A 72,089-nucleotide genomic window follows, 5' to 3' on the forward strand; every position below is an offset into this window, starting at 1 on the left:
TGGGTGGGTCACAGTATGTAAAAAGGGAATGTCACAATCAGTCATAAATCATGCCACAGTCAACACAGAAATCAGAAAAAAATTAGAAGCTTTGTAATTCTAGCAAAACTAATTTGAAAGTCGGGAAGGAATTGGCAATATAATGAACTAAGGAATCTTGTAAATTTTGCTCATGGCAGAACACTTGGTACATAAAAGTTTTCCAATAAAAAATATTGCCTATATGAATAAAGGACTCAATGAATTAATGATTGAGTGTATATATAAATCCATAGGCCCAAGTAAAATCCATTGGATAAGGTAGAATATGAGAAGACCATTATTAGCTCCTCTTTCTTCCATTCTACTCAAATCCATTCAGAAATCCCTAATTATTCTACTTTATGTATCAGGAATTCATTCATTCCTTTCCTTTCTCATGGGTATGGTCTTGATTCAGACACAATTATTTTTACCTGTATAACTGCAATGGTTTTCTGATTGATTTCATTTTTGGCTCCCTGTTTTCTTCAGCCCCTCAAATGCATTTACCATACTGTTAATAATAAAATCAATAATGTTGTAAAGATTTTGTAGGGAGTCAGATGGACACTTGTCTTATTAGGGAGACAGCTTCATGGACTGTGTAGATGTCTGACCACTGCATTGTACACCTGAAGCTGAAGCTGAATAATATTGAATATATATATATATATATATATATATATATATATATATATATATATATTAAATATATATATATATATATATATATATATATATATATAATCACACACATATATTATCATGGGATGGGGAGTACAGCATAGGGAATAGAGTTAATGGAATTATAACAGCTATATATGACATCAGAGGCATAGTAGGCTGGGGGGGATTATCACTTTGTCAGGGGTATAAATGTCTAACTACTACATTGTTTTGTACATCTGAAACTAATAAAAAAATTTCTTAAAATATGTTTATCATTTAGGTTATGCCTATGCCTGTAATTTCCCAACACCTCATAAGCAATATCAAACCCTTGCACAATTCACTGAATTATTCATTTTCTCAGCCCTAGTGGCACCCTCAGTTCTTGTGGCACCATTTTCCCATCATAGTCCAGGTCAAACTTCTTGCAGATTGTCAAATGTGCCAAGCTTTTTCATATCCAGCTATTCTATTGAGTTATTTTTCCATAGTATCTTCTTCCTTTCTCCATTTTACCTTTATCCTTTTCCAATCTATCCGCACTCCATTCTTCAGAAATTAGGTCAGATGGTAGTTCGTGGAAAACATTTACATAGTCCTAAAACAATCCCCTAATTCTTTGTAAACTTAATATTTTTAAAAATGTTAAATGTTAGTAACAATTTTTAATTCGTAATATTTTTGACTTTTCTTGAAAATGTAGAAATCCATTTAACTAAAAAATATACTAAACACTGCTCAAGCACTTAAGTACCATTTAAACAGAAACAGATTTAAACTATGAAAGATATCACATACAATTTCTAAAAGAAATTAGCCCAAATTTTTCATGTATAGTCTTCAGAATGTAAATTTCTAGTAAGTTCCAAATCTTAGTTGATAACACAATACCTGTTGTGTCACTCTGCATGACATGACAAAACTGTTAAGGTAATCTGTTACAAACTCACAATTTCCGGTAATTTAAAAGTCAGAAGCTGAGGTCACCATTCTAAAACCATACTCAGTTATTAGTTTTTAAACTTTAGCAGATAATTATATCTAGTTTATAGTTTCCTGTCTTTTCAAGCTATCCTGATTACAAAATGTGACAAATTGTATTTTTGAAGGTATGTGAAGAATCCGTAAGTAATGAAAAATTCCAAATAAAGTGAGCAAATTTTACAGTCAACATTTTATTTATGTCGAAGTGTATATTTTTCACGTTCATTTGATGGGGCTAATAACCACAGATGTATAAAGAAGCTGTCGATGGTGTTTTCTGAAGAGGGGAATCATGTTCCTTCCATAATATTAATATACACAAGCCAAAGAGAATGAGTTGCAGGAAGATAATCACTAGAGTTGGATATGTCCATTACTTAAGAAAATCATGAGGTTGTTTATAATCAAAGACTTAATGACTTAACTATCCAGTTTTCATCCTTGCAAAGAAAAACAAAAATCTGGCAAACAATTAAGAAGCTTAACAAAGACCCGCTGCTGGGAAGTAAGTGGTTAAAATACATAGCATACAAAGGTACAGGGACTAGTCTGAAGATTCATGACAACTAACATGGTCAAATGATTAAATGTAAAATGGTTAGTGCAGATAATGATACAATTAATATTTGTTAACAGTTTCTTTAAAATATATTATTAGAAACAAGAACAAAAGAATAGAAGTAATGAAAAGTGGTTTAGAAGCAAAAATAGATGAATAAAGAAAACAAGGATTGTAATTTGAAGTATCAAATATCTAAGCATTCAAAATCAAAATTAAACTTGTTTTCTGTTTTGAATTTGAGAAATCTGAAAAAGTAAAAAGTTACTAGAACAGGGTTAAGAAAATAGCAAACTTTAAATCAGGGCACTTACAATCCAAGACATGTCAGAAGATTATAGTAAAAAATGTATCAAAAGAGAGTGTCCTTGGTGGTCCCTTGGATCTGTCTCTTCCTTCAAAAGTGTTTAGACAGAACAGACCCAGGGATGCCCCTTCTTCCAGCCTCCAACCACCCTCCAACCTCTTTTCCAGTTGCAACCTTAACTCCTCATTGCCCAGCAATTATGAGCTCCTGAGATGGTCAGAATTTTTCCACCCAGGTGGAGGCTACCATCAACCGCCTGCTTAACATGCATCTGCGGTCCTACCTACCTATCTCTGGGCTTCTATTTCGACTGAAACAATGTGGTTCTAGAGGGCATGAGCCACATCGTCCGCAAGTGGGCCAAGGAGAAGCTGCGCCATCTTCCAGACCTATAGAAGCAGACCAGCGATGAGTGAGTGGAGTAAAGCCTCGGAAGCCACGGAAGCCAAAACGGTCCTAGAGAAGAACTTGAAGCAAGTCATTTGGTATCTGCATGTCTTGGGTTCTGCTTACACATGCTCCCTTCTCTGTGCCTTCCAGGAGAGCCACTTCCTACAGGAGAAGGTGAAACTCATCGGGAAGAGGGCAACCACATGACTAACTTCTGCAGGCTGGTAGGCCCCCAGGGGGCGCTGAGCGAGTACCTGTTGGAAAGGCTCACTCAGAAGCATGACTAGCAGCCTTTGCAGGCCAGAGGCCTTTGAGAGGCCTATCTGCATCCCTCTGGGGTTGGGCTTTTGCAGAGCCTCTCCCTACAACTGACAGGCAGCCTTCTAAACACCTTGGAGCCATCTCCCATGCTGTGGACCAAATTGAAAAAATAAAGCTTTTGGCAGGAAAAATAAGTAAATAAAAGAAAAAAATGTCAAAAAATGCATAACATTGAATATAATGAAGAGATACTTACCAGAAATGATACATTACCAGTGAGATAAAATTATATATTTGTTATAGAATTTTTTTTATATTAAGATAATAGTGATTAATTGAAAGATAATTGATTTAAAAAGATTCAAGTTTCTTTAATGTAGGTAAAAGATACAGTATATCACCTGCTTAGAGAATGCTACAAAAAATGGAGACTATAACAAGATACTTCTAGGCAGACACAAGCTTGGTTTGCCCTAAAATCCCTACACTGGTCAACAGCTACTGGTTATATTGCCTGATGGTATGAAGTATCCTCAGGACTCTTGAAAAGCGGAGATCCTTTTTTCTCAGGGCTCTTTAAACCTTCTTGGCACTTCTTGACTCTTCTAGAAACAAACTATCTATCATTCTGTATACATTTCAGGTGAAAATAATTAGTAGAAAAACCTTGTATGTATTCCTAAGTGTTTACTATTAGATTAGATGAATCGTGGGTAAGACCAATCAGTCCTGCCTGCGATTTTCCTTTATCATTAAAGGAAAATTAATATACTACCCTCAAAGAAATGCTCGCTTTTTTTTTCTTCAAAACATTAAAAAATATAAAAGGTCTTGGGAAATATAGGTTTTCCTTGTTTGTGTAACTTGAAGTTGTAGAGGATTTCCATTTTTTTAAAGCCTTCATAATATTGACTAATTTAATAAACTTATAGACATTTTGGTTACAGTAATTTTTGTGGTAACAAGGTCACATTTATAATTGATATGATTTTAATAACATTTTTTTCAAAAACTAAGGTCATGTATTTCTGTTTTTAGGAACTTTATTTAACTTTTATTTCTAGAGTGATTAAAAAATAATTTTGACATTTCATTTCAGTTAGGATACTACTGAATTTATAAGTTTTATTTTAAAAAGGTTTTATTCAGGTTTACCCTTGGTAGACTTATATATTCTTTAAGCCATTTATCTCTATAAAGGTTATTTAAAGTAGGAAATTACTTATGATACTCATAAACCTATCAGTCTTATATAATCAGTGACTACTCCTAAAGGTACTTAGTTCCTCTGTTCTACTAACTTAAATATTTTCACTGTAGGAAAATATGATATATAGCCTTCAGAAAGTGTAACAGTTTGCATGGGCCTCAAATTTATCAACAAAATAATATTTTGTGATATTAATAACCTGTTTTTGGATCACTTTCAAAAATTCTGAAAATAATTGCATTGTTACTGAAATTTTCCGTTAGTGTTTCATATATAAAATCATGGAGTTCACTGATAATGCTTTTTTAACCTAAAATGAGATAATGTGAAAAGAAAGACTTTTAAAAATTAAGAATCTTTTAATTACATTAGATTCCAACAACTAAGACAAAGATATTTTAATGGAAATCCAAACAAGCAGTTGAACAAGCAGTTGTGTCATTCTGTGGCTAGTGAGTTGGGCTAGATTGGGAGTCGGTGAGTGTGTGTGTGTGTGTGTGTGTGTGTGTGTGTGTGTGTGTTTGTGAAGCTTATGAAATTGTAAGTCTATTAAATTGGGTTAGAACTTGATAGTTAGTATGGCTTGAATATAAATTTCTGACTTGACTACTTTGAAATTGATTCCTTTTTTTAATCTATGCTATTTAAAGTAATGTTGCTGAATAGGGTTCCTACACCTATTCTGAATCAGTCATCCGTTAATTTTTCAAGTAGAGCTATTGATTTTAGGCAAAATTTACATGTATGTGGATACATTTGTGTATAGATTGCCATGGAGGCAGATTGTAATTATGTGAGTTCGAATTCCCATTCCAAAAGTATTTTAATTAGTCTTTCAGTAATAAGGATATTAATGTGGATGACACATATTCTAAAGAAACTTGACATTTTGAAAGGAAATATATGAAATATAAAATGTATAAATATGCCAAAGAAAGTTCTAAATGACATTAGAAGGAGAAAGATAAACGCATTTATTTTTTGGTGATGGTGATGATCCTTGTGTGTGTGCGTGTGTGTGTAATTTATGGGCTCTGATGGCTGGGTGATTAATGTAATTAAGAAACGTATAAAATTATTCTGGCAAACTTGATTATTAAAAACTAGAAAACAATAAATGTAAAATTATTGAAAATATTAATTTATAAATAAAAATAAGAATGGATATTTGTGTAATGTTTAAGTAAAATAAAATGGTTAAAATAATTAGTGCACGCTTTCTAGAATCACATATGTATGGTATAATTGGTTATTTCTGAGTGGTTGAGTTGCATGTGATTTTGAGATGCTTCATATTTTCTGACTCTTTCAAAATTGCTACAATGAACTCCACATTACACATGAATTTTTTAAAAAAGTTAGAAATCAAACTTTTTTAATCTGTCCAATAATATAAAGGGTTTTTATTTCTCCAAATAGTAGATAGCTGCCATAATATAAGGTAACTAAAATACATAGAATTTATAAATATATTCTTACAAACATTAATATTAAATTCCTAGAAATATTAGCTATGGATTTATTAAATTATTTTATTCAATACAAAATAAGATAGTTGTATGTGGTTGCAAATGAATTATTTGAGTGGAATAAAATAAAGTGAAATAGCAAAAATTATCTTTGTAAAACAGCAGAATTGCATATGCACATGTATATAGATATATATATTATTATTAGTTATATCTAGGTGATGGAGTTGATGTGATTTTATGTTCTTGTGTAGTATATTCTATACTCTGACGTTACATAAAATTGCTACCAAAAAATAGTACTCCAAATGTTATAAGAAACATATTGAGTGAAAAAATTTGTGCCTGGGCAATTTTAATTTTTAAACCACCCTACAAGTGACAGATATTATGATACATTGTGTCAATCCACTGCCCAAATCGTTTTTTACTCCAGAGATCATCTTTAGACACTTTCCTTACATACCCAGTGGCTTCTGTATCTCTCTCTCTTCCCATGGATTTTTGGATAGGGAAGCTTAACAGTCCATGGTTAGGGCAGCTGGGAGTACCAGGTACTTAATGTTTTAAAGGTCAATCAATAAGGGACAGAAATTAGTAAGTAATTTTTAATCTCCCTCACTCCTCAGGGTCACAGATCTGAGATATGCTTCACAAAGTTTCCCAGAGGGTCTCCAACAGGATTGAGTCCAATTATCATAGGGGTCATCCTGTTATTATATTTTTCATTAGCTTGTCTTCTATTCTTTGCTGCTTTTTCACTCCCTCACAACTTCCTGGATTTGCCTTTCAACAAAATACTTCTACTCTTATTCTCAACTCTGGGTCTGCCTTGGCCACATCCCAAATGAAGACTGGAGACAGAGCCAGGAGAGCAGTTTCTAGGCTCTCGGCCTCACGTGGAAAGGTGCTGCCTCAGGTAGTAAATGGCCATCAACTGTGATTGGATGGTCATCAGCTGTGGCTACTTGGCCGTCAGCTGTAACCAGTGAGACTTTGGCCACTAATATAACTGCTGTGGATATGCTAGCAGAAAATGGGGGCTAGCAAGAAGATGGTGGCTGAGCTAGCAAGCGAGACTGATGCAGGAAGACCCCTTGTTGGAGTGCTGGCGGATGTTTGCTTCCTGTGTCTCCAGCCCAGCCGCCAATGAGAATATAGTGGTATGACTCCCCTATCTATGGCTCCGTGGGTGTTCCTTTTTGGCCTCACTATGTCCTGCATTCTTATGTGGGGAGCGGGCCCGGAGACCCTGCCTGACACTCTGCACGACAAAGACACTTACTACATTATATCAATCTGTCTGTGGCCTTTTACAAATATTTCTTCAATGAATCAGTGAGTATGTACATCCAAAGCATCACAGAGAATCAATTAAAACATCATTGTATAAATGTGGAAGTAAGGGACATAGGTAATACATTTAGCTTTTAACATGGTTTGTTTTAAGTGACAAAGATATGTCCTGTAATCTCTGGTCAAATAAACTTGGTAAAGGAGTCTTACCTAAAGGGACTCCTGGAAGCAGGCATCTTTCTCAGGAGAAGTCAGGCAAGCACTCCCTTGTAAGTATCTGAATTATTTGTGTGTTTTTTTTTTCCTTCTACAGCTGACATATACTGAGAAAGGTACACTGATAGATCACATGTCAACTGATGAGATATTTAAGACTTAAAAGTCAACAGGGTAGATATGTAGCGCCAATAGCATTGCATTGCCATAGTCTTAAATTATTAATATTCTTAAACATTCCTTGTAGGTTTGAGAGAGTGTTAATGTTTTAATTCATTATCTTTTAAGTTATCTTAATATTCATTTTCTTGGAAATTTGTATTCTTAGGTGTTTTAGTGCACAGTGAAACACAGGCAGATCCTGAATTCAAGTGACCAAATCATGCTTTGTTCTGCAAACTTAAATAAGAAAAGGTGAAAGAATTGCCTTATTTTGATGATTATGATAAAAAAGTAATGAATATTGCCCTGATTTTTTAACTAGATAGAAATACAAAAGAAACCTACAGCTAACATCATACTTAATGGTGAGAAACTAGTAGGCTTTTCCACTAAAATGAGTAATAAGACTTAGATATCCTCTCTCACCACTTGTTTTCAAGATTATGCTATATGTCCTAGCCAACGTACTAAGACAAGAAAGGAAATAAAAGGTACAGAGATTCAGAAGGAAAAAAATAAAAGGTTTTGTTGCAGATGACATGATTGTTTTCTGTAGACAATTCAAAAGATTCCACAAAAAACAAACAAACAAACAAAAAACCCTCCTGGAATTAATAAACAAATATATTCAGGATGCAGGATGCAGGATACAAAGTTAACATACAAAAATCTATCACTTTCCTATTAAACATCATGAATCAGTGGAAAATGAAATTAGAAACAGTGGCATTTACATGTGCACTCCCAAAGTGAAATACTTAGGTATAAATCTAGAAAAATATGTACAAGATCTATATGAAGAAAACTACAAAAGTCTGATGAATGAAATCAAAGAACTAAAAAAATGTAAAGATACTTCATTTTCATACATAGAAAGACTCAATGTTGTTAAGACATTAGTTCTTCCCAACTCGAACTATAGATTCAATGCAATCCCAATCAAAATCCCAGCAAGTTATTTGTGGATCTTGACAAAATGATTCTATAGTTTATATGGAGAGGGAAAAAACCCAGAGTAACCAAAACAATATTGAAGAAGAAGATCGAAGTTTGAGGACACAACCCAACTTCAAGATTTACTGTAACACTACAGTAGTCAACACAGTGTAATATTGGCAAAAGAATAGACAAATAGATTAATGGGACAAAAACAAAATGTCCAGAAATAGACCCACATAAATATAGTCAAAGTTAGACAAGGGAACTGACACAATTCAATGGAGCAAATATAGTCTCTTCAATAAATGGTGCTGGAACAACTAGAAATGCACATGGAAAAACAAAATAAATCTAAACACAAGATCTTACATCCTTCACAAAAACTAACTCAAAATGAATCATAAATTTAAGTGTAAAGTGGAAAACTATAAAACTCCCAGAAGGAAACATAGAAGAAAATCCAATAACCTTGGATTTGGTGTTGACTTTTTAAACATGGTAGTCTCACTTATCCATGGGAGATATGTTTCAAGACCCCCACTGGATGCCTGAAACCGTGGATTGTACCAAACACTATATATATTACGTTTGTTTGTGTTTTTTTCCTATACATACATACACTTCATGGCTTCTCTTTGGCATATCTGAATTACCAGCATCATTACCCTTGCACTTTGGGGGCATTATTAAGTAAAAATAAGGGTTACTTGAACATAAGCACTGCAAAATCGCTTCAATATCTGATAACCAAGATGGCTACTATATAACTAACAGGTAGGTAGTGTATACAACATGGACACACTGAACAAAGGGATGATTCATGTTCCAGGAAGGGTAGAAAGGGATGGCGTGAGATTTCATCATAGTACTCAGAATAGCATGCAATTTAAAACTTATGAATTATTTATTTCTGGAATTTTTCATGTAATAATTTTGGACCATGGTTGACCCAGGTAACTCAAACTGCTGAAAGTGAAACTGTGAACAAGGGGAGACCACAACACCAAAGTCACAATCTAAAAAAGAAATAATTGATAAATTGAATTTCATTAAAACTTAAAAACTCCTGCTGTGCTGATGACGTCAAGAGACTGAGAAGACAAGAGACAAGAGACACAGGACAGGGAGAAACTATTTGATAAAGGACTGTTACCTAAAACATACAAAATATTTTCAGAAGATTTTTTAATGTTTTTTCAGAAGTATTTTTAATATGAGATTGTGTGGAAGGAATCATATATTGAAGTCCACAGAACATTGCTTTTGATTACTTTGGACCAATGACATTTGAGCTTTTCTTTATTTGAACTTCTTTAATATAAAACCTCAGCAATAAGAAAGCAAACGACCTGATTAAACAGTGGGCCAAAGACCTTAACAGACACTTCACCAAAGCAGATATATTGATGGTAAATAAGCCTATGAAATGATCCTCCGCATCATAGGTTATGAGGAAAATACAAATTAAAACAAGAATAAGATACCAGTACACACCTGTTATGTTGGCCAAAAGCTGGCAAGGATGTGGAACATTAAGGACTCTCGTTTATCCATGGTAGGAATTCAAAATGGTACAGCTTCTTAGGGAGACAGTTTGTCTGTTTCTTACAAAACTTATGCTCCACGCTTCCTGGTATTTACCCAAAGGAGTTGAACTTATGTTCACACAAAAACTGCACACAGGTGTTTCTAGCAGCTTTTTTTCTTTTTATCAATGCCAAAACTTGGAAGCAACTAAGATGTCCTTCAGTAAGTAAATGGATAAACTGTGATACATCCAGACAGTAGAATATTATTCAACACTAAAGAAATGGGCTATCAAACCATGAAAAGACATAGAGAAACTTTAAATGCACATGACTAAGTGAAAGAAACCAATATGAAAATGCTATGTACTTCATAATTCCAACAATACAGCTCTATGGAAAAGGCAAGCAAAAAGACAGGAGACAGCAAAAAGACTATAAGTTGCTAGGGTTTGAGAGGGGAAAGATGAATAGATGGTGCCCGTAGTATTTTTAGGGCAGTGAAAATATTTTCTGTGATACTATGATAACAAACATTTCATTATATGTTTGTCTAAACCCACAGACTGTACACCAAGAGTGATCAGTAAGGTAAACTATGGACTTTTGGTGATTGTGATGCATCAATTGTAATACATACCACTCTGATGGAGGAGGGTATGCACCTGTGGAGCTAGGGTTTTCATGGAAAATCTTTGTACTTTCCTGTTAATTTTGCTATAAATCTAAAACTCTTCTAAAATGACAAAGTCCTCAAAAAAGCAAAGAAAAAAAATGTTTGCAAATAATAAATTGTAATGCTTTGCATCTTCAGTCCACCAGAGATACCAATACATACAGCCATGCCTTACACTCCTCATGACTCAGAAATGCCCTATCTCTGAAATTACACCTCCACACTATACCCATCAGTCTTATATTTTTTTAATCAAAATGTAGATACTTCTGACTATATTATGTGAGGTTTTCTAAAAAATTTTTTCAGAAGTATGTCTAATATGAGATTGTGTAGAAGGAATGACACGTTGAAGTCCATAGAATATTTCTGTTGGTTACTTTGGACGAGATGCCATTGAGATTTTCTTCATTTGAGCTTCTCTAATATAAAAACAATAACACATGCAGATCACCACTGTCTGTATTTTTAAAAAGAAGTATAAACTTTTCCCATTTTTTTATTCACATGGTATTTTTATAAAAATATACATCTTAGACAATTTGGTTTTTCAGTTGTTATTCTTTTTTTACTCCAGATGTGAAAGGCAGTTTTAGATAAAATGTGTTTTTCTTATTTCCCATAAAAAGCACATGTACTTTATTTCTATGACTTTCACAGATATTGCTTCAGCTTCACTGGTGGTATGTGATTTCCTTTTCTGAATTCTATCTTCTTTCATTGTGTAATTATTTGGGATCAGAACAGTGATAAAATTGAATTATTTGATTCTTTCTCAAAACTGAAGAAAACATTTCATTTTCAGAAAGATAGCTACCTAACTATATAGGACATTTTATTTACATTCCCTAGAATTTATAACTTCTCATGTCCCTTTCTGGTCTTTGCTTTCTGTAATGTCATGATCCCTTGAATCTTGTTGCAATCTTCAACATAACTGACTTTATTTTTTGCTTGCAGTGCTTGTACTCAACATGAACTTTATAATTTGAAGTAGATGTCAGGCATTATTGCCTTTTTAAAAAAATCATTAGCTATGCCAGGCTAGAATGTGAACCTTCATTGTAGTAATAGACTATGACACACTTAGTACATTTCTACAGTTAATTTTTTAACTGTTACACAACAGTATAAAACCTTAATTTAAATGCTAAAACACATAAAATGTATGTATTACTACATGTATCTACTTGTTTTTTTAACCTAAATGTTCCTATATAAAATATTGACATCTTTTTGCATTATTTAAATTTAAATGCACTTGTAAAATAGAGAAAACATATATTTTGAAAATATAAATATATCCAAATTCATAAATGTACAGGATGTATATAATTGCAAATGTATATAATTGTTAATATTTATTTGGAGTGTTATAGATTGAATTCTGTCCTTCTCAAAATATTCTAATCCCCAGTACCTATGAATATGAGCTTACTTAAAAATTGGGTCTTTGCAGGTGATCAAGAAAGATGAGGTCATTAGGGTAAAACTTAATCCAATAGTAGTGCCATTAAAGGAGGAATTTGGACACCAAAATAGATATGGATAGAGGGAAGTTGATGTGAAGATACATTGAGGATACCATTTATAAGCCTAGGAATGCTAAGGCTACCAGAAACTAGGAGAGAGTCATGGGACAGATTCTCCATCACAGCCCTCACAAAAAATCAACACTGCTGATACCTTGATTTCAGACCCAGTTTCCAGAACTGTGAACCAATAAAATTCTGTTGTTTAAACTGCCCAGGAAACTGTTATAGTTTTCCAGGAAACTACTACATAGACTAATGTTTAAAAAACATCCCATTAATGAGATTTAGACATAGAAAGCCTAAGGGAAGAGATTATATTCAGGTTAAATATATATATATATATATATATATATATATATATATACCCACGCATACATATATATACATATATACATATACACATATATATGTATATGTGTATAGTATACACATATATACATATATATACATATGTATATAATTATATATGTATACATATATAGCTGAATATATATATAGCTGAATATATATATATATATATACATATAGAGAGAATGATTATTCTTTTACATTTATATATTATAGTACAATTTGTATATATTCAATATATTATACAATTAATTATATGTGTGTATAATGTATGTATATGTATTATATATGTAGTATATGTATATATGTACATATATGTATATATAATGTAACATATATAATAAATCATATAATTATATACATATAATATGATTACATTATTTTGTGAATGTATTCTGTTCTAGAGTTCTGGCTTCTATCAAAATATCATTCTGTTAATATATGACATAGGACTGGGATCAGGAATCTAAGTGCTTGAGAACAACACTGACAAAATTTAATATCATTATTAAACTTTTCCTCATATAACCTCCATGGAGTGGATATTATAGTCTGTTTGCCAGTGTCAAAACTGACGTATCAAAAATAAATAAAAAAATAAACATTTCAAAATAACTTAGCTAATATTAAGTGGCGAAGTTAATGTTATCTTCACGTGGTATAATTTCAAAGGTTTCCTTCTCATCCACCAAACCATCCCTGACTCCATCCACTCCTTAAATAAGCCATCATTTAATCAGTTACTGTACAAGAAGACATTTTTAAATACTGTATGTTTGGTGCAAAGTCTGAAACAAACTGTGAAACAATTCTTTTACTCTTAAAGTCCAACAGATCTATTATATTTCTTAATTTCCCCACACCACATAAATTGGCAGCTTTGTTTATATTTAGATGATTCATTCAACACAGGTATTAATAGACAACTACTTTGAGACATTCCTTAGTTCATCTTTTCTAATTTACATAATACATCAATGAAATAACTTTGCATGCATTGTATATTAACATGAGCTCAACTGTGTTTCAACAAAATTATATTCTTCTGTGTTGGATTTTCAGATCAGCCTGGCAAATGATCATCTTTATTTCCTGGAGATTGTACATATACTTTAAATGTGATACTTCTTGTTTTACTGCTTAAATATTAGCAAGCATTTTAGTTATTACTGCATAATTTTTAAATAGAGCACATGTTATATATTCCGATTGCATGATTTGTAAATATGTTTTGTCTCACAATACTCTGTTTTATTTAATATTATTTAAGAATAATAGGACCAGAAATTGAATCCTAAAATGTAAAATAGGGCAACTAACCTTCAGCAATGGAAGGACACACCTAGAAACTCTTCACTGCACACATTGTGCTGTCCTCTAGCATCCAGGATCAGCCATATTTCCTAGCCAGAAAAATAGACATTTTAATGTAAAATAGCATATTTTTTCAATGATCCAATATATGTTAGTGTTTAGGAGCCATTTGCCAATTGATCAATGGATGTTATAGACACAGTATAAATGAGCCTTAAAAGTGCTGTTATGCTTACCTAAACTATTTGTTCTTTTTGAATTTGAGGATTCTTGATAACAAAAATTGCTTTGGAAATGCTAAATTGTTTTCCTGATGCACTGAAGAGTACTATTTAAAACTTAGAATCATTTAGAATTCTGTAAATTGCACAATTCACTAAGCGCAGTAACATGAAAAAAACATTGAAAGTATTATGGTAGTATTTATGTTGGGCAAAGTTAAAGAATTTCTTATAATGTAATTTAGACAGAAAGCTAAAGAAAAGAATGTGTTCATGGAGAGTGTAATATTAATTAGTACAGATAAAAGATATTAAAATTCTTCAAAACGATTCCAAGAATTTTAAATTTTAGTAGAGGATAAAAACTATATATGTGTGTGTGTGTGTGTGTGTGTGTGTGTGTGTGTGTGTATACATATATATATATATACAGACATATATATTATCAGAGCAATTAAATCTATAATATTAAAGTAATTGTATACGCTATATAATCGTATCTTTCTAATATCAATCTTTGTTATACACTTATACAATGTATTTAACAGTAGTTGGATAGATAGAGTAGGAAATATTAAAAATGCAGTTAAAATTTGTAAGTGTAATTATTAACAAAATCAACAATAAGTTTATTATTGTTTAATTGAACCATTATCTATTTTCAAGTTATTTTTTTCCTACACTGTACAATCATTATGTTAAATTGATGCATGGAACATTTGGAACATATTATGCACTTTAAATTAATGCATCCTCTAGTGCTCAGGAACCATATTTATCTCTCTTCTGGAGACAGAGCTCAGAGAACAGGTTTTTTTTAATCCTCAAATATATTTATGTAAACTTAGATTATATTGTTTATTTCATCTTAGCACTACCGCTATATAACAATTAGAAATCACATTCTCTTCTGCATATCAAAACCACAACTCAAACTCTTATCACCTTTCTTTTCTCTGTATCCTACCCAGGAATGTACCCTTTCTAACTCAACAAGTAAAAGGCATCCCATACAGGTATTCTGTTATTGGTCCCTAAGTTTGCTTTCTGCAATTTTTAAAATTTTACTTTCCATGTTGTACCACAAAAATCAGTATTCCCTAGGTTGGAAACACAAAATCAGGCAGCTTTTTAGCTACTTACTGTAAAGGTTGTAGCTTAAATTTAGCAGTCTTTGTAGGGCAATGGGCCAAATACTTGCCCCCTTAAAGAGTGGGATAGAGATCTGAATATGTAACCAGTTAAGATCTGGCCATGTTTCAGACCTCATGTTATGAACAGTGTTTGGGGGTTTGTTTGTTTGCTTGTTTGTTTGTTTTTTCCTGGATCTCCATATGCACCTACCAGATAAATACATCCTTTGTGGTCAGGAAACCTGATCCTGTTTGCCTCAGACTAATACCTCATGCACTTTAGGAATAGTGTTCTGAGACTTGGCTGTACATAACAACCCTAATTATATAAATACCAAGCATGAAAATTCTGTCTCACATGTGAGCTCTAAAACAAGGCCATTCTTGATAATTCAGGCACACTACCTAAGTTACTGATTATTTGTGGGAAAAATCAGAGCATTATTCCCATAAGTGGGAATCATACAAGTCATAAAGAAAAGACTAAGAAATGTATTACTAATTCTGATAGAAGTTATTAATGATGCCACCACTGTCCTAGATGGAATACAGCTCAGTCTTGATTCATCGGCACAAGCAGTGAAGGAAAATCACAACGCTCTAGATTTCTGGTGGCCTAGTTATGATGGCATCTGTGCCACTACTAATATTTCTTCCTATACTTGGATTAATGAAACAGGCAAAGTGGATCAGGCTCTATGTAACCTTAGAATCAGTCATTTAGATTCCTAAATTTCATCCTTAGGGCTGATGGGATTTATTCTATTTGCACAGGTTGGGCAGTTTGGATTCCTGGTTTTGAAGGATTTCACAAGGACTGTTAATTGTTATTTTTATCACAATGGTCATAATGCTGGTCCATTGTATTCTATCTTAAATGTTTTTTTGTGCAGCTGTTTTCTCATCAGATGATTCCCGTGATGATACAACCACAAGGTCAAGAAAATCTTGTAATACAGTCGACTGTAAAGATGACTGAACAATCCCTGAGTGTAATGATCTGGATCTCTAGGCTTCTCTGAGTCGTTCAACCTCTCACAATGGAGAGGTTGACCATAAGAGAGGACAGAGAGACTACATATGCAGACATACAATGAATGACCAGATCATATATGAACATAGAGCTCTGACCCACAACCTCTGTAGCAAATAGCCTGGAAGTCAAACCACTGCTTTTGCAGCAACAAGCATAGAAGAGCCAGGCCTTGGTGAATAATTTCCAGCTCCGTTATTTTTTATCAGTTTCCAAGACCAACCAGAGAAAAACAAAGATGCTCCCTAGCCATTATACAGAATTCTCCACCTCTGTTTAGCCTGCACTCAACTTCTCTATGCCATTAACCTCTAATCAAAACATACCTGAAGTATTTTTGCACTACAAAGTTTTTAAACTCCCCTGCCTGCTATTGAGGCTCTGCCAAATGCAAGTAAAAGTGACTGATTCCCTTGCTGTTGCAACATTTGAGTAAATAGACTTTACTTGCCTTTTTTGGGTGAGCTTTGTTTATTTCCACAGTTTCCACAGTAGTAATCATTGAGTGAAAAGAAGTCGCTTTTTTTTAAATGAAAAACCCAATACATATAAAGAACATTGGAGTTATTTATCTTAGCAGTTTAAACTAAATGCTGACATCCTACTTCATAATATATTCAACTGTGAAATCATAAATAAATACATTCACCTTAAAAATGATATGGAGTGTCATGCTCAGGCTTGCTTTATACCCGATAACAAAGGAAGAATCAGAAATCCTGAGTTCATTACTGTGACAGCAAGTAATCACTCATGTGGTGACTAGATATTAAGTAATTGAGTAGAACACAGACTCTGTTTTTGCCTGCCGGTATAAAATACAATGAACCCATTCTTGGAGCGGTAGTTTCTTACTGTCAAAGTCTTCACTGAACACAGAACTTCAAGAAAGTCTTCAAAGTTATTTAAGGAAGATTGGGAGGCATAGGAAGATATAGCCCCTCATTTGGAATTCTATATACATTTTTACAGTTTTCAGTAATAATTTGCTACTTCCAAAATTGAAAGTTAACTTATGTCCTACAGTTTACTCCCCTGGAATAACTTGTTAATTTCCAACCGTGGATCAGTTCTTGTCAGTTTTGACTCCTTTGTGGTATGGAAAACTAAGGATGAGATGAGCGAGCCAGGCAGGGTGAAAACTGCACCAAGATCTCCATACTTCGTGATTTCTAACTGTCAATGCAAAGGTCTTTCTCGTATGCCTTGGCATTCCAGGGAAGTTTTGACTTGTAAGAATGGAAAAAAAATCCATGTGTATGATTCAAATAACAACATCAAATAAAAGAACTACGTATAATTGCATTATTTGCATAAATCAACTTAACAGTATTTTTAAATTAAGTTCTGTAGAACTTCATTTATGTCTAATGTGTTGAGAATTTTATAAAATTTACCAGATGTAACTCTTATGTGTCACAAAGCCTTTGCTAAACTAAACAATAATAGATTTTTCCACATCCTTGAAAACTCTTCACCCTGTGGAAACCAGATATATGCATTTAGTGAACTTAATCTACTGAGCAATATTTCAATGACTCTTTTCATTTACACCTGAAGTATATTTTAAACTTTAGAGTAAGTTATAGAGCAAGAGAATCTTGAAAATGTATTTCTTAGATATAGAAATAAATAGATCTTCTGTTTATAAATATTAAATTCAGTGGAATCCAACTTTTCTAATTACTTCTATATGCATTTCCATAATGAGTAAAACATTCAAATTCTTTATAAAGAATTTGAGATTCAAGATTATGAGTGCATTTTAATATTTTTGGATCATTTTAATTTAAAATATTGTAAATATAGAAATTTCTTAATACCTTAACACTGATGTTATGTAGATCTCCTGAAAAATAATTACTATATTTTTCATGCTTTATGTTATCAGTTATAACTAAAACTATTGGTATTCAATCAACAAAGTCATCTACATTATTTATTTACTTCATATGTTATATGAAGAAGGAGAAATGAGAAAATTCTAGCTCCATGAACATTAATATTAGTTCTTCATGAAAATAGTTATTTTATTAACAGTAATATTAGTTCTTCATGAAAATAGTTATTTTCTCATTCCAGAACAGTAGAACCAAAAGCTAAGTAGTGAGGAAGAGTATAAATGCCAGTTTATCAGGCTGGTGTTATCAGCATTAATATTATTCTGATAGCTGATTACATAATTTTCAGTTTCACTCTACTTAAATCCTATTCTTTTTTTTCAACTACAGTTGACATTCATTATTATGTTATATTGGTTTCGGGTATACCGCATAGTGGTTAGACATTTATATGATTTACGAAGTGATCCCCCTGATTAGTCTAGTACCCATCTGGCACCACACAAGACAATATTATTGACTATTTTCCCTATACTGTACTTTACATCCTTGTGACTATTTTGTGTCTACCAATTTGTACTGCTTAATCCCTTCACCTTTTTCACCCTGTTCCCCAATACCCCTCCCATCTGACAACCATCAGTTTGTTCTCTGTAGCTGAGTCTCTTTCGGTTTTGTTTATTTTGTACTTTAAATTCCATATTTAAGTGAGATCATATTTGTCTTTTTCCGTTTGACTTATTTGGCTTGTCCTGTCATTTAATTGCAATGTATAATCAACTCAAAAATAAATCTATTCAGGGGCAACCAGATGGCTCATTTGTTGGAATGCGAGCTCTGAACAGAGGGTTTTCGGGTTTGATTCCACATGGGCCAGTGGGCTGCGCCCCCTGCAGCTAAGATTGAGGACAGTGAGTTGCCGATTTGCTTCTGGAGGGGCGGCCTGATGGCTCAGTTGGTTGGAGCGCGGGTTCTTAATGGCAAGGTTACAGGTTCAATTCTTAATTGAAAACGTCCACTGGACTTGGGGCTGGGCTGCGCCCTCCATGGCTGGATTGAGGGACGGTGACTTGGAGCTGGTGGGCCCTGGAAAGGCACACTGTTCCCCAATAGTCCCCAAATTAAAAAAAACTATTCAATATTCAGGTCAGGTATTTTACATCGAATATTCAATTCCATGTCTTAATCAATGCTAGGATGAATCTTAAAGAGCCTCTCACCAATGGTACTTTTTTTTTACTTTATTCAAAGCTGTATCCTAAAGACAAAAATCCTCCAGTGAAATGAAGTATCTGAAAGGGCTGGGAGGTGAGATCAAGTGAGTATGGAGAGGGAGCATTTGGGGAGAGTCACAGGGTCTCTGAAATCATAACGCATAATTACCAGTGCTACCTCCTCATAAGATAGATCCTGCTGGTACCAAGGAAGCCGTTGCATTTGTGCCCCTGTATCCAGTATTTCCCTTTGTCTTACCAAGTTTCTCCAATTGACCCCAATCGTGACTTTATCTGCTTCATGTAGAATGTGGATGACCCAACCTGAGTTACGAAGAGATAAGTTATGAAGAGATACTCATAGTTAAGAAATGAATAATTTCATGAGAGTGCCAGCATGTAGAGCTGATTTGAGTCTTCTGAATGATGATTAAAATGATCTAAACAATTTTTGCTGGTTAAATACATTTTTTAAATTTATTTTTATAAGCATTTATTTGAGCCAAATTGACAACATATGCCCAGGAGGAAGATCTCAAGTGCTCCCAAACTAAATTTTTTTTTTAATTGCCTCCTGTTATTGTTTGATTGCTTTGTTCTTAAATCTATGTTGGTTATAAAAGTTCAATAAATTACAATAAAAACTGAGCTAGTACTAATGCTAACCTTACTAATAGTTTTTCCAAACTTTACAGAGAACTGACCAAATCCTCATCAGGATTAGATCAAATGATGAGGACAGCATGTTTGCTATGAAAGCAGAGAACACAGTTGTGGACTAAACCACTCACGGTTCTATGATTTGGGTACCTTTCTTTATTTTCAAATATGGTTTGTCGAAGCAAGAAAGAATCTAACCATATCACAGGACACAACATATCAGCTCAGTGTGTTTCCCTAGCACATACATTGAGAGAAATATTTTCTGCAAGGCACATTTAATCATACTGCCTCTTGATTAAAAGAAAATTGGAGGCATTGCTTCCACTGATTATGTAGAAAAAGATACAAGAAAATTACATTTCCACTGTGAAAAGGAGAACAATCTGGATACCCTACAAAATCATAATTATCTGGAGCCCAGTGTACAGTAGAGAGCACAAGATAGATAGGTACACTGAATATTAAGAAGAAATAATTCCCTTCCAAGAAAACAGATTTCACTACTGATAGAGGTGGCTGTCATACAAGTGAAAAAGACAAAATGAGCACAACTTTTAAGAAATTCTTAAAAGCCAAATGTGGGTTACCATGTCAGTTTGGAATGGGTACAATCTCTTATAACAAGGGGAAGTTGCACCCACTCGCAAGTTTTTCAAAAGGTATGCAGTTTATTCTTAGGTGATGAAAATAGTCTAACATTGTCTATGATTATAGTTGCACACATCTGTGAATATTCTAAAAATATTAAATTGTATACAATTAAAATGTATACAACATCATATGATTTTATAATATGTGAATTATATCTCAATAAAAAAAATTTAAAAATCTATAGGGCTACAAATCAGATCATTAGTTGCCCAGGTCTGGGTTAGGGAATGTACACTGAAACATTTTTGGCATGATGGAAATATTCCAAACTGTGATTATGGTGTTGCTTATGAAACCACACATGTGTGTCAAAACTAGTGATCCTGTACATATACTTAAAAGAGATCAATTTTACTATATGTAAATTGTGCCTGAATAAACCCAACTTATAAAAATGGTGCTGACAAAAACAAGGGGAGCTGAGGCTAAAAGTGATGATTTGAAACAAGAAGTACAGAAATTAGACAACATCTAGATTGTTTGAAAGATCATTTTGAAATGAAATTCATGACTCCTCTAAAGCGTACTACATTTCTAGAGTTGGAGAAATACATTGGCATTTAAAAAAAATTGCCTCATCTGCTATTAGCTAAACAGACTATAACCTCCAGGATTGAAACATTTTTATTTATTAAATTTATTGGGGTGGCAATTGTTAGTAAATTTACATAGATTTCAGGTGTACAATTCTGTATTACATCGTCTATAAATCCCATTGTGTGTTTACCACCCAGAGTCAGTTCTCCTTCCATCACCATATATTTGATCCCCTTTACCCTCATCACCCACCACCCACCCCCCTTACCCTCTGGTAACCACTAAATTATTGTCTGTGTCTACGAGTTTTTCTTTCTCATTTTTTTGTCTTATTCTTTTTGGTTTATATACCACATATCAGTGAAATCATAGGGTTCTCTGCTTTGTCTGTCTGACTTATTTCACTTAGCATTATACTCTCAAGATCCATCCATGTTGTCACAAATGCTCCTATATCATCTTTCCTTAACGCAGAAACATTTTTAATTGCCTTGAAAAAACACTAGTGTTTTGTCAGGAGTCTTAGCAGGGAAGTTTCAAAGCTTAATTGAGGAGAGTTTCATAAAAGAGACATTTACAGACACCAAGGAAGTTTTCTCTCCTCCTTGAGTTTGATCCCTGTCTGAGGCCTACCACTTCTAAACCCAACCAGAATCTAGAAGATAAAGAATTCTAATGATGTAGTCTGTAGAGGCCAGTAACCTAGGAGTTTCGTAGTGTAGACAAGTCTGGAGAGTGGCTCTGGTGGGTAAACGAGGAATAATTAGTGCAATATTTAAAAGTAAATTTGTAATTACAATTTTAATTTAATATGGACCAGTAGAGGACTTACTGAAAATGATTAAAGCACAACATGCAATAGTCTTACCTTTGCATATTTGTTCACTGGGAGGTTTACAGAAATATATATGAAAATCTGGCCATTAAAGTCGTGAACTCATCCTAGAAAAAGTGCTACATACCTCATTGCTGAATGTCACTATGGCTACCTTTGAAGTACTTCCCTTGGAAAGCTATGCACTGATACCAGTGTCTAGTCCAACCTTCAAAGCAGTTTTGGAACTCTTTTCCTGGAATGGCCAGCAGAGCTGTAATCATGTTACCCTTGATGTCCTGAAAGTCATCAAAATGTCTTCCTTTCAATATTTCCCTTATCTCCAGGTAAAGAAAGAAGTCATTGGGGGTCAATTCAGGTGAGTTGGGAGGTTGTTTCAACACAGCTATTTCTTTACTGTCTAAAAACTCCCTCACAGACAGTGCCTTGAGAGCTGGTGTATTGTCGTGATGCAAGAGCCATGGATTGTTGGCGAAAAGTTCATGTCCTCTAACTTTTTTATGCAGACTTTTCAGCACTTCCAAATAGTAAATTTTGTTAACTGTTTGTCCAGTTGGCACAAATTCATAACGAATAATCCCTCTCATACCAAAAAAAGGTTAGCAACATCTTTGCAACAAGTTCGGGAACTTAATTGTCAGACATCGTTTACATACACAATTGTCCTAAAGACATGTTTATGTGTGTGTGTGTGTGCAACACAGATAAACTTCTAGGTGGATTTTTCAATGGAGTTGAAATGAAGAAAAAGAAGAAAACCATATTGTTGAGACTGTGTAGTTCATAATACCTCCAATGGTGTATCAGTTTTGTGGTTACATATATTAATAAAATACTACTTTCATGTGACCAAGGTGAAACAATCAAAAGAATCTCACCTTTCTGGATACAGTGATTAGTCCAAAGGACTATGATACATTTTTTTTAACCTTTAGTCATCATATCATATAGGCATGTTCATAAATTGCCTATAGCCATCATTACAGATCTGTGCAGTATGAGATAAAAAAAAAACAAGTACTTGGTGAGAATCAAAGATTAAAGATAGAGTCTATCTGTACCAGAAATATTAATCTAATATTTCTCACCCAAACCCCTTCTTTTCCTAATCATGCCAGCCACTAAATTTCTATCATTTTCTTAATCAAAATGGATCATGGTCACATGTTATCAAAGACATCTGGCTAATACAGAAATTGGCATCCAGTGGAGAACTGTGGCAAGTGTCTGGACTTAGTTGGAGCAGCAGAGTTACCATGACTTTAGGTTTCCTTTATCCTGGTTAGGTGGTAATCCACATAAATGGCTGGCTAATTCTAGTTTGTATTTTGGGGGTTCAAATCATGTAGCCATAGAAGCTGTAAAGTTAGGACACTTGCTAGAATAAAGTCAATATTTAGAGTGGTTTAGCTATTGTTTTAATAAGTAGTCACCTAAAGTTTTAAATTTATATAAAGGTATACTCTTGCAAATATAAACACACACACACACACACACACACACACACAGATATGATGGAACATCCGAAACACAACCGAAGTAAATTTAAACATTAACATGTAAATACTGTAGAAAATCATATCGAAATTTTAGATATTTCTCTATATCATAGTACCAGCACATTTTGTTCTTTTAAGCTATTAATTAACTGATGGATGTCTTTTAACAAAGCTTTTGGATGTATGGATAAGAACGTATGAGAGTACTAGCTCAAGTGTGGTGAACATTAAGATTATTACTTCCTTATAGAGGACGTTTTTGGTTTAAAGTAGTATAGTCGAAGTAGTACAATACTATAGTTTTGAGGACAAGATCTTGGGTAGAATCTACTGGAGAGGATAAACAGTTTTCCTCTGTATTTATTGGCTTCAGGTTCATTTTTAACAACAGCCAGATGTCTAGTTTAGGCTTTCAGGTCAAAAGGGAGAAAACATGGATTAATCAGAGGAATTCCATTGTCACTTGAACAGAGAAGAGAAGAGAAGAGAAGAGAAGAGAAGAGAAGAGAAGAGAAGAGAAGAGAAGAGAAGAGAAGAGAAGAGAAGAGAAGAGAAGAGAAGAGAAGAGAAGAGAAGAGAAGAAAAAAGAAAAACTTCAAACACAACTTGTTTGAATGGTAAATTGGTACAAGCATATTTGTTTGTCTGTAGTACAAAATGCAAAAACCATAAGGATAGAAACACACAGTGAACAAAGCTCTACAAGATGGTCATAAATAAGAAACCATAATAAAATGAAAGAATCTACAAAATATGTCCACTCTTTGGTTTAGTTAACATTCATTTTATTTTTCCCTTTGCATTCTAAGAATAAAATATATATGCAGCAAAGTTGAATTTCTCTTTTATATATATTTGTGTTATTCATAGGCCTTATTTTTGAGAGAAGTTTTCAGTGGAGAATGCAGAGACTTTCACTTATACCCACTGCTCTATTTATTAACAACTTGCATTAATATGCAACATGTGTCAAAATTAATGAGCTGATATCAATACATTATTAACTAAAGTGCATAGTTCACATTAGAATTCACTATGTCATGTTACAATTCTATTGGTTTTGACAAATGCATAATGTCATATATCCATCATCACAGTATCATACAGAATAGTTTCACTGCCCCGAATATTCCCTGTACTTGACCTATTCATCCCTCCTCCTGATTCCCTGGCAACCTTGGATACTTTTACTGCTTCTGCAGTCTTCCTGTTTCCAGAAGTTCATATAGTTGGAATTACACACTAAGTAGCCCTTTCATACTGATTTCTTTCACGTAGGTATACAGGCATGCCCCATTTTATTGTGCTTCACAGATGTACCATTTTTTGCAAATTGAACGCAAGACCCTTCACCAGCAAAAAGATCATAACTCGCTTTATTGTGATACTTGCTTTATAGTAGTGGTCTGGCACCAAACCCTCCAAATCTCCAAGGTATGCCCCTTTGCATTTACGTTTCCTCCATGTGTTTTAGTGACTCAATAGCTCGTTTCTTTTACTACTGAATAATGTTCCATTGTATGGATATACCACAGTTTATCTATTCACCTGTTGATAGACATCTTGGTTTCTTCCCATTTGGGGTAACTATGAATAAAACTGCACTAAACATTTGTGTGGATATCGATTTTCAACACATTTAGGTAAAAACCTAGGTGTGTGTTTACTGGATCACATGTTAAGACAATTTTCAGCTTTATCAGAAACTGCCAAATTGTCTTCCAACGTGGCTGTACCAATTTTCGTTCTCATCAGCAATGAAGGAGATTTCCTGGAGATTTTCTACCTCCTCATCAGTTTTTTTGTTCTCGTCAGTGTTATTGATGTTGAACATTCTAATAGCTGTGTAGTGGCACCCTATGGTTCTTTTAATTTGCAGTTACCAAGTGGTACATGAGGGTGAGAATTTTTTCCTATGCTGTTTTTACCATCTGTCTGTCCTCTTCAGTGAGAGATCTGTTCAGATTTTGCCCATTTTTTGACTGGATTTTTTTTTTTACTGAGTTTTAATTGATAAATTAAAATTGCACATAGAAACTAATAAATTAAAATTTAAAAAAGAAAAAGAAAAAAATATATATACATTGTGATATAATCACTATCGAGCTAATATTTATCACCCCATAGTTACCACTGTGTTTATTTCCTTTTTCTGTGTGACAAGACCACTTAAGATTTACTCGTTTAGCAAATTTCAAGTGAGCTGTTGTTAGTTGTGGTCACATTGCTGCAAAGCATGTTAATCTTGCATAACTCAAACTTTGATCGCTTTGATCACCATCTCTGCATTTCCCCCTGGCCCCCAACCCATGGTAACCACCTTTCTGTTCTCTGCTTCTATGACTTAGAATGTTTCACATTCCACATGTGAGGTGGGGTTATACAATATTTGTCCCTCTGAGTCTGGCTTATGTCACTTAACATAATGTCCTCCAACACATCCATGTTGTCACAAACAGCAGGGTTTCTTCTTTTGAAGAATGAATAATATATTTATATACCAAGAAGTGGGGTTCCTGGATCATAAAGTAATTGCATTTTTATTTTTATTTTTGTTTTCCATAATGGTTGTACCAGTGTATATTCTCACAAACACTACAAAAGAGCTCCCCTTTCTCCACATCGTTGCCAACATTTATCTTTTGTATTTTTGATAATAACCATCCTAACAGGCATGAGGTGATAGCTCATTGTGGTTTTGATTTGCATTTCCTGATGATTAGTGACACTGAGCACTTTTTCATATATCTATTGGTCATTTGTATGTCTTCTTTTGAGATATGTCTATTCAGGTTCCTTGCTCGTTTTTTAATCAAGTATTCACTTTTTTTTTGCTATTGAGTTGTATAAGTTGTTTATATATTTTGGATGCTTACATTTTTTCTGATATATAGTTTGCAAATATTGTCTCCCATTGTGTAGATTGCCTTTTCACTCTGTTTAGTATTCCATCTATGAAACAATCTGGTCTTGGGCTTTTCTTTATTGGAAGGTTTTTATTATCAAGTCTTAATGATTCTTTGTATATTTTAGATAACAGTCCATTATCAGATACATATTCTGCAAAGATTTTCTTCCAGTCGGTGACTTGTCTTTTCAATGGTGTCTTTCAAAGAGCAGAATTTTTTTTAGTTTTAATAAGTCCAACTTATCAATTTTTTCTTTCATAAATTGTACTTTTCACATCGTATCTAAAAACTCACTGCAAAACCCAAGATGACCTTGATTATCTCATGAGTGATCTTATGGAAATTGTATAGCTTTGTGTTTTACCACTTCTACTATATTTTGTGTTAATTGTGTCAGGTCAATTCTAGATTCATTTTTTTTTTTTTTCCCAAGTGAGTGCCCTGTTGTTTTACCACCATTTGTTGGGGGGGAAAAATCATTTCCATTTAATTGCGTTTGCTCTTTTTTCAAAGATTAGTTGAATATATTTGTGTGAGTCTATACCTTAGCTCTCCATTCTATTCCACGGGCATATATATATAAATATATATTTATATACATACATATATATATAATATATATATATTTTTCCCCACCCACCAATACAACAAGCTTTTGATTACTGTAACTTTGTAATCAGTCTTTCAGTAGGAGAGTATCAATCCTGTTTTATTCTTCTTCAATATTTTATTGGTTATTTATTTATTTATTTATTTATTTACTTACTTATTTTTGCCTTTCCATATAAACTATAATCAGTCTGTCAATGTCAACAAAGTAACTGGCTAGGATTTTGATTCAGTTTAGACTTCCCTTTTTATTTTTAATCAAGATACTCTATATTACTACTAATCAATGTATTAAATTTCAGATATTTTTAAGAATTTCTTATAATTTTGATCATTGATTCCTTTAATATGCTCTTCTTTAGCATTTTCCTTCAAAAGGGCTAACTTATAATTGATATTTAAAATGTTTTTTTATATGAAACATGCCTAGTAAAAGTAGAAATCCTCAGAAACTATGATAGAATGAGGAAAAGTGATATGCTGGAACAGGAATTGTTTTGTGTTTTGTGTCCATAAAATTTTGTTATTTTTTGTTCTTCTGTTACCATTCACTGTGATACTGGAAATACTTTCGGGTAATTTTGATAGGAAACAAGCCTGGATTCTCTTCTGAAATTTCGCACTGAAAAACAACGTAAAATTGGACAAGTTACTTACCTTTCTTGATATAAATTTTTCTTCTCTAAACTGGCTATGCTTGGAACTATGTTGAAAAGGTAGTGTAAAGATTAAATAAGACAAAATGGACAGGGATTTAATACACAGTAACATGTTTTAAAAGTATACCTTCTGTGTCTATGAGGTTTTTTTTATTTCTTCATTTGTTTGTCTTGTTTCTTTGTTGTTTTCAGTTTTATGTACCACATATCAGTGAAATCATCAGGTTCTTGACTTTTTCTGTCTGACTTATTACGGATAGCATTATAATCTCAAGGTTCATCCATATGATAAATAGATGATGTATTACAGAATTGTACACCTGAAACCTATATAACTTTACTAACAATTGTCACCCCAATAAGCTTTAAAAATATAAAAAGTATGCCTTCATTTTTCCTTCACATTTACTCCTCATCTAAGTTTTTACTACCACTGCTGACCACAAGATTATTGGACTTCAGATACACGTTTTCAAGCATCCATAGCAAATTTAAAATGGTGCATTGAATGTCTTGAAATTATTATTATTATTATTATTTTGGTTTCTATCAGGTATTCTAGAAATGAATGAATGCATATACTTGATGTGAAATAAATTTGCAATGGAATTGTATCATACTAAAAAGAGTTAGGAAACTTTGATTCAGAATAGTCCTATGATTTAATGTGCAGAGTACATTGCCACAGTTTGAGGTTTTATTGTTTGATGTAGCCTCCTGTATTCAAGAACAATAGCTCATTATTTTTTATTCATATTGTTTTAATAGGAAAGCATCTTTCTTCTAAGCATTATAATGCCATCTCAATACTTACTTGCAATCATGCCTACTTAGAAGTAAATACAAATGTTCCTAATCTCTATTAATAACCCATTTTGATTCTATTCAGTAATCCTTAGTTTGGGCTTTATGTAGTTATTCCACTTAAATGTCACATAGAGCCAGCCTGCCAGTGGTACCAATATTTGAGACCTTAGAATAAAATTCTCTTATAATAACATCCATGCTTTCCCCAAAGCCATTTATCACAGGACTAATTTAATAAGATGCTGAAGTAGTTTTCCCAGTGAAAATTGTAAATATTCTATAGTTTAATGATGCATTAAACATTATAAAACAAATTGTGCTAGAAATTTCATATAAAATCAACCCTGGGCAACAGATCTTATTATATTGGCTCCATTTCAGGTTAAATACTCTAGGATGAGTGTGCACTGTAAAAGTTATTTGATATCTGGAAAATTATGCTGAAACTTGTACAATGAATATAGACTCATTATTTTGCAGAAAAACAGAAACTGGATTATTTACTGAAAAATACTTATTTAGAAGTTTGTTAGCATAGGGAAAAAATATATTGCATAATGTAGAAAACATGAAAACATTCCACAGACTTTTAAATAAAATAGATCTGTATTTTGAAATCATTATTCTCAGTAAGGTATAAAGAAATTTATAGTGAGGTCTGCACACCCTTCATCTCACTGCCTCAAACAATATTAACATCTTACATATCTATAGTACAATATTAAAACCAGGAAATGAACATTGGGACAATCATTGAGCTTCTTCAGATTTCACCAGTTCAGGTTTCACATAACTACATTTGTGTGTTTATGTGAGTATATAGATCTATGCAATTTTACACCTGTGTAACTGTGTAAATACCACCCCAACCAAGATACTGAACTATATCCCATCACCACAGGATTCCTTCATTCTATCCATTTATAGCCATATCTACCTCAGCCATCTATAATACCTGCAACCACTAATTTGTTCTCCATGTCTACATTAGTTATTTAAAAAATGATATATAAATCAAATCATACTACATGTATATTTTGAGATTTTTTCCCCCCACTCCATATACTTTCCTTGAGATTCACTCAAGTTGTTGGTACATCATTTACTTTAATCCTTTATAATGCTGAGAGGTAGTCCACGCTATGGCTATACCTGAGTTTGTTTAACCACTCACCCAGTGAAAGGCATTTGGGTAATTTCCAGTTTGGGGCTATTATGAATAAAACCACTATCTTATTGTTCAAATGTCCATTGCCAAAGTCCATATGTTATAACTGCTAGTGCTTCCAAGTCTACACCTTGCTTGAGAGATGAGGAACAGCTCCGAGGCCAATTGCTCCAAGATACAGTATCCAGAATGTAGCCTCTTATGTGAGGCATCGCTACTTCCCACTCAACAAGGCTGTGAAAAGCTCAGGTCACAACTACTGGGAGAATTTACAAGCTCCCCTCTTTCCCAGTCTGTGGGGGAATTGCTTTCTTACTCAACTTCAGGTTTAATTTCTCCCTTCCTTCCTGCATACCTAGTATAATTCCCCAAAGAAAACCAGACTCTAGAAAGAAAAAAAATAAAAGAAAAAAGCCAGAAAAATATCACATTGTCTACAAGCAACCTAGATTTATGACAAACAATAGAAAAATTACCAGAAGTCAGATAACTTAAACTTAAGTATATATAGGAAGAAATGAAAATATAAAGATAGTGAAATATGAATCAATTTCCCTATAAATTGTTCTGTGGTTCATGCACAATGAAAAAAAATTAAATAGTATTTAAAAATACAAAATGATTCCATATAACCCTTAGTCTCATACCTCTTCAAATTATTTATACATATGTATGTATATATTATTTGTGTATTCTCATCACACTGTATTACACAAAATAAGAGCTCAATAATATGCAATTATAAAATAATGAATATATTATAATATTGTCAATCTAAGTTAATAGTTCCTCTTAAAATATTATATTCTAGAAAACTATGCTCTCTAATATGTTACCTTTACTTAAAAATTTACTATACATAGAATATTTAAAAAGTAAATGTTATATTTTCAAGATGCTCTCTTAAATTCTACATTACAATACATATGATAATTCTATTTTCCATATATTCTATTCTGTTGATAAAACATAATTTATTTTTCTAATTAGTAAACTGTTTTTTTATTTATAAACATTTATAATTATAATGTATAATTACTAAGCTATTAAGTTTTAATTTTTTAATTATAATCATTATCATCTTTTGTAATTTTATTCAATATGACTTCCACTGAATTATAACTGGATTTTTCAGTCTATATGCTTTTCAAAAATCAATTTTATTTACACACCAACAGAAATGGATGAATGTTTAGGGACTGGAGGTAGTGCCATATTGTTTTGTTTTATTAAATAAATAGAGTAACAAGTTTCTACATTGTTGTTTTATTTGATTACTAGCAATTACAAAGTTGTAAATACTGCTGGAATCACTGATGTGATGGAAACCAGAGCTTACCCAGGAAAAAAAGAGAAGGTAGCTTGTTTTCAGTGTTAATAAATTCCCTTGGTTAAATACTCCCATCACAATCAATTTCAAACTACAAAGGAATTTTTGAATGGGGATTTGTGAAGAAATGTATATAGATGTCTCTTATTTGCCTATGAATATCGTGCCTTTGTGTCACCGCCTGGGAATATTCTTGTGGAGTTTCCTTCAGAATATATTACATACTCTTTTAGGAAAATCAGTTTCATTGCTTTATTGTTACATTATCTCTATGTGGATTGTGATATTATCAGTGAAACTCTTCTATTGTTAGTCAAAATTGTAGGCTGTGAAGAAGTTTGGGCAAAATGTAATCCTTAAATCTGACTTCGAAACACCAATATTTGCTATCATTGTGAATACTTACAAAAATGTCATGTAAATATCAAAAAAGTTTAAAAAAATAAATTTCAAAATATGCCTGAAAAAAAATTTGAGTATTTAATGTTTAATTTTTTGTAAGATATCATATGCAAGTGTAAAGAAGAAAATTTTCCTGGAGAAGGGTTCATAAATAGTAAAACTAATAAACTCTCAGAAGAATATTTCACAACAGTGATAACTTTAAAATCTATGGCAATTCCAAATATGCAACATTCTGGAAAAGGCAATACTTATAGATATAAGAGAATGATCGATGGTTGCCAGCAGAGAGATGAAATGTCAGAGTTCAACACGTGAAGCATAAGGAATATTTAAGGCAGCAAAACTATTCTGTAATGGTGGATATATAACATTATGCATATGTGAAAACCCATCAAAGTTTATAGTACAAAGAGCCAACCTTCATGGATGCATATAGTTAAAAACTAATTTAGGGTATCGGTATTCTTAAGAAGGAATGCAAACTGTGGCAAAAGAATTTAACTGTATTGCAAATGGATGAAATAACCTCACTGAATGGGACGTGGGAGGACGAAATGCTGATCTAAGTAATTATGGAAATGAGTGTTGTCTATAAGACTAAAGATAAAAGTAACTGTATTCTAGCTGACAAAGTTGTTTCCCATCGGAATATGAATTAATTATGACATTGCTATAAAGATATACTGAAACTGAACAATTAAGTACATGGATGAGGAATGGTGAGAGTAAGTTTTCTCAGTGCTAGAGTTGAAATTTACAGATAAGCAAGAGAAGTATCCTAAAATAACTCATGTAGTAATGTACTCAAGGTTGGAGACATAAGTAGAAATCCCTGCTTAGCTTACTATAGATATAGATTACATGTAGACGTATGTATAGATATGTGTATATTTACACATAATACACATATGTATTTCTTGGCCCTGTGAGATGAGTTGCCCAGAATCAATGACCTCCCAAGTGCAGTGAGTACACCTAGCATCCATATCTTGGTTTCTAAAACCATTCCCCAATAAAAGAAATTAGTACTTCTTGGAGACACTGCTGATTCTACGACTCAAGCAGGAAATGTACAAGATGAGCCTGGATCATTTTGCAGTATCAAAAAGCAAAAAAGTGCTCAAGAAAAAAATTGATGGGGATCTATCTGTCAAGGGGACACAGTCAAAAAATTGAAAACAAAGAGTTATACCTAATAAGCTAACAAAGAAGGTAAAATGGAACTATGAAAAAGAAATTACATAAACCAAAAGAAAATCAGAAAAAGATAATAAACGAGAATAAAAGAAAACATATCTTAAGATGGTAGACTTCAAATCACATATATTGAGAATAATATTAATTTCACATCATCTAAAGATCAGAGAGTGATAAATCATACAGAAAATATATTAAATTCCTGCTGCCAGTAAATCCACTTTATACAAGTATAGGTAGATTGAAATTAAAAGGATGGATAACCCAAATGCCTCTACTGGGAAAAAAAAAAAAAAAAGACAGAACTCTTAATAATTTAAGTTCTTACTCCAAAACACTAGTAAAAAGATCAAAATAACATAAACAAGCAGAAAGTAGGAAATAATTAAGAAAATAGTAGAAAATAATTAAATTGAAATCAACAAAAATAGAAAAAAATAATTACAGAAAAAACTTGTCCTTGAGAAAATTAACAAAATTTATAAACCGCCAGCAAAACTGACAAACATTAAGATAAAAAAGAATACACAAGCCTGTGATATTAGGAACAAAACACAAGATATTACAAATCTTGATCCCATTAAATGTATAATAAGGAAATACTATGAAAAACTTTATCCTAAAAAGATGTCAGGACTTAGAAGAAATGGACTGATTCCTCAAAACTCACAATCTACCCAAATACAGTCAAGATGAAAGAGATAACTTAGTGCTCTAAGTAATACCTAAAGTCAATTTGTGTTTAAAAAATAATACCTAAAGTCAATTTGTGTTCTATTTGCCTCCCCAAGTAGAAATCACCAACTCCAGAGGATCTCAGTGAAGAACTTCACTCAATAATAAAGAATGAACACCAATGTTACAAAATACCTTCCAGAAAACAGAACTGATTTCTTCCTAATTCATTTTATCAATTTAGTATCATACTGATTCAAAACTGAAACAAAGTACAAAAGAGAAAAATACAAACAAATCTTTCTCATAAATTCAGGCACAACAATCCTCAACAAAATATTAGAACACCAATTTAAACATGTATAAAAAGAATGAAATGCCATAGCAAATTGTGGATTATTACACTGATACTACACTGATATACAAACCACACAAAGGTGTTGCAAAAAAAGAAATCTTCAGACCAATAGTCTTCATGAACATAAAGGCTATTGTAAAACAAAATATTAGCAAATCATATTAAAAATATCAAAAGCATAATACATTACGACTCCAAGAAATGTATCACAGCAATTCAGTTTAACATTTGAATATCAATCAATACACCACAAAATCCAGTATGTTTGTTAATACAATAAAATACATCTAAATTAAAGAGTAAAAAGTGTGTCTTTTTTTTTTTTTCTTGTGAATTTGTTTTTTATTGGGACATAGGAAATGTGTCCGGAAATGTCACTGTGGGTGGTTAGACCCCATCAGTTACTACTGTCCATTCTAACGTTCCTGGGAAAGCTTTTAGAGCTTTTTCTTTGTCTTGGAGCTGCTGCTCTTGGTGCCAACAGCCTCTTCAGGTCCACTGCTGACTGGCTCCTCTTTGGAAGAGAATTTCCTCTTTTTCTTGGGGACACTCCTGTTTCCTACCTCTTCAGGGTCAATACTGGTTCCTCTTTGGGGGAAGGATTTCGTCCTCTTGGGAAGACTTCCACTGCCATCTGTTTCCCCAAGGCAACTACTAACAAGCTCCTCCTTGGAAAAATATTTATTTTTCTTGTGTTTGGATAGAGACAGGTGGGTCTTCCATTCCATTTTCCTGGGGACCTCTGGAGCTTTTGCTTTTTCTTCTTTTTGAGTCTTTTACTTGTCTCCTCACACTCCCCGGGGTACTACTGTTGTTTTCTGAAAATGCCAGAGCAATTGCAGCCAACCGTTTCTTTTCCTTCTCCAAGCATTTTTCCTCCTGTTTCTCCACCTTCCTAGGAATCGCAGCAGCCGCGTCCTCAGCCTGAACCATTGTCTCCTTCTTGACCTCCAGATGCTTTCGTGGAATCTCTCCAGTCTCATAGAAGGACAGTAGCTCCTCAACTTGTTCTCGAAGCTTCTCCCCAAATCCACTTGTGGGCACCTAAAAAAAGCAATCAGTTATTGAGGCAATATTGCGTTTGTTTGCCAAGTATCCGGGGATGCATCCTTTGTTCTTGGCAGCTGCCCAGCCAATGAAAATGGAGTGGAAAATGAGTCCATATTTTGGGGTATTACCGCTTGTCTTCAGGGCTCTGGAAACGTGGTCCCTTCGCTGGGCCCTGGGAATCACTCAGACACCAGGACTGGCCATCGCCCCCACAGCAGAGGCCTGGATAGGTCAGGAAGTCCTGGTCAGCCATCGCTGTGAATACTGTCTTTATTTGCAGATAACATAATGGTTATGTGGAAAATCTTATACAATCTACAAAAATCCTACTAGAACTAATAGAATTTAGCAGTGTTGTAGATTATAAGATCAATATACAGAAAATCAGTTGTATTTCTATATACTAACAACAATTAAACATAAAATCATAAAATATGTCACTTTCAATGGCATCAAAATTATTAAATAATTAGGTATAAATATAACAAATGTACTATTTATGTGCAATATAATTTTAATTTAGGGGACCTTTTATATAATATTAGAACATTCCTTTCCTTATTACCCTATGTATTAAAACCACTTTAACTGAATAGATAATTAAAATAAGATACATTATTATTAATCTGTTTCTAAATCAAATGTTTTTAAATTAATACCCATGCACTAAAAACAAACCAAAATATGCTTTTGTACTATTTTCTGTATTTTCTAGTTTAATCTTGTCTTTCAACTTGGACACTTGTGTCTATAAGTTATAATTTCTAATTTCTATAATGTTGCTTTTATGAAAAATCTTTTAGTTTTCCTAATGTAAGAAAAGTTTTATGCTTAATTCTGTAACATTAATTTCTATGATGTTAAGCTATAATTCCTTAGACAAAACTATTTGTTATTTTAAACACATAAATTGAATTTATGATAACATTGTTAATATTTCATCTTAAATGGAAAACTATTGGCAGAGAAATCATTTGTGACCAATATCATAAATGTACACCAATCTTTTATTAAGATAACCATTCAAATAAAGAAGAGGCCATGAAATTTAAATATGAAGGATGCAAATGAGCTCAGTTTCAGAAAGAGGAAAATGTTATCTTTGAAATTACACTGTTATGTTTTGCAAAGGTTAAATGAGCCATTTCTAAACGGTTCTTAGAAGATGTACGATCTTCGAAGAGTTTGAAAAATAATAGAGGAATACTTTAAACAGCAAGTGAAAATTAATTTACTAAGTGCTGTGTGATGCAAGAAAGTGGAAAAGAGAGCCTAATAATTTTGGCTATTAGCAATAAACTAGTAGGTTAATTTCTCACTCAGTTTCAGAGTTGTCTCATTAATATCTTAATTAAATACATAATGGAATTTGATGAGTTATAGATCACGTTTTGCGTCAAGATGTTTCTCTGTGCACAATTTGAAAAAAAATTAGGAAGAAATATTCATTTAAAATATGGTATGATACAAATATTAGACCATTTGGGAACTTGACATTCAGTCCTGACCACATCAATAGCCATGTTATTTTTTTTTTCCTTCCTGTTTCTTCTTGATTACTTGAGACATTGTAATCTCTCTAATTTACAGAAATACGACCCTTTGGGGACTTCAATGCATACTGTGTTTCCCTGAAAGTAAGACCTACCCCGAAAATAAGCCCCAGATCATCAGCCAGACGGACACATTTAGTACATTATGACAATGTTCTAGAAGATGACATGACTGTAATTGAATAAATGTAGATTGTTGTGCATCAAAAATAAGACATCCCCTGAAAATAAGCCCTAATGGAGCAAAAATTAATATAAGACCCAGTCTTATTTTTAGGGAAACACGGTATATTTTCCTTGAGAAATATAGAACAAAGGTTTCAGAGTCAGGCCAACTTAAAGTTAATTCCTGACCTACTTACATTACTTGCTACCTGAATAAACTTGGTCAAGGTCACTATTTAATGTACGTGATTATTCAGTGCTAGTGACCACACTAACATTAGAAGGATAAACTGTGTTAGTTTAAGCTTTATTCTCTGTTATAGTTCCTGTTCCCTGGCCCAGTCCTATTATAGTATGCATCTATAGTATCCATCACTCTCTGTGGTCTCCCAGGACTTTCTGAGATCATTTGAAGTTTAAGCCATAGTGCATGTATTGATATGTAGAGAGCCCTGGATTTGAAGCCAGTGAAGAGTTCTTGCAATTCCCTAACCTGTGGGTGGAGCAGTGGTTTCTTTGCAGTTGGGTGGCCAGATTCAGACATAGGATGTCACCAAAATCTGCTGGTTTGTGTTTTTCTGGTTCTTCCAATTATTTCATAGGCTCTTAGTTTGCTCTGTCAAATTCATTTGTACTTAAAATATCTAGGATGTTGTTTTTTTTGTGTGTTTTTTTCTTCACTGATGTATAAATCTGAAATGAGTCAAAGTACATAAACATATATTGCTGAGATTTCCAAAAAGTAACTTTGGCATATTAATAAATAATGTTGCTCCCATAAAGTTAAAAAAAGACTTTGAAATCAGGCAAACTTGAGTTATAATTCTGGTTGCACCGATTATTGTTTAGGCTTGAACAAGTTACACAAATTTTTCAATCATTATCTTTTAAAGAATAAAAAGTTTGAATTCTAACAAGGTCAACTTAGTTTTTTCTTGCATTGATCATGCTTTAGTGGTGTATCTAAAAAATGTATCAACAAATCCAAGGTCACATAAATTTTCACCTAGGTTTTCTGCTAATAATTATATAGTTTTATATTTGACATGAAGGCCCAAGGACCATGTTGAGATAATTTTTGTGAAAGATGTAAGGTCTTTATCCAGGTTCTTTTTTATTTTCTTTTAAACATAAGGAAATCCAATTATCCCATCTCCTTTTGTTGTACAAAGACTATCCACTGCATTGTCACTGTGTCAAAATCAACTGACCAAACTTGTGTGGGTCTATTTCCTAGATCTGTTTTCTTTTTATTGATCTTTGTGTCTATTTTTCTGCCAATGCCACACTGTTTTTATTACAGTAGCTTTATAGTAAGTCTGGAAATTGACCACTCCTCCAAATTTAATTATCTCCATTGGTATTGTGATGTCTGTTCTGTATCTTTTGATTACATATAAACTTTTAATCATGATTTCACTATCTACAAAATGGCTTTTTAAGAATTTAGTTGGGATTATATTGAATCTGTAGCTAATTGTGTGAAAATTTTACATATTAACAATATTAAGTTTATCAATCCATCAACGTGGAATATCTCTCCAATTATTTAGATTTTTTTTTTTTTAATTTCTTGCTCAGTGGGTTGTAGTTATCTTCACGAAGATACTGTGAAGGATCTTTTTTAAAAAAATTTTAAATAAACTTTAATTTTTGTTACATTTTCAATGGTGTTTTTTTTTTAATTTCAAATTTCTGTTCATTGTTGTTATAAAGGAAAGCAATTGACTTTTATATAATTATTTTGTATCCCCTGACTTTACTTACTTAACCAGTTTCAGGAGCTTTATGGTTGATTCTTTAGGATTTTCTTCATAGACATTGAATCAACTGCAAATGAGTTTTCTTCCCTGTGTTCCAATCTACGTACATTCAATATTTTTTCTTGTTGTAGTTTCCTAGTTATGAATTCTAGTACAATATTGATTAGGAGTAGTGAGAGAAGACATCCCTGCTTTGTTAATAATCTTAGGAAGAAAGTACCTAGTTTCTCACTATTACGTTTGATTTTTGATGTAATTTTTTTATAAATAATCTTTGCTGATTTGAGAATGTTTCCTCTATCCATAGTTCACTGATTATATATATATATATATATATATATATATATATATATATATATATATATATATGTATATATATATATATATCTGTATATATGTATGTATACATATATACATACATATATACATATATTTATTGTGTCATAGTAAAGCTTTCATTAATTTATCTCAGAAAATATTTTTCTAATGTTTATTTAAGTGTGCATTGCTTCCTCTCCCCTCATCCATTTTTCTTCTTTTTCTAATTCCAGTTCTGATTACTTAGGTACTCACTCTTATTTCTGGGTCTATACCTCAAATCTCTGTACTTATATTCTTGTTTTATGTTTGAATTTTATCCTAAAAAAATAAATTCCTTTAATTTCCTGCTTACTAAATGACTATTTAGCTATGTTCTTCCGGTAGCTAGGAATTCTATTGAGTTTGGGGCTTCAGTTATCATATTTTACCTTTCCTGATATCTGTTTTTGTTTTGCACTCAGAATGAGCCACCTCATGTTTAATGGAAATGAAGGAATTTTTATCCTTCTTATGCTATTAGCTGTACTTGTTTTAAAGTGTGCTTTAAAACAATTTTCTCTGCTTAAGTATTACAATTGTGTTTGTTTATTTCGTTTTGCTTCTCTTCCCTATGTTGGTATTCATCAAATCGATGGTAATCCAGGCTTATGTGCTAATGTAAGTAATTCAGCTCCTTTTTTTCCTTATTATGGATATTGCATCTATTGATCATAGCATCCCTTTAATAATTATGCAAGAAAGATAGTATATGTTGAGGGTTGGGTTTATCAGTGATTTACATTCTTAGACGTGCCGACCTGCCTTTCTGACCCCAGTGCTTCTGACTGATATAGGCAGTATGCAGTGTGACTGCTGATATGAGTTACAGGAAATGTTTGCAGAATCTGTGTGATCATTATGAGTTTTATATGGTCAGAGTTTTGTCCTCAAGGGTTATCTTTGCACGTTCACCACCTCACCCCAAATGAATGACACTGATGGATTCTATACTATACTAATTCCAAACTTGCCACTTACCAAAACTGCTCCTACTGTTTTCTCCAAAAGACTCTTTGGAAGCCTTCTGCACTGGGTTAGGGCCTTATTTTCTCTCAACATTTTACATATTCTCTTTTATCTTTCAGGGATTCCTCAAAATTACTATAAAAATGTTTCTAAGAGCACATAATGCTAGACAGAAATCTAAAGACAAAAAGAGGAATTTTGCAGACACTATTTTTTATTATATTTTTATTCTTATTTATTATTTTTCATTAGTTTCAGGTGTATTAAACAACATAATGATTAGACATTTACACCCCTCACAAAGTGATATCTACCCAAGTCTTCTACAACCCCTCTGACATCGTACATAGCTATTACAATACCATTGACTATATTCCTTATGCGGTACTTTATATCCTGTGATTATATGTATGACTACTTAATGTCACCTGTAACTATATATATGTATATATATATATATTTACCTATATAACTATATATGTATAATATATAATTTATATATATATAATTATATATAAATAATTATATATATAATATATATAAACATATAAACATAAACATATATATATATTAACATATATAACTATATACATATATGTATAATATATAATTTGGAAGAAAGAAATAGATTCTATGAAAAGCAAATAATTCTTGAACAATTTGCAGGGAAAAGGTTATAAGTATATATTAACAGACTAACTATATAGTTTGTGTATATAGTATGTATATATATATGTGTGTATATATGTATATATATATAATCTCTATATATAAAATTTGAGACTCACAAGTCCACCACAATTATCTATCTTATTTAAAATTTAGAATATAATGTTTTTAAAAGAATTAGCAAATATCTACTAAAGTTTTAGAATGTTAAGACCAAGGTGAGCACGGTGACTGCTGAAGTATGTCATAAATCACTGGTCTAATCTTTTGAATACCAAATCACAACATATCCCTCAATAAATTAAGTTTGTTAAAGCACAATTTTGTGCTGTGTTGAGCATTTTTTCCCTACATTAAGGACAAATGAGTATTTTGAATTATTGTGTATTTTGTTTGTTTTTGCCACACTTTCATATGTCTTTCTATGTAAATGCTTTGAATAGTCACATTCTATTGATTGACTCAAACTAAATGTTTTTTCTGATTTTATTTTAAACCTAGATACACAAAAATAAGAGTTAGCATGTGAGATAAAATGAGATAGACTATAAAGAAAGCAGTGAGAGCTCGTATATGAATCAAAGCCAACATTTCTCATTCTTTCTTCCTGTTATTCAGAAGCATCATGAATTCCTGCCATGTGTAATGGCATTGTCTGTCTCCAAAATTTGTTGTGCCTCTTTCTTTTCAAAAGTCTTTCTACCTTTCCAATTATACAAAGCACATAGTAGGGAAATAATGTTTACAGAGATGAAACTGAAGAGGATGTCATTGGCTTCTCTACATTCTATAGATTTACTCTAAAAATTAAATGAAATTGTTATTAGAAGAAGTAACTGCTTGCACAGCTCTAATGGGAAGTCAGTTATATAACTAGAATGCATATAGTTATAGACATTTAAAACAGAAAATAATGCTGTCTCTGGATTTTTATTTTTTGTTCTTGTTGTTCTTTTTATGTCAAAACCACAACACTTCAAAGAATTTGTATCCCCAAAACAAAAGTTTATATTGTGATACAAAGTTCTGTGATCTCATATAAAAACAGCTAAGGTAATAGAATGATAAAATTGACTCTAAAAAAAGTAATAAGGTATGCTATACACAAACTTTGAAGAAAATACCTTCCTGGAAATCAAAAAACAGAAAACACAGACATGAGTCTGAAAATGAGGTCAGATCTTTTGCTACCAGGGCCAAACTCCAGTAACAATATCCTATAATAATTGCTTATTCCTGACAACTCACATCTGCTGACAAAAGCGTATGTTTACCATTTTCTTCATAGTTTTGTCCCCGACTCATATCCCAAAAACACTTTCATTTGGTAATTTAAAAAATATGGTGATCATTTTGATTAGAAATTTTGCAGAACTATGTGGATATATGTAAGATAAAAAGAAAGAAATAATGCTACATTGAATTTTTAGAGGTTTAATGAATGATATTCTTTCTTTTTTCTTAAACAACACCACAGCTTTAAAAAAAACTCGTATAAGGAGCATATTGAAATTTATATAATACACACTGACTCATATATCTAAGGATAGCTTAATATATAATATAGAGAGATTGAGGGATTATTTATATATTACAATTCATTCATACTTATCAAGTAATTGATTACATAATAATTAGCTGTTTATTTTTCTGCCTTTTCTAAAATACTTCAAGGTAGGCCATGTATTAACATGTTATTTTTCTATATAGCCATTTTCTTACACTTACATTGTTTTCTTTCTAAAAAAGTATTTTAATTCCATAAAATGTTCAAATGCTTGTACTGATATGGACAGACAGCTCCATGAAAAATTAGTTAGAATAATTAAGCATACGACATAAATGCACAAATATATATAGATTTTATTTTGCAATAAAATAACATTTTCACAACTTTAATATATTTAATAGTATTCATATATGCATAAACGCATAGTTTTCATTATGTTTCTTGAAAACAGAGGAGCTAGGTATTGATTTTACAAATTTGCATAAAACTAATTCAAAAACTAGTGGTAGGAAGAGACATTTAATCAACTTAAAATTAAACTATGATAAGAAGAGTACTGTAATAAAATAACAGACTACTGTGAAACACAGCAAAGAGAAAAAAATCTTTGTAGGGAAGTATGAGAGAAATCTTCATAAAACTGAGGGCAATTGAAAAATGAGTAGGAATAATCCAAGTATTTGGTGTGTGTGAATGTATGTGTACACAAGGAGGATATGTGTATCAGTTTCTTAGCCATTTTATATTTCTTTCAATATGGATAGGTTTCCAAACTTTTAACTTCTTATTACCCTTTCCATCTTTAAGCCATTTCTCTCCTCTCAATTTACTATAATCATTCAAAAGAAGCCAAACTGCTCCTTTAACACATTGCTTAGAAATAAATATCTTCAGCTGAATATCCAATTTCATTACTCCCAAGTTCTCCTTTTCACAAGACACTGGGATAATAAGGATAATCTTTTTTTTCAGTTTCTAATAACATGCTCGTTTGGTTTTGTTTTTATGTATCATATAGGGTTGCCATCTCCCAGTCTTGCCAGGTGGCCTTATATAGTAGGTGTCTTATGGGGTCCAGTGGCACAGGCTCCCTGGTCACCTGAGCTGGGAGCTCCAGGAGTGCCTGTTGTTTGGGTGTGTGTGCCCTCTTCTTATAGTTGAGCGTTGATAGCTATTGGCATGTCAGTGGGTGGGATTGACTCTCAGGCTGACTGGCTATGGGGTTTGGCCACATCCACAGCTTATGGGCTTCTGTGGGGGGTGGGTGAGCTTACAGTTCAGGTTTTGATCCAGTGGTTGTGGTACCTATTGAGACCATCTTTGTATGTGCCATTTGTGAGGCTAATTGGGTGGTGCTTTGCTGTTGTCTAAAGCCAACCTCCAAGTATGTTGATTGGGGCCTCTTGGGAGGGGCTCTGGTGCAGGCCCAGGTCAGGCTCTACCTATGACTAGCCGAGGACTACCTGGTGGGAGTTAAGAAGCGATCCACAGTTGTCTGCTGCCTGTGCTGTACCCCGAGGAACATGGGAAAGCCATACTGTGAACAAAGGACACCTGCCACCAGTACCGGGTCTAGGGTAGCTCCACAAAAAGAACACTCCGAGGTCTGCTTCCACCTGCCAGCTCCCATAAGTTTCAGTTGCTGATAAAGCCTCCTTCGGTATGCAAGTTGGATGAGGCAGTGTTTCAGTGAGTCAGCAGGGTTGAGCAGTGAAGCTCACCAGACCAATTAGATTCAGATTTGGCCGGTGGGGGCGGCTCAACACAGGAAAAATGGCACTCACCTGCTGGCTGCACTGGAGGAGTGCCTCACATAGGAAAAATGGGGACTATCCTCCAGTTCTCACCTTGAAATTACACAACTCAGTCTCTCCCCATATGCCTCTGACACTCCCAGAGTCAGCATCTCTCTGCCAGAGCCCAGGGGAGTGCCTGCGTGGATGCTTTAAGAGGACTTCTGTGTTTCCTGCAGCCTCCCATCACACCCAGATGGTGAGAATCCCTACTGTTTTTCAAAGCCAGATATTATGAGGCTCCCATACTCCAGCACTAGTTCTCTGGGCTGGTGAGCCTGGTATGGGGGTCTGGGTACCTCGCTCTTTTGTGGGGAATCTCTGTGACCAAGATATCTCTCTCAATTTCAACCACCACACAGGGGTGTGGGACCAACCCATTTCGAGTCTCAGCCCCCCCTACCAGTATTGATATGGGTTCTTCTTTTTATCCTTAATTATACAACTTCTGTTCAGCTAGACTTCGGATGGTTCTCCAGGTTGATTGTTCCGTAATTTAGTTGTTATTTTGATGTGTCTATGGGATGAGGCAAGCACTACACCATTTTGGATGTCATTGCAGCCTTTAATGCCTCATATAGATAAGGGATTTTTTTTTTTAAATGGATGCCATCTGGGCTCCAAATATAGTGAGATAAAGATGTCAGAATTGCTGTATCTTGTGCCTTATATCTTTCTATAAAACTAGGTAATTGCAACATCATATTTTATTGGTATCAACTGATGACTGACTCATACTTGTAACCATAATTGTGTGTCATGCAGGGAGTCATGTGGGGTCTCTGGTCCCTCTCCCCACATAAAAACGCAAGATATGGTGAGGCCAAAAAGGAACACCCATGGAGCCATAGATAGGGGAGTCACACCACTATATTCTCGCTGGCGGCATCTGCCTCTCTGCAATCCACAGTAAACCCTTGCTATCCCCCATTTTCTGCTAGCATAGCCATGGCAGTTACATTAGTGGCCAATGGCTCACTGGTTACAGCTGACGGTCAACTAGCCACAGCTGATGGCCACCAATCACAGTTGATGGCCATTTACTACCCGAGTCAGCACCTTTCCATGTGAGACCATGAGCCTGGAAACTGCACTCCTGGCTCTGTCCCCACATTGTGTTACCACACAGAGGTTTTAGAATGTTGAAGAATATAGGGAGAGGGGACAGGCTGGGGAGTTCTGATGAGAATGCTTTTCTACCCATGGTTTCATTGACCAAAAGCTCTGTAACAAATAACCAGTAAAACATCTTACCAGTGGAATATAGGTGACATAGGTTTCTAAATTAGGGAATTGGTGAAATGTGAGGTCAAGGGAAAAGCAAAATGAGGAGGAAATCAGCTGATAAAACTCTTTGATTGCTTTTTCAACTTCACTTCATGAAACTGAAGCCACTTAGAGGAGAAGGAAATAACTCAGAGCAATTGAACAACAGCCCTGTTTTCTGGTACTTGAAATGAAAATATCCAAATTTTAAACCAAAAGCTACACTGTAAACTTGGGAGGACATTTTTTTTTTTTTAACCTGATTCCATCCCCTTTGATTGCTAGTCCTTAAATGAGTCATTCACAGGTATATGTGATGAGAAGATAAATCTGAAAGCAGAGGCTAAAGTATAAAAGAGCTTCTGATTTAGCTGAGAAATACAAAAAGATGCCTGTGGAATTCCTACTTTCCTGTTTTTCCTGACCAATTAACTTAGAGCTATTAATTTATATCTGGATATTGACAACTGGAAAGGAATGTGTGATATGAACATTTGTCCATAATGTTTTGTAGTTTTTGGTGTTAACAATTACCAATACACTATTAGTCATGTCTTTTTTGGAGTGGGTAGTGAAGATTGAAGAGAGACAATTTCTGCATATAGAAGGGAAATTTATACATTGCTCTCACTGGCTGTGAAATGGAATACTTCCACAGAAAAGGAAGAAATAGTAATGGCAGCAGCATTCCTGAACTGACTATGTGATCATCAGAGACCAGCCTCTAGCTAACATATGCTTCTGACCCAAACTATGGCATACACTAGAATTGAGACATCTTCATGTTGCCCACAAATTACTCCTCTATTGAGAGGGCAAGAGAGTTTATGAAATACCATGGAAGATTTATTCTATCATAGGTTTTGCTGTAAGAAAGAACATCCAGACTCTCTAAAAAAGCCAAAGGAATAATAATGCTTAGAGAAAGAAGTTGAAAAAAAATGGGAACGGGGAGGAGTGGGAGATCAGATACAACTATTTAAGTGACTATTAGAAGACAAGATAAAGTTACCAGATACCTATGACAAGTTAACTAGTACATTACATCATCACTGGTTGGGAGAAAGGAAGCTTACTTCAGCTCCAGGAGATAGCTTTTCCAAGGAACCCTTTCAAATTCACAACCTTTGTCTCAGGTTGGATGAGTCGAAGTTGTGGGGACAAAACCCCAAAAAAACAGTTTCCAGGCTCTCGGCCTCACATAGAAAGGTGCTGGCTCGGGTAGTAAATGGCCATCAACTGTGATCAGATGCCAGCAGCTGTGGCTAGTTGGCCGTCAGCTGTAACCCGTAAGCCATTGGCCACTAATATAACGGCTGTGGCTACGCTAGCAGAGAAAAGGAATGGGGGCTAGCAAGAAGATGGTGGCTGGCAAGCGCGGACTGCTGTTAGGCAGATTATGTAGATCCTGCTTCCTGTGTCTCCAGCCCAGACGCCAGCGAGAATATATTGGTTTGACTCCCCTACTTATGGCTCCATGGGTGTTCCTTTTTGGCCTTACCATGTCCTGCGTTCTTGGGCGGGGAGTGGGAGCTGAGACCCTGCACGACAAATGGCGCAGCGAGCAGGGTCCCCCGCGTGACAAAGTCCAATCAAGCCAATATGGAAGAGGAACAAAAGGTCCTGACAGAGGCTACTAAGATGGTTTCAGCCACAGAGGTAGTTGAAAACAAAGTGCAGTGATCTGTTTGTCCAACAACCAGTGGGGTGTCTCAGGTTATATGCTATGGTAAAAGTTGAATGTCCAACAGATGGTGAACAAAACTTTATATGACATGGAATATTATTGCACAGTATACTGCAATATCCCCAGGCAGCATTAAGGAGTGAAAATAAAGCTTGGGAGTTAGGCAAGGCCTTGGGAAATTTGAAGATAGTAAATCAAAAATATAAGATATATTCAGCTTTGGCATCACTTTTATATGAATGTATAATTGGAGCAGATGTGACGTGTGCATAGATGGTCTTGCCAATACTAGCTTATAAGTAAATGTTGGACAAGTACAACCTCCTTCAGATTTTAACTGGACATGCTAAATGGGAGACCTTAGAATTGCCAAACAATATCAAATATTAAGCACTGTAGATTCATAAAAGAAAACAGAAAAAAACAAGCCTCGATTAGAAGATTTGATTAGAAGCCTTGATTAGTAGCTGTTTTGCTAGTCTCATGCTTTTTTCTAGTAGTCCTGCCTGGATCAGAAGAAAATTAGACTGCATTTAGAGGCTGAATATTGACTGTAATAGATTTAAAAATATATCCTCCTTCCCCAAGTCAAGTAAAAAAATGTTATTGTCCATTACTCAGAAAAATATTCATGATGTTCAAAAGGAAAAATGTTCATTCGAAAGGTCTTGAAGACTTGCCTAATGCTATCTCTTCTAATCTGATCTTGAAAAGCCAAAGTTAAATACAGTTGGTTTTCATGTGGGACTGATTTCATTACATATGTATTATTCTCTCCAAAGGGCACCTAGATTTCCCAGCATTCTGTCACAACCTGTAAGACAAGATCTGAACCAAATTAAATTACTTCGTGATCTTGACATTACAGATAGTTATCCTCTCAGAAGAGGGTAACAAGGAGTACTTGGAAAGTGTAATACACATATGACTAGGCAAGAATGGTTCGTTAGTCTAGCTAGATTTCAGGATCAGCCCAATCAGTCTTTTTCTGGAAGTAAATGTGCTTGGAGTATTTACAATCATTGCAGCAGCAGTGAAGAAAAAACAGCCATCCCTTTCAGGCTCTGCTAAGAAAGAGGCCATTCCATGTAGAGCTGTCAATTTTAATCACGTTGACCCAATATACAATATGACCAAGAAGATAATTCAAACTGTATCTAAATAAATGTAAACTCCAAGAGATCTAGAATGGGCATTTGTCCAAGTTGTCATTCTTGGAATTGATGATCCTGAAATAATAATTTTTGGCATCTTCTACCAAAACTCTACAGACTGAAGTTCCTAGTAAAAGCCTAATTATGTCACCCAAAGGCATGAACTGGGATTATGGACTAGAATAGTCACCAACGTGTGACTATATGTCTGTCATCAGAGAACTTCTACTCACTATATATTCATTTTGAATAGAAAATAATTATTGGAAAATTTAGTCAAGATAAATATAATCTAAGATACCCACTCCATACCTCACAGATCATTACAGATATGATCTTAATCTTTTACTAGAAGCAATTAAATTTCAGTAAAGTAATATTACTTATCATGGTTAATTAATAATAAATTTAAATGTTGTTGGTTTTATCTTTTTTTTTTCTTTTCATGTGTAATAATTAATGTCACAGGCTAAGATTTTAGACTTCTAAAGAGACCCACTACTTAGAAATAGTGTAATTGGTACACCAGATTTTACTTCTGTAAGTATTAAAATGGGCAGGATAAACTTTTACTTCAAGGCATTGTTTTAAGTAATAACTGAGCTAATTCAAGTCAAGAATTTAGCACATGTACTATTAGCTGCCAAATAACTTTTGACTGCTTATTAATTTATGTGTCTTATTTTATGGTTGTATAAATGCCACATTACCAAGTTTCTCATATCTTTATATGAAAAAACAAATTACTACAGTAACTTTTGATAAACACTCCTGCTTCAATGAATGGCTGGGAAGCTCACTAAACATTTGTTATCACTTTGGTGTGCCTGTACAAACGTAAGGTTTTCCAAATTCTTTTAGTCTTAAGATATACTTATATTTTCCAATTTGTTTAAGAAGAAATTTTCTTCCACTTCTAGTTTGGAAATAATGTTTCAGTTAAGTTCCGTTATGGTCACGCAGCTCTTACAGATGAGCAATACGTGTTTGAATTGATGCTGGTTTGATTACTGATATTAATTTGGGATTATTATTTTTCATAGACTGATCCAGTTTATTTGGCAAGGACACTACAGTTAGGGTACCCATGTTTTGCTCTGAATAATACATCTTTGTAACAGTTTTCTCAGTGTTATTGTAAGTGGAACTACAACTAGTTCTCAAATATGTCTCAGTTTGGATGATAAATTATATGTTTTTCCATAGATTTCTCACCTGGTGCATGTAGAATACCCATGAAGAGGTGTCATATCATAACAGTGATTTTCGTGTTTAGTGTGACAGCATCACTTGTAGAAACAAAAAGGGCTAGACTTGAATCCCAGCATTTATATGCAGTAGACTTGTGGTGAACCCTGAGAAATTGTCTTCCTAACAACTTCCCAAGTGTTCTGAAGCTCATATTTTTGAGAATCACTGTAGTAGTGTAAACAATTGCTGTGTTTGATATAGTTTAAACCAAAGCTATACCATGGAAAAGGAAGATAAAGACTCATTGAACCCAGAAAAATCTAAATACAGTATTCTTGATTTTTTTCTGTCTCTCTTGAAGGAAAACAAAAGTATTCAAAATGCTTAGTGTAGAATTTAAGCCTTCTAAAACCTGATCATGGTTTTAATATCTTCACCATAAAATTTGAATTCTCAAGGTAAAATTTTGGGAAAAAATATATTTATTTTATGTGTGTGTGTATAACTTGTACAAATAAATAGCAAAAAAAGTAAATAATCTAATTAAAAATGGATGAAGGACCTGAATAGACATGTTTCCAAAGAAGATTTACAACTGGCCAACAGGTACATGAAAAGATGCTCAACATCACTAATCATCAGGGAAAGAAAAAAACCACAATGAGATATCACCTTACACTTGTTAGGATGACTATTATCAAAAGACAAGATGACAAATGTTGGCAAGGGTGTGGAGAAAAGAAAATTCTTATACATTGTTGGTGAAAATGTAATTTGTTACAGCCACTATGCAACCAGTGTGGAGGTTCCTCAAAAAACTGAAAATAGAAGTAGCAAATTAGCCAGCAATCCCACTTCTGAAAGAAATATCTGAAATGATACCAGTATCTCAGAGATCTGCACACCCGTGTTTTTTGCAGTGTTATACACGGCAGGCAAAATATGGAAACAACCTAAAAGTCTTTTGACAGATGGCTGGATAAAGAAAATATGTATGTGTGTGTGTGTGTCTGTGTATGTGTGTGTGTGCAATGAATATTATTTAGCCATAAAAAAGAAGGAAATTCTGCCATTTACAACAAAATGGATTAACCTGGAGGGCATTATGCTAAGTGAAATGAGCCAGACACAGAAAGACAGTAACTATATTTTATCACTAATATGTGATATCTAATAAAAAGTAAAAAAGCTGATTTCGTAGAAACAGAGACTAGAATGGCTATTGCCATGGCTTGGAGGAAGGGTAAAATGGGGAGATGAATAAGTTCTGAGAATATACTATACAGCATGGTGAATATAGTTAATAATTAGGCACTGTGTACTTGAAAGTTGCTGAGAGTATATCTTAAGCATTCTCATCACACACACAAAAAGAGTTAACTACGTGAGGTGATGGATATGTTAATTTCCTGATCTTGGTAATGATTCCACAATGAACATGTATATCAAGTCATAACATTGTACACTTTAACTATACATAATTATATTTGTCAATTATTCCTCAATAAATTTGGGAAAAAATAAATAAACTATTAGACACATACACACATAAAATTATATATATCCATTAATACACAATATGACTTTTGTTTTCTACATCCATATATTGAATTTATAAACCGCAAAATGGTAAAACACTTAATTTTGAATTGTGATTCTACCCAGAGTAATATGATAATTATTGTTGTACACATTAATGATATTTTTTTCTTGTTTGAAGCATAATAAAAAGTGTTCACTCTTTGTTTTACTTATGTGTATCCTAAACAAAACTGAGATTTCCTTGATGTAAAAAGGACCATGCCATTTTCATCTTTACATTTTTGTCAACACAAAGTATTATGCCTTCTGTATAGTGTCTTTTCAGTGAATATTATGTACAGGTTAAAATATTGATATGGTTTATAAACTATCACTCAAAACAAAAATAATACAAAATAAAACTATCGAGTTTTTATTACATCCTAGGTAAAAGACTAGGTACTCATGTACATTATTTTATTTACTCATCACAAATTTGTATGTACTATTGCACATTTATATAAATAAATCAAATCTCAAAAAATAAAGTAATATAACTTGAAACAGAATTCTAAAACCAGTTATTTTTTTTTTTCATGCTTGCTCCTTTGCTTGAAAAATATTGTTTCTAAATAAACATCTTAGTAACAGAAATGAGGTAAAGCTGTCTTACATAAGGTTAGATTCTGGAAAAAGCCAGAAAGTATGTTTGCAAATATTTACTCAAGATTTTATCTAACTCTCTCTTTATAAAATATGAGTTCATAAATCAAAGCAGATTTTTTTTTTGTTTTTTTCCCCTATAAATCATGAGATCAAGAGAGGGGCAAAGCTTGAGGACACTGACATTGTTTAATTAACAATTAATATGATAAAAAAGAAACATTTAATGTAATAAGAGTGTTCTGTTTAGGAGAGAAAAAATAGGACCCATCCAGGATAAAGGAAGATACTAAATGCATAACTATCTTACTATACTTAGAAATCAAAGCAAGTGTCTGGTTAATATTTAAAAGTCTGCATCAAACATAATTGCATACATATTTTGTTTAGAATGTGCCGACCATATTTATTTTTGAATTTTATTAAAGAAAAAATGAAAAATACTTGAAAATTGAAGTAAAAGGAGTTATTCCACTTAAATTTTTTATGTTGGCTTTTGGCAGAAATTGCATTTATCATCTTATTATGTCATTCTCTCTTTAATCATATCAGAAAGAAAACTTCTTGGGCAAACGCTTTGGCAGCAGATTAGTGACCAGATCACCTAGAAAAAAAAGCAGGTTTATAAATGAGGTCCAGAGTTAAAAAAAAAAAAAAAAAAAAAAAAAAAAAAACTTCTTGACTCTAGCAACAAGACACATTTTACAATTGATACATGGAATTAATTACCATTTGTCAGGAATGTACAGAAAAGCTGCATCCTCACCTCTGCTCGAGGCTTGCTTCTGTTTCTGAGAATCGTTTCAGGTAGAAAGGTTATTAACTTAACAGATACCTTATAAGAACTAAAGAAAGACAGGTAGAGACACATTTATGATATGCATAAACAGAAAAACATGTAACTGTTCATTCACACACATACAATTTAATTTCCTGAAATAAGCATTAGTTCAAAGCTTCTTACGTTTTGAAATATATTAAATATCTCAATTGAAAAATGGGCAGAGGACCTGAAGAGATGTTTCTCCAAAGACGACATACAAATGACAAATAGACGTATGAAAAAATGCTCAACATCACTAATCATCAGAGAAATATAAATGAAAACCACAATGAGATATCACCTCACCCCAGTCAGAATGGCTATCATCAACAAGACAAATAGTAACAAGTGTTGGAGAGGCTGTGGAGAAAAAGGAATCCTCATACACTGTTGGTGGAAATGCAGACTGGTGCAGCCGTTATCGAAGACAGTGTGGAGATTCCTCAAAAAATTACGAATAGAATTACCATACGACCCTGCAATCGCTCTCCTGGGTATCTACCCAAAAAATCTGAAAACATTTATATATAAAGACACGTGTGCTCCAATGTTCATTGCAGCTTTGTTTACGGTGGCCAAGACATGGAAACAACCAAAATGTCTTTCAATGGATGAATGGATAAAGAAGTGGTGGTATATATACACAATGCAATACTATTCGGCGTTAAGGAAAGATGATATAGGAGCATTTGTGACAACATGGATGGATCTTGAGAGTATAATTCTAAGCGAAATAAGTCAGACAGAAAAAGCAGAGAACACTATGATTTCACTGATATGTGGTATATAAACCAAAAACAACAAAAGAACAAGACAAACAAATGAGAAACAAAAACTCATAGACACAGAAAATAGTTTAATGGTTACCAGAGGGTAAGGGGGGTGGGGGGAGGGAGATGAGGGTAAGGGGGATCAAATATATGGTGATGGAAGGAGAAGTGACTCTGGGTGGTGAACACACAATGGGATTTATAGATAATGTAATACAGAATTGTACACCTGAAATCTACGTAATTTCACTAACAATTGTCACCCCCAATAAATTAAAAACAAAACAAAACAAAACAAAGAAATATATTAAATATGATTTAATGAGGTATAAATTATGTGAATTGTGTAATGTAAAGGTTAAATGCTTTAATTTCTATGTGCAGTATGAGTGGACATTGGGTTTGCAGATTTAGTGTGGTTTTATATAGTATAATGGCACAATGCTCACTTGTATAAAGTTGTCTTTCTATAGTACTGTACTTTTTTTCCCTCTATGTAGGGAAAAGGAAAAAAAAGACATGTGTCTCCCTAAATATCCTCATCCCTCAACTAGCTGCTTTGCAGAATTATCTTCTTAAAAATACATCCTACAGATAAAAGAAAATTAGTTAATGACTTAGAGTGAAGCCCCCAGGAGGTTTTATCAAGAAAAGAAAATATTAAGTCCAACAAGGATGAAGAATTTAGCTCACAGTAGTTCACACTGGGGGGTTAATAAGTGCATTATAGTTGAAGAAAACAACAGCAAAAAGTCCCAGGGAATTGGTTGTATTTTGGTTCTCCTTCAAGTGACTTTCTCCTTTACATATTTATTGTTTTCTAGAATTGCTCCTTCTTTTTCTTAGGGCTTAATCTCTTACTCCAGTGAATCTCAAACTTTAGTATGCATCAAAACCTCACAGGACTTGCTAAATTACAAATTGCTAAGCCCCTCCTCCAGGATTTCTAATTTAGTAGTCTGGAATGTACTTAGAAGCTGCTTTGAGAATCAATGCCTTGGTGAATCATCTCCTTATGCACATCCCTTTCCTTAAATCTGTGTTTACCCAGAATACTCCTATTTCTCAGGAAAGACTTTCACATTTCAAAACACTTATAACCCATTCATTAAGGCATTTAATTATGTTTCTCTCAATACTGTTGCACGCATTGTGCTAGAGAGTGGGAAGTACAGCCCCTGACCAAGATACCTCCTGCTCTGATTGACCTTTTGCCTTCCTGCCTCCAAGAGGGCAAGGAACCAAAGAGGATATAGCTAACTAGAAATAGCATCTAGTTTTCTAGACCATGTTCTGGTTTCCTGGGCCCTGGAATTCACTGTTTAACCAGCTTTGAGTCTGTCTAGACTTAGTAAGTGTCTCCCAAAGGGTCATCCTTATGGAAGCAGACAGTGGGCCCATTGTGCAGACCCTCATCCTGTGGGGTGGCCAAAGGCAATATTTTGTAGTAGGAGGATGTAAATTGAACTTAGATTTAGGAGCTGAGTGCCCACACACATGAACATGGGTCCTTATGGTGTAGGATCTAGCCAAGTGACAAAAAAGAGAATGGTGACAACTGTAGGCCCCCGGCCAGGAATCCCCATACCACTGTATATCTGTTCAAAGAGTCTGAAATATCTACAATTGAATGTGGCCTTCAAGGTCATTGTAAGGGTACTCTTTTCAAGAGTGAAAGGTAAATCATTTTATTTAACAATTGTTTTTTTTTTAAACATTTTTTTTTTTAATTTTACTTAAAATTCCTTTAAAAAATTAGGCATGTGCTATATACAACTCCTTTTGTAATCATGTTTTAGCCTCCTCAAATATCAAGGGCAAACTTGAATTTGAGGATTCAAAGATGAATGGATATCAGCTACTTAATTTTTTGACAAATTTTCTAATTCAGAGGTAATATTTTTACATATCTGTGAATCCATGAATTCATTTATTCTACATTTAGAGTAATGTGAAAAGCTCTAGATAACATGATATGGTGACTCAATTCTGCAGCAAATTTATATATGAATGGCCGATATTAAATTCTTTCCTGTGAATGAGCTTTATTTGGAATGATGGAATAAAAAAGCAGAGAATGACAATACTGAACATTTGTAATTATGTGAAGGAATGTCAACCAAGTAGATTCAAGACCTCAGAAAGTGGAGATTAGGGGATGTATTGTCCTACTTTGTGAGGATGTTATCATTTCAAGTACAGTGGAAGAAACAGAAAACCCTATTCAAACTGGTTTATATGATAAAGATAATTTTTTAGATAAAAAGGCAGGAGATAAAGTAGGGTTGAAAATGGTTTGATCGGGATTCTGTCCCTTGGTTTTAGATGATGTAGCTATCAGGTGATTGGTATATTAATCAGTTATATCTTGCAGTTCACTTCTTTCCTATCTTTTTTTTTTTCTCTCTGTAGTCAGAGCTATCTAGAACAGACCATAAATGTCCTGAACCTACAAGTAAAAGTACTTGTGCATTACATAGATTACACCCCACCCTCCTCCAATCCATCTATACAAACACACACACACACACACATACATATATATATATATATATATGTATATACTCGTATACCATACTTTTACTTTCAACTTGCCTAAAATCATTATATTTAAAGAGATTTTCTTGTCAACAGCATATGGTCAGATCATGTTTCTCAATCCAACTTTCCAATCTCTGTCTTATATTTTGTATATTTATACTATTTATATTTAATATAGTTATTGATATGTTAAGGTTTATGTTTGCCATTTTAGTTTTGTGTTATGTTTGCTTTTGCTGTTTTTCACTTCTTTGTGTTCTATTTCCTGCCTTCCTATTTGTTATGCAGACAGTTTTTTAGAATTTCATCTATTTAATGGCTTAATTGTCAAAAACAGTATAGACCGGTTCAGATCACAGAATGGGAAGGCAATATGACAGAAAAAAACAATATAGTGGATAAGTGTTCATTTTAATTTCAGATAAACTAGGTTTTGAATCCAATTCTAGGCTCAAAGAAAAATTTTTCCCTCGACTATGTTCTTTGTATTCTCCTTTTAAATTAGAGGTAATAATAGTTCTATAATCAGTGTTAAATGAGATGATAAAGAGTTTAGCACATTATAATTACTTCTTGTATTAGTAGATGCTATTGCCATACAACAAATTACCACAACTTAGTGACTGAAAATACTTATTTATTAGGTCACAGTTCTATAGGTCAGAAATCTGGGCACAGGCTGACTGGACACAGGTTGTCCCATCCTACAAAGTTAAAAACAAGATGTTCATGGGTTTGTGCTCCCTTCTGGAGACTATGGGGAAGATGCCTTCTCCAAACTTACTTAGGTTGTGGTCTGAATTCAGTTCCTGCAAGTTGTAGTGTTGAGGTGGCTATTTTCTTGCTGGCTCATAACCAAGAGACACTCTCAAGTCTTAGAGGCCACCTACTTTCTTTGTCAGATGAGTCACAATGGGAAATGTCGCTTTCACACTTTGAATCTCTGACTTCAGGAAGAGGCCAGTCCCTTTTAAGAGCTCAAATGATTGTCAGGCTTATTCCAAATACTCTACCATTCTTAAAGTCTATTACTCTATGTATCATAACCTAATCACAGGGATAAAATTCATCTCATTCACAATTTCAGGGGATTTTGCCGGGAGCATACAACAAGGGATAAAGATCTTGGGGCCCATTTTAGAATTTGGCCTCCTACAATGCTCCATACGAATTAACATTTCATTGTAAAGATAACTCAGCCTCGTGTGATCTAACCAAAATACAAATGAACATATTGGAAATGGTGTACAGAAAATATATGTACAGAAAATATATGAAAATTCTATACAGAAACATAATGAATATATTTCAGAAGGCTACAAAAATTTTATATTTTATGTGCAAAAAAAATAGAACAGTTCTATTTTAAAGTGCTACAACAGCAACCGAGTAATATCACATGAAGTAAATCTCCCTACCTTTCATTATTTAAATTGCAGAGTTGTTTTGTTAGAATGCCTAAAATTTGAGTTAGCAGAAGGAAAATGTCTTTGAGAATGAAGACATATTTGTAGAATGAAGAAGCAAGAATAATCAGACAAAGAATGAAGAAACACAGACCCAATGCAGCAGGAGTCTTGAGTTTGATCTCTGGCTAAATAGATATAGTCACTTTGAAACCTAGAGGAAAAGAGTTCCAAAAAAATGCACACATGTAACATTTCTATTATTTTTATTACTGTTTGAACATTTTTGAGTATTTATTTTTAATTACAAGGTAAACATTTGTTTTTCTGATATTTCTTAAGTTTTAATTAAATGATTCTTTTATGCATGTTTGGATGGGAGTAGGGCTGTAGATATTCCAAAACCTTGATTGACTTGATTACTCAGTTACTCTTTCTCAGTCCTTGATAGTAATGCGAATGATGATTTGAATCTAGTTCTACATTTACAAAGTAGTGAATCACAATGCGAGAAGTGAAAATAATCTGTCTGTTTTTTTTTTTCTGCCTTTACCATTATAAAATAATCTAACACAGGATTCTGTCACAGCTCATTAAGCAACTGAAGAAATGAATCTAAATCCTGATTTTCAGCTGACTTATCTCTGTGCAGTTTGCTGTGGATCATTGTCATAAGGCTGTAACTTCTGTTCTCTGAGTCAGACTTTCAAAATAGTGCTTTGGGCATACATTCTTTCAAAACCTCAGGTCAGTGTTACTAGTAGTTGTAAGAAAATGTATTGAATTATGGAAGTTTTAAGGAATTGAGTCTCAGGCTTCTGCACATTGTTTCAGTTGTTTCATTAAAAATATAGAAAGGTTAAGAAAATCATTGTATGCAAAATCAGTATGATTTGTATAAAAGACTTGAGTGATCCTTCACCTACCTCTTCAGCTAAGCTGGTGCAGGAAAATGATAAAATAAGAGCAACAGCCCTCCACAGAAGCATGAGTCCAGCAGATGGTGCCAAAAAACACCAAAGCAATTACTACACAAAGTCCATATATCCTCAAACAAGAAACTCCCCACATACACCAAAACCTCTTAACATTGCCATTTTTTAACTGTTTTCCTCTTTAAATATAATTCTGTGTGTTTTTTTAATTTTATATTGACTTGATCTGTATAATAATGTTTGTAGTGAATGCAGAGGAGGGGTATGATTGAATGATACCCATTTATACTCATTTGGGGTTTGAAAACCATATCCAGTGAGAACTGATGGTTCTGGTTATTGATTAAAATGTCTTATATATATTTCCCTGATACCTCACAAATGTAATAATGTGTCCAATGTGAGTGAACCAATAAATTCTTTCACAATTTCTTCTCTTTTGGATTGCACATTTTAATAACATTTAATTGGTTGGAAGATCACATAAGCAGCATAAACCTGCCAGTTTCACATAGACTTTTTAGTCACCATTTTCTAGAGGGATACATTAACCTGATCGATCGTTGACATTAAAGGTAAAATTGGTTGGTATAGCAGATTTACAGTAAAAGTGTAAAGCAATCAGACAGCTTCAAACTGAAGGGACCGGTCCTAAATATGATTTATGTCAGGACTAAGAAGTTTCCTGTGATTCAGGTGTAGTACATATGACCCAGTAAAAAAATTTGACTGGCAGAGGGAAGAGAAGATGCTGAGTTCATGATGGTGCATGTTATCCAGATGGTAACTTGTTCTACTGTGCTGGACTCATTCTTCATATGAGGCCCTCATGACATATTTATGGAAGTAAAAAGTAGAAATAAGTAGATCAACAATGAAAAGACACAAACTTAAAGCACGACTCTCAGTTTGATCTATGATTAAATAGGCATCAACTGTGAAATCAAGAACAAAATATTTCAAATCAGATTGTATACATATAGCATTTTAAAAAATCTTTATAACTGTATACATTTTTGAGTATTTATTCTTAAGTATGGGTTAACATTTGCTGTTATTGTGTCTTAAATGTTAAATAAATAATCCTCTTTACATATTTTTGGTACAAAAATTCTTGAAATTTGCAGACTGGGGGCATGGAAGAAAAAATAAAGAAATGAAAATAAAAAAAAAACAAAATGTGTAGTGAGGCTCTTGTTACCCTTTTCTAATAACCCAAAAGAAAGAAAGAATGATCTCAGCTAAATTTGAGAAAGAGAGAGAGAGAGAGAGAGAGGAGAAAGGGAAGGGAAGGAAAGAAGGAAGAAAAGAAGGAAGGAAGGAAACCAGAATAGCTGTCATTTTGGCGGCTCAGAAGCTCATGGTTCTGCAGATGAGATGCTCTCTGGATAAGGCTTTCCTTAGTTCACGCTCTTTGGAGCAGTAATGACTGACAGGAGAAGCTATGGTCATGAGCACATGTAAGATGGCCCAAAAACATTTAGAAAGATTATTTTGAGAGACTGAAGTTCTTGTACCTGAGGGTATAGGAAAGAGGTTGTGACATCTTGGTTAATCCTGTTATGAAACCCTATCTGTAAATACAAGTGGGGAAGTTTGAGAAACCTAGATTGTTCTTAATGATTGTGAAAAAAAAAAAAAGAAAGAAAGAAAGAAAAATGTTCCATCTTGGCTCTACAGAAAGTGTCGTATTAAAAAATGACCTGATTCTTAAAAAAAAAAAAAAAAAGAAAAGAAAATTCTTCATGATTATTTACATCTACAAGCTGCTGGGACAGATAATGTCTGGCCCATTTAATCCTTCATTAGTTTTGACCATCCTAATTTAACCATTCCCAAACATATTGCTGGACCATATTTAGAAACCTGCTTTAGAAACAGTTCTAGAAAAGTTTTACACATATTCAGGCCTTATTAATAAACAGCATTTCTCCTTACAGGTTGTCACCCAGAATTTAAAGCAAAATGAGAAATTAATGGAAGGACTAGCTGTAATACAAAATAGCTGAACCTGAATCTTTTAGGAAGGTAAGGCTTGATTATGATTAATTTACTTGCTTTATTCTTTTTTACCTCATTGTAGTATTTACTGTTTGTCAGAGTCTTGCTGTTCTGATTTGAGAGGAGTGGGGACTTGGTTTGTTCTATTTTTTTGGATATCCTAGAGTACTCAGAATGCTTCTGAGGCCTCAAGCTCTTATCACCACAAGCAAAACTGTCAGTTCTGAAACCACTGCTGAGAAAGAGACTCTCACGCAAAAAGAAATGCAAAACAAGCACTTCACAAGGTAGAGGGGCTGGTACTGCTAGAAAACTTATTAATGAAGGATTAAATGCTCTGAGTTCGTAAAATTTATTTGCTTCTTAAAAATACAGGATTACAAGTAATCATGTTGGTACAGTTTGAGAAACTATGGAGGAGTGTTTTGTGTTAGCTGATAAATATTCTCACTTTGTTCACCTTTCCTTAATCATATAAAAATAATATAAGCAATAGAATGCACATATTTTTAGCACTTTTAAGTATTTTTGCATCCGTAGGCATTGTGGTAAATATGTTTAAACGCTAAGCTGAAACTTAATTCATTTAGAGAGAAAATAAATATGAAGATGACAAAAGTTAGTCTATAAAATAGTCTATAAAATAACTTTAGAAATCCAAAATGGATTCTAGCATGTTATTTAAATTTTAAAGCTTTCATCTCTCCCATTTTTCCTAGTTTTACTGAGACATAATTGGCATACGTCATTATATAAGTTTTGGTTTGATTTACATATATTGTGAGACGATTACCACAGTAAATTCAGCTAACATCCATCCATCTTCTCATATAGACCATTTCACTCATGTTTAATAGCAGAGCAATGGAGAAGTTACCGCTAAGGGTTCTGATGCTTCACGTATATGGAGTCTTTGATCTTGAACAATCTTTGCTTATTTTTGTACATCGTCTCATTTTTTTTTCTGATAGCTTTATTTATCAGCTGGTAAGGTGGGAAAATAGAAATCCCCAAATCAAGACTGAGTTTTGCCATCTGTCTGTGGCAATGTTGCTGTTGAATAAAGCACGAAGATGGTGAAAGCCCAAGGGTAGAAAATAATTGGATACCAAAGAAAAGACATAGTAGTTAGGGGGAAAGCTATCTCCTCCCTTTTCCCTTACCTTTATTTGGTACTTTCTCACCAGCTGTTTCTGAGTCGTGTGTATTTCTACTCTGGGCACTGTAATTATCTTAAAATTGTAATTTTTCAGCCCTCAGTGTAGAGTACAGACAGTTTAGCAAGGAGCACTCACTGGTAGAGATCTGCTGCCCTACTTCCGTGTGTTTCTCATCTCATCCTGTAATTGCTATGTTGGAACCCTGGCAGATCTTGTTTTCCTGGACTGGTGTTGTTATTTTTCATTCTTAAATATATTAGTAGGGAGGAAAAAGTTTCGATACACTCTCCCCCCACTGTAATATCCAACATTTCTTCACTCTGGACTGGAATTTCCTTCTCATTTCCTTTCATTTTCTCTGGTTTCGTTACATTTTTTTTTTTTTTTTGGTTTGTACGTCCACATAGTTCTCTCTTGGGTTGGTTTGAGATGAGGGATGGGAATAAGCATCCCCGGCTATTTGTTTATCTTCTTATTGATTCATCTTCTCTGTGTCTGAAGTACATATTGAAAGATTGTTTCGGTCAGTTTTAAGAAACTGATTTTACATTATGCTTATTTTCTTATATCATAAAATATTCTTTGACAGCATAATTTTAATATCTTATAATGTTTCATATATCTTTGTGTTACTTGGCTTTGACTATCTTTTCAAGGTCTCATGTCACTAACAGTGGAAGGAACAGCTTTGTAAAGGAACACTATTTTAAGGCTCTCTTTGTTTTAATCTACATGTCTTTTTCTCAATGAGGTATTTTCCCTAGGCAAAATAAAAATTAGAAGCCTGGTTTATGTTAAGCGTGCAGATGATGAGCTAAATCCAAATATATACTCAGAATACTGAACTTGAATTATTTCAGTTCCTCCAAGTTTACTGTGACTTACCATCATACTTGGACAGATTCCCTTTCCCACATTATAATAATGATAGAAAATTTTTCTTATTACTGAATTTGTTTATTCCAAGTATGTAACAGTCTGGAGGGAAACCATTTTCTCAACAATCTGTTCTCTCCTGACTATAGCTACCATGCTTTACTCAGCTAGGTACCATCAAAGACTGGAACATCCAATGCATATACTTTATACATATTTACAGCATGAATGAAACCACTTTCCACATCTAACACATTATGGAAATCTAAAAAGTTAATTTAAACTTGATAGAGTCAGTTTCATTATATGTTAATGCTATTAAACTTTCTACTCAATGTGTTACCTTAGTCATGGTCTGAACAGAATTGGAAAGACACGTTCATTTGGAATTCTAAAGATAATTGAATGATGATAGTAATTCATTCAAGGGTTAAGAGAACAAAGATACTGAATAAGCCAAGGACTAGCTATAGCCAGAAGCCATATCTTTCTCCAGGCCTCAAAGGACAGCAATAATAGGAAAATAGTGTTTCTGAATCCAAGTGTGGTTGGAATCATGGAAGAGGGAACACAGCAAGTCCACTACGAAGGCCCAAAGTGAAGAAACATCCCAATATCTTTCCCTCCCATCCTCTAGTCTCCTTCTAGGTCATCCCTTGCCTATTCAACCAGAAGCTACAGTGTAATAACTCTCATTGATACAATCTGTAAAGATAAACTTCCTGCGGCACAAAATAATGAAGAGAAGGCAAAATTGATTGTGAATTAAGTGGAAAAATCACAGTTTTTAAGGAAAAAAGTAAACCTAATATTAGTTTTGAAGAACTCTGTTATCATTAATGATCTGATATGATGTTATATGTGTTTGTGGTATGTACGTACATGCATACATATAGGCATAATTAAGAAGATATTGGAAGCAGATGCAAATACATCAAGTGGCTTACAACACAGCAGTGCTCTTGATATTTTTTTCACATTTAAGAAGTATTTCTTTTAGAAGTATTACAATTTATATCTAATATTATCACTATCATTATTATTAGGATGACAATGATAAAAACAGCTCTTTAATTTTAATGAATGCCTTAAGGTATTTATTTCTATAATTTTCAATCATCCTATATTTTCATTTTGACCTGTTGGTTGTAGAAACAGTACAAAGTAATAATCTTAATTTTTATTTCAAAGTAAAATTATTAACCTTCATTAACTTTCCTACATATCTTAATTCTTATTTAACTCATCCCCTATGCTTACATGACAAGGATTACATGACAAATAATCATGAGTCACTTTAAATATTTTAAGTCCTTTTAAATTCATGGAATAAAAGTTAGTTGACTTAAAATGACTTGTGTATACTTCATCAGGAAACAACAGGAAAATTATCTTTTAGCATTACTGGATAACATGAATATAACTTGCTCCATGCTTAGATCCAGTAGTTCAAACAAGATATCGAGGTTTTATCTCTGTCTTTTTTGTAGATCTGTTTGTCTCTGTTGACTTTATTCTCTAAGAGGTCCCCAACACCAAGGAGGAATGATAACTTTTAATCTGTAATAGTACAGTATCCAGCATAGAGAAGATACTCAATAATTTTTTTAGGGAAGCATTTTTATCCAATTAATAAATACAAATGAATGTTTTATACATGACTATGAACTGCAAAGATTGTTTCCAATATATTCATTGTTCTATGCAAAAGCATCTTATATGCAGTAAGACTCTTTTAAAAAAGGAGCTAAATCCCAAATGGTGATACACTTTAAAATTTCTTTCCTAATTCTTCTTTTCTCATTTTTTCTTTATTCATTTCTAAATTTAGAGAATAAAATGTTTTAATTGTTAAATTATTAATACAGGGTGAAAAGCAATCTTTAAAATACATGTGTATTGTGTGTGTTTTAATTATAATTTTCTTCAATTTATTTTCTATCTCGTTTACTTATCAGTGGTAAAACCAATTCTTATTTTAACTTTATTTTTAAAGAACTATCATATTCAAAACGAACTAGATTTGCACCATTTTATTAAACAGAGTCACATTCATTCATTTTATATAAACACTTTGTGATAATTGTTTTAGCTCCCTAAATTGTTTTATACAAACACAAAACATGTCTGCTTAACTTGGTGATCTCATTTCTACCAAAATATTTTGCAGCTGTGACGGGATGCAGCTTGTTTTGATCCACACACTTGTAATATTGCATGAATTTTCTAATATTTTAATTGCTGACATGTGCATTTTACACAAACTGCTAAGCATAGGTCACTGGATATTTCTGAGAAGAAGATTATCAAATGAAACAAAATGAAAATTTAAAATGATATTTTATACTTTCTCTATACTGGGTAGTACAAAATCACAATAATACATTTTATATTTTTCAGGGCAGGGGTCATGTGAATCAGCCCACACATTAATATGCCAAATATTTCAATTTCACAGCAAAAATTAAATCATTAATTTCATTGGATAGATATGTGACCATGTGATCCTGAAAGATGTGTCTCTCCCAGCTGCATATTATATTTAAAATGGAGAAAAAGCAAAGAAAAAAATCCTTGTTTATAAAACTTAATTTCCCATGAAAACATTTCTAGAACTCAAATGATCATTTTGTTCATGATTTATAAGTGCCTGACATTGCAAACAACACATTAGATATGTTTGTGATTGCAAAACAGATACGTGACCACATTTTCTTTATGGCGCATGGAATAAAAGAGATAATTTCTTCTGTTAACAGATTTTGCCCATTTACTATTCTCTCCCTTCAAAATATAATAGTTTGGGTCTCTATGTTAGGGGTCTAGAGCTGTCATTAACACACATACGACAATTACACTGTTTCTGATGTGACCTTGTTTTAAAACAACCATTCCCATGCATTGTCTGTCTGGCATCCTTTCTCAGCAATCTCAAGGTATGTGTAGGCTTTGAAATACCAACGAACTAGGTTGGCAAAAGGCTTTTTTGGGGAGACCTTTGTACATTGTTCTTATCACTCTTAAGATATTTCAAAGCCTGCACAGCTGTAAAATTTTTTAACCTCCTCTTCTCTCCCCCAGTAAGGATTAGCTGAGGTCCAGGGAGTATTATAAACTTGATAAAGCTTTGAGTGCTTTTACACGGAACTTGGAACGAGTCCAAATATCTCCAACTCCAACTTACCAAACTTAAAATATCACAAAAACACTCCAGTGGTTTAAAAATCCGCAACCACCTTCAGGACTGAAACATTCATTCCCCCAGCTGCTGGGAGTGTAGTTTTTCAACTGAGCCTCTGAAGAAATTACTCTAGGTTTTAGAGAGCCACCTCATAAAGATTATGTCTCCTTCTGGAAATGCAGCCCATATTCAAATACTGGTTAACACAGGTTAAATACTGGTTGTCAGGTGGGTTGGGGTGAGAAACTGTTATAAAGATCAGTCCCTTTTCCGCCACTCGTGACAAAAAGCTGAAGGGTCATCTCAGCTCTAGTGGTATTGGAGGAGGGCTTTGTTTCAGTTGCATGCAGTTCTAATTATTCCTCTGTGGGTCCTGTTCTTTTACTCTTCCTCAGATGTTATTTCTGAAAACAATAAGTGTCTTGCATAGAAATCTCTGTAGCAGAGCCTATTTCTCAGAGAATCTGACTAACAATACACTTTATTTAATGTTAAGAACATGCAATTCTGTTTTTCTAAACCTTAAAAATAATGAAGAAAATCGTCCATCACTACTTTTAGTATGTTGAAGTGTAGTGGGTAGAATGAAATAATGTGTCCGCCTTTGGGTAATAGTGTCACAAGGACTAAGTGCATGTTTATTTCCTTGATTAGCCTTTAAATTGTAATTCAAGTCTGAAGTACAGAATAAAGAACTAATGTTGTGGGGTTTTTCTCTACATTTGTGTATATTCTTTCAGTGTTGAATCATTTTTTAAATAATTGATGAGCCCCTTGTGTGTGTGTGTGTGTGTGTGTGTGTGTGTATCTAAAAGTAGGAGGTGAGGTTTAAAATAGCAATTTTAAATCAGACAATATTAGACTCAATTATGATATCCATTTTTTGTATGTGCATAAGTATTCCTGGGATTTCATCAATTTTCTTATTTTATTGTCAAAGTTAAAGAGAAGTTAAAAACTGTTTTGAGGCTTAATTACTCCCTTTCCCTGGGAAATATGACTGTTAGATATATATATATATACTGGCTCTTAGATATGCATGATACCTTTATGTGACTATTCTATTTCCTAAAATCATGTTATTTGGACCTTTTAATCTTTCTGAAAATATAAGACATTTTGCTTGTATATATGTCTCTTGTCTTCTTCTGAAAACTCTTGTGATTTCAATGAATCTATTTTCTCCTTTTGTTGCTTTTGTATGTTGGTATGCAACTTAAATATATATTATGCTATGATTTTTTTCTATCTGAACTATTTGCTTCTTTTTCCTTCACATTATTAAATTTACAGTATTTATGAGAAAAGTGTACTCTATAATGTTAATCAATTAAAGTTAATATTTCTTATTTATTATATTTATAAATAATTAAATTTGTTTTTGTTTTATTTAGCTCAGGCATACATATTCATTTTGGTTTCAAAATTATTAAATATTGAAATTTCATTACTGTAGGAATGTTACAATTTTATAAAATTACAACAATAATGTAACAATTTTCAGCACTAAAAATGCATATCAAACTGACATGAAAATTATTTGTTTGTTAATCATTGGTTTCTTTAGCTACTCTTCCAGGATCTCATTTTTCTGATATATAGCATTAACACATAGATGACATTCTTAAGTGAATGAAAAATTATTTAAGTTTAATTTTGTAGACTGATAATTAATCTAAGGATAGATCAGTATATCTCACTTTTAGTCAAATATTGGACTAGGACATGAGGTCTGAAAACAGTTACTAAATTTTATTCTTTAAAGAGAATCCACTGGCTCATGTTGCACTAAGAAAAAAAGAGGAGGAGGAGACAGAACAGTGGAAGGAAACAAGAAGGAAAGGAGACAGACCAGAAGGAAGAAGGTAATTCACAGGTTACACTAGGATGATGGAGATTTTTTGGCAAAAGTTTTCTGATACAAGCATGCTATTTAAAGCAAACTTCAGTACTACATAGTACTGACATTATTCCACCTTCTATATCAGTGTCATGCTCCGTGTTTCCCTGAAAATAAGACCGGGTCTTATATAATATATTTTTGCTCCAAAAGTCGCATTAGGGTGTATTTTCAGGGGATGTCTTATTTTTTCATGTACAGCAATCTACATTTATTCAAATACAGTCATGTCATCTTCTGGAACATCATCATAATGTACTAAGTGCTTCTGTCTGGCTGACGCTCTTAACTGGGGCTTATTTTCTGGGTAGGTCTTATTTTCGGGGAAACACGGTAGCAGCAGATCCTCAATTTTATTTAAAATCAATCTGAATATCATATCCATAGATTATGAGGGTAAAACACTGAACCTTCACAATGAAATAAATAGAAAAATAGCTCCACAGACACAAAATGGTAGGGACACATAGATCCATAGCACTGTTTCAGCTATGACAGTATGAATAGGTTATCTGTTTATATGCGTAGAAAGAAGTAGATCATTTGTAATCTCAAAAATAAAGACAATGGGGCAGCAGGTTAGCTCATTTAGTTGGAGCACGATGTGTTGTTTCGATCCCCGCATGGGCCAGTGTGAGCTGTGCACTCCACAACTGGATTGAGACAACTGCTTAAAAACACACTTAAAATGAATTTAAAAAGTTTTAAAACAATAGAGACAAAAATATATGTATGTAGACATGTATGCAAATATATGTTTGCTTTTTTATACATACAGACAAATAAGCTAGGAATAATGATCTTTTCTTAACCTGGGCAGATACATTCATAAGTGAGTTAACATTGTCCCCAAACAGACTGGTTGTCATTAGCAGCAGATGACTGCATTGATGTGGAATTGATTGAGAAGTAGCTAAAATGCTTGCTTGTGGTCTGAAATAAAGTTTAAGAAATTGCATATTTTTTTTAACCTTTGTGTGTGCCTGTGTGACGTTAACTGTGCTAGGCAGCACCGTTCCTTTTAATAGGTGATTAAAAGAAAAAAACAAACAGCATAGTGAGAATGTATGTGTGAGGGAGGAAAATGAAAACACAAAAATTGTAGAGCATCAACTTATATCTTCTACTCTCTGCAGGTTTTGCTATGCTCCAAATGAAATGGTAGGGGGAAATAAATCCCCGAAATATACCTAATTACTCACTTAGCTGCCTGTCTTTCTCATAATTTAAGTATAACACGATATATATATATATATATATATATATATATATATATATATATATATATATATATATATATATACACACACACACACACTCCCTGGCCATTTTAAATCAAAACTATTTGTATTTGTAAGCAGGATTAAAATGGCCAACCTAAGGCATCCATATCAGCCAAGTTTAAGCCATTCGCCAGGCAGTGTCCAATTGGCTTTTCTCACTTGTCATGGATCCTCTTCCACGATTTCTTCCAGTCTCTCTGTAGTCTCTCAGCTCACCTCTCCATGAGAATCAATGCCATGTTTATAATACAGATAACATAATGAAAGCAAAACCAAAATCAACCAAAATGTCTTGTATTAAAAAAAAAAAACCTTTAGTATCTCATTTTCTCAATACTTAGTAATTTCAAGTTATTATAAAATAAAGTGGGAGTCAGAAAGAGAAAAATAATCTTCTTAAAATAATGTTATAATTTGTTACATAGACTGTACTTATAACTTTTTCTGGTTGTGTTTATGTGATATACATATACTAAAGCAGACATTTGGCACTAGATGGTCAGCTGAAATAATCACTTTTCTCTGAAAACTACCCTCTCATAGGAATGGGTGGAGACCACCATGTTCGGATGACTTGGTCTCGCATACTGTGGGGCCATGGTTTATGTTACCAGAGGTGGACACCTCTCAAAATAAGGATAGTAATTTATGTTCTGGTGATTTTAAATTGGGAATGACGGATTCTGCTTTCTTCTGAATATTTTTTTGAACCATGGTTGTTTAAATATGACATGCCATCTTTCAGCGCATGGTCACAGAAACCAAACTATTCACACTACTAACAAAGTAGTCTCCATCAGGTATGGAGAATGAAATTTTGACATTAGATCTCAAGGAAGGGAAACTGAAAGATGATATTCTGAACTCAAGACCATGTTACCCCTTATTTCCAACTTTTTGGAAATTAGGATACTTTCTTATATTTAGCTTCGTAAACTTCCCATTTGAAGTTTCATTTTTCTTGCTTAAAGTTATCTCAAATTTGTTTCTTTACTTGGAACAAACAAATTTAAAATGAGCTACATTTACTTTATAACTTTTATCAGCTCTAAAATACAAGTATTGATTGTGCTGGGGGAGAATTAATATTCTTGAGTTGATGTGGAAACTGTATTTATCTTTGAAAATTTCAAAAATAACATATTTCATAGCAGGAAACAGTCTCAGCAAATATTCTTATATGCTAATACACATAATTAAGAAAATGGACATTAATTAAACACAAGCACACATACAAAACATAATGATTTGCCTGCAACAGAAGTACAAACAGAAAACTATAGACTTAGAATTTCTGCTTAAGGACTGATTTTTATGTAAATACATTCAGATTTTAGCTAAGCTGAATAAACCAAAGGATAATGTTGTATTATAACAACATTACTATTTATTCATAACATTACTAACAACATAACTATTTATTCAGAAAAGTAGTTGATTCATATATTTATTTTAAAGGGGTAATCATGGCATTATCAAAAAAAAAAAAAAATTCCCTAATAGGTAGCCAAGACAATAATCTAGCAAGAGCAAGGTTATTTGACCTAGAATGATATCTCAACTTCCTGAGATGTCTGCCTGTGAAATAGAACCAACAAAAATAAGCATTTTTCAACTGAGCTAATGCATCCTGTGATTGATAATCAGAGCATTATTTAGAATCTGATAATTTATCAGATTGGTAAAAATTATCAATCTGATAATTTAATTGCTTCTTGCCCATAGCTCTTTACTCAATAATAAAGACTTTTGTTAGTAAAACAATATCAAGAAACAACTTGAAAAAAGTGACAATATGAAGGACTAACGCTGAGTTGTGGAAACCTTCTGTAAATATGCCTGAATACCTGCTTCTTTAAGATGGCATAAATGTGATGACTTTTTCTGAAGAAAGGTTGCACCCATTTAGTTTTTAATGAACACTTAATGAAAATGTCCATGAGCTCGCCCACATTTTTTGAAATCTAGTTCAGTGTTTTAGCCTAATTATGTCATTGTAATTTCACTTTATTACAGTAATATATTATACTATGTTGTGCTACTCTATTTTAAAATTTTCATTTCATTCATTATAAATGAGGATAAACGTGTGTCCATGCTTATTGCCTGAAACATGGAGACTCAATAGATGTATGCTGGGTAAATGGGTTGATTGCTGGACTGAGAATAGTGGATGGATGGATAATTGCTTATTGTCATTTTACCTCAATTTTTGAAAATTGCCAGCTAAACTACTCTTATTTCTATACTTATATTTTTAATTAATTGATTAATTTTAAAATTACTTTAGAAATATATGAATTTTCATACTAACTTTATGTTTTGTTTACATTTATGCTAAATGGAATGTTGAAATACTTGGTCATATTTAATCATTTTTCATATTTAATCTTTTTATTATTACCTTGGTTTTATACTTAGAATGTCATGCCTAAACCAAGACTGTTTATAACCTAAATCTCTTTTGTTCCTTAATTTGTTTTTCATATTTAAATCATTAGTTAACGTCAATTCACTTTATTAAGTAAATTAAAGCTCATCGGGGCTCTATTTGGTCAGAGTTAAAAATGAAAGTTAGATAAATGGACTTCCCATCATTCACAGATTTGAATATTAATGTTAGCTTATATGTCTATCTTTTGGAAATCCCTAGCCTATGGAAGAATTCTTTTTTTTTCTAGGTCTTAATTTATTTTATAAGGCAATGTATGAAAGTTTCAGAAATCCAAAAGACAGACATCAAACTGGATTTTTAAGTATTTTCTTTTTAAAAAAGAACGTAATTTTTAGAAGTAAGTTAGCCACTACCATCACTGAATTTTCAGCTTCTTCTGGTGAATTTTCTTATTTCAAATCTGAAAAGTAAAGACTAATCTGTCTTAGAAAGGAAAGATGTAAAGGAGCTCATCTGTAGATAAACTCCCGGAATACTGTTTTTCTAGGGTGAAATGACAAGTCCATTGCCTCAATAAACAAGATGATTGACAGCAATAACATTCAACTCAAATTTCTCACTTGGGGTGTATCAGGCTTCCTCACTGCTCCAGTAAAAAACAAAAGTTATTATTGTAAAATCTATGCATAATGTCTTAAATTGTAAAACAAGACTAAATCATCTACCAGAATGGGCCTATAACAGCTGGAACATTGAGGAGTCTTTTATTCCGGGGCTATGACAAATACAATCATCATTCCCATGACGCTACAGTAGCATCTATCCACACCAAATAAACATCAATTTTATTGAAAAAAAAATTTAAAGTCTCCAGCTAACTTCTGAATTGTGAAGTGAAAATACACTTGGAGACTTGAAGCTGAAATTTTCCTATATATGCTGCACATTTTACATGTGTCTTTAGTGAAATTTTCAGCTTATGTAACCACTGTTCTTTTTCTTTTTCTTTTTTTTTTTGGGAGGGGCAGGATGCTGATAACAATTATTAAAAGTATTCATATATGACAAAAGAAGGGCTTTCACCTTTACAGCAGCATATTTCACAGCTGTACAGCCCAAATAAATTTGCAGATTACAGGTGTTTACTGTGTCACTGCAAATTCCTGTAGATTCTCTTTAAAAGAAGACTATGATTGAGTTTTTTTTCCCCACTAGTGATAACAAACAACCTTCTGGGGAGTATTTCATTTTTTTTTCCCCTCAGTAACTTTGATCTTTATCCTTTAATTTATTTCATTCTGAATCATTTCTGCTACTGATAGTGACATATCCATTCCTCTCGCATGAATCATTGATGGCTAAAATAAACCATTAGATGCAGACTCTATGAATGTGAAGAAACAAAAACAAACAAAACAAACAAAAAACCAAAAAAAAATTAAATAAAATAAAATAAACTGGATTTGGAGTCATAAAATATTAATGCCCCCTTTAAGCTAAGTCTTTCTCTTGCCCACCTTCCTACGTAAAGTTGATGATTACACTTACCTTATGGGATTTTTAAATAATATGAGTTTAAAGCCCTTGGCTAGCTAACTGACACATAGTAAACTTAGTGAATATTAGTTTTCATTTCTTTACTTTCCTCCTGTATCTTCTATGGGATTTATTATCTCAATAATCAATGTCCAATTTGTCCAATTTCTTACAGAGAAATAGTCAATTAAAGGGAAGTAGAAACAGTACTAATTCCATTGGAAGTTGTAGTAATTATGAGTGAAAACAACATTAAATGTTGATAAAATATTTATCATAGTGATTGTGGCACAATACACAATAATGTGCTATTTTTCATTACATACATTCAGTGTATGACTAATA

Source organism: Rhinolophus hipposideros, assembly GCF_964194185.1.
Source record: "Rhinolophus hipposideros genome assembly, chromosome: 13".
NCBI lineage: Eukaryota > Metazoa > Chordata > Mammalia > Chiroptera > Rhinolophidae > Rhinolophus > Rhinolophus hipposideros.